The sequence below is a fragment of the Lygodium microphyllum genome, chromosome 9 (genome assembly GCF_053477565.2).
Source record: "Lygodium microphyllum isolate KBCC chromosome 9, Lygodium_microphyllum_v1.1.10, whole genome shotgun sequence".
Classification (NCBI taxonomy): Eukaryota; Viridiplantae; Streptophyta; class Polypodiopsida; order Schizaeales; family Lygodiaceae; genus Lygodium; species Lygodium microphyllum.
Genome location: NC_141143.1, coordinates 23,758,128 through 23,830,216, shown reverse-complemented (window position 1 = coordinate 23,830,216; position 72,089 = coordinate 23,758,128). Strand labels below are relative to the sequence as shown.

The window sequence follows — 72,089 nt, the reverse complement described above, 5'->3', positions numbered from 1 at the left end:
ACTCAATGGATGGGTCATGTAGGGACCAGGCGGTCTAGGTATGCATGTAGGGTTTATATCCATCCTAGGAACAGCCAGCTTAATGTCGTTAGATGTAAGAAGGGCCAATGGGACTCCCCTTCTGAAGAATGGCTGTGGCCTATTCACTAGGTAGGGCTAGCCGTATGGTTGCGAGTATGGAAGTCTTCTTGGTAATCTACAATGCGCGATGTCGTGACCGAACCTACCGCAGTTAGTGCAAGGTCTTGACCTAGGGTCTTGACACTCGATTGGCAAGTGGTTTCCACCATAGTACACGCTTTGGACGTGTGGGAACGTTGGTCATCTCAACATGTCTTGCAACTTGGCTATCTCCATCTTTACATCAGCCAATGTCTCAGTGGCGTTCCCCTTATCTTGGGTGGTTGGGCTTGATTGTTCGCTAGAGGTTGAAGCTCTCTCTAAGCTCTGCGATTTAGTTTATTCTGAGTTTAATCTCCTGAAGCTTCTCTCTTTCAGCTGGTCGTCAACTCTGATTGGCTTCCTCAAAAACCCTAGCTAGCACGTCTCGCTGCAAGTTTGAGTTGCCTGCCAAAGCCTTATACAATTTCTCATTTCGAATTTTGCTGATGAATACAGTTGACACCACTCTTTTAGTTGGTCACTCGCCCATAGGGATTCTCTTGAAGAGACTCCTCATGTGGGTCACGTAATCGTGAATGTCCTCCTTCTCCTTCTACTTGGCATTCATCAGTCGCACTAGCAGATTGTCAGAGTATCCAGGTGCAGCAAATCTCTTGATGAAGAGATTCTTGAGGCCGTTGAAGTTGGTTCACTCTACGGCATCTAAACTTGTATGCCAAGTTCTACCCTTGTCACCTAAGCAGAGCCCGAACACTTGAGAGCGCTGAGTCAGGTCGATGAGGCTGTTGGCTTCGTAGACTTGCTCGAATTGCTCTACAAAGCTGTATGGATTGTCGTGGGGCTGGTACTTGTCCAGCTACTTTGCAATGATTGGGATTTTGGAGTGGCTCTTGGAGCCTTGGATTGCTCCTAATCCTGCTAGCAGTGATGTCGCTAGTGCTGCAACACTTTGCTCTGCTGCTGTGCTATCTAGCATTCGCTTCATAAAAAGCTTGCTCAGTGTTAAGTCTCCTTCCAGGGCTCTCTCGTGATCAGTTCGCAACTGTAACGTATCCACCTATTCCCTTTCAGGACACGTCTTAGCAGTCCATCGAAAAGAGAGTCTAGAAAGCTCCGCTTGGCACTCCCATGAAATGTTACAGGGTTTGCGATCTAGGACTTCTCGCGTCTGCCACGTAGCGGAAGTATACGGGGGAGATTCCACCCCGAGTACATGAGTGGACAACACTCCAATTCTTAATGCCCAAGTTCTGATAGTATTCTCACATGAAAAGGATGCCATTAAGCTTTATAAATTGAATGGGTAAATGCATTTAAATTTTCCTTTAACAAAACATGCTTAATGGCTAGGTTCAGCACCTGTTGTACCTCGCGCAATTCTGCGGTTTGCCTTTGGCTCCTAGCCTACTGGTCTCGGTTGTACTCTACTATGCTTTGCAGTGCCTTGTGGGCTAGCTTCCTCTCCTCTTCTAAGTCTGCGATGATAGCATCTGCTGTCCTGTTGCGGTGCTCATACCGGGGGTGCGCATCGTAGCTACTGCTGAATTGCCTCTGGGAAGACTTCTAAGTCGAGTTCCTTGTTCGACCTATGGTCTGGGTTTTCTTCTACCATCATCGTATTCTCATGCTCCACCAAGCTATTGATCAGGTTGAGTAAGTTTGTGAAATCCACCTCTTTGGTGCCGCTTGCTTGGTCCTACTCCGTGTGTCAATAATTTGTCTATGTCCTTACGGCCTTCTCCTATTGGTGGGTTCCTTGAGTTGTTTATCTGAGTGAGTTCCTTAACTTATTTAATACAATCCCCAATTTATCTCCTCTCAATGTGTGTGTTCCTTCATGTACACTTGTGCTCAATTAGGCTTTCAGTTTTCCTTAAGTGTACGTCAAATGCGAAAATTCAAGGTGGGTGCGGCAAACAATATCTAAGCGTCTCATGCGCTCTCGCTTTGTTTTGGGCCTGATAGGCTCGTCGATCAATTCTCTGGCCATCATGACAGGGTTTCAAGTTTTCCTACCATGTTGCCTTGCTCGTTTTTGGTCCGCTCAGGGTTTATGGCTCAGCGGGTTGTCCCTAGGTCTCTAGTTCTTGCAACAACCTACACAAGCTACTAAGTGGCTGCACCTTACAATTTTGCCTATTCCTTGTGCCAAAATTGAGTTCTGAGCGTCAGAAGGACCTGCGACAAGTTGTGTGGCTGAGCTCTAGCTGGGTCTGGTCAAATTTTTGTAAAATTTGGGAAGGTCCACACTCGGCCCAACTTGTTCGAATTGCAAGGGCCGAGTGGGTGACTCGAACGAATCCACGCACACAAGATGAATGCCAAATTGGCGATTAGGATGGAGTCTACTCGAATGGGCCAAAAAAAATCCGCTTGGACAGGGTCACTCGAACAGGCCGAGGAAGTCTACTCAGACGGCGAAGGCACATAGGCCGAGGGCCGAATTGGTTTTGTCCGAGGGCCGAGTTTTTCATAGAGGCTGAGGGCCGAATCGGGATGCTCGGACGGGGGCCGAGGGCCGAGTTTGTAAATGGGATCAAGTGATGTCACTCAGACAGGCCGAGTAAGGTTTTGGGGCCGGGTCGGCCGAAAGACAAAGGGCCGAGGGCCGATTCTGGGACTCGGCCCAGAAGTCGGCCGCTCAGACAGGTCGAGTTGTACACGACGAGGCAGCACCGAGGCGATTTTACTCAAAACTGACGATTTAGCTAATCATTTCACACACAATCGTCCAGATCACAACTAGGGTGCAAGGGGAAGTGATTGATATACCTGAAGTGATCGGTAGGCTCTCCGGCGACAAGATCTAATCGATTCTCCATGGGCTCTCTCTCTCTCTCTCTGTCTCTCTCTCAGTCACTGCAAGGGTTGCAAATGAGCTCTCCCTTGGCCTCTTGGCTCTTAAACCCCTTCCCAGGTAAGGTTTGGACACTCCCAATCACTCATTTGCCGACATTAAGCCTCCCAAGCAATCTTTTTGCCATTTTTTGCATGATTTGTGCCATGTTTTGTGCTATTTTGCAACAGTAAACCCTACCCTTTTCCGATTTCATTTCCTAGTCCTAACCTACGCTAAATGCAACAAGAGTCAAAAGTAAAAAACTGAAATGATTTCTCCATGTTTTACAATCATCAAAAAAACAAAATAACCCAAAATACTTACTTGCTTCAAAGATCAAAAACCCAACTTCCTACCTATCTCAAGCCCCGATTCGAGGATGAATCTATTCAAAGAGTAGAGAGAGAGAAAGGGAAAGACTCCATATCCATGAGCCTTCAGGCTCTCAAGCTCATTCCTTCATTTCCACACACTACACTGAAAAGCACACACACACTACAAGATAAAGTGACCTAGTGTAAATGTAGAGTAGACTGACTAACTCTAGTCAGGTCACTGACTGACTACTAACCCGACTTATTTAATGTAGTCACATGTAGACAGCTGTACACACTAGCTGTCATAGATGTCGGTCATAGATGAAGACACACTGACGGTGAGCTTGATTTCTAACACTCCCCCTCAAGCTCAAAAACAAAACTCAAATCATCTACATCACTCCAAGTAGCTGTCTAAAGTGAATGAACTTATCTTTACCAAGTGATTAGGTAAAGATGTCTGCTACGTGGTCTTCAGTCTTCACATGCTCCAAGTCAATCTGATCTGCTAAAACCATTTCCCTGATGAAATGGTAGTGAACCTCAATGTGTTTTGATCTTGCATGATAAACAGGATTTCTTGCTAACATAGCACTGCTCAAATTGTCACAGTTACAGCTTGACTTTACTGTCCAAGTATACTCCCAAGTCATTCAATAACTTCTATAACCACTTAGCTTCACAGGCCGCTAAGGCCGCACCACGATACTCTGCTTCCGTACTAGACAATGCAACTGTAGGCTGTTTCTTACTCTGCCAATTGATCATGCTACTACCCAATCCAAATGCATAGCCACTGGTTGACCTCCTGTCATATGTGCAACCAGCCCAGTCAGCATCAGTGTACCCCATCAAGTCAAGGGTTTTCCCATATGCATAAAACAACCCATGATCTATGGTACCCTTTACATATCTCAAAATTCTTCTGACTGCATCCAAGTGTGGTTTGCGAGGCTTCTGCATGAACTGACTGATCAGCCCCACAGCATAACTCAAGTCAGGTCTAGTGATCGTGAGATAGATCAAGCTGCCTACCATCTGTCTGTACATAGTAACATTCTCAATCTCTGTCCCAACATCAATCTGCAGCTTGACATTCTGCTCCAAAGGCGTATCCATAGGCTTATAATTAGCCATACCATATTTCTGTAACATGTCATGAGCATACTGCTTCTGTAGCAGCCATATGCCTTGAGGTGTAGAAACAACCTCAATCCCCAAAAAATATTTCAGCTCTCCAAGATCCTTGACCTTAAACTCAGCATGTAAACATGTCTTTATTTCTGCAATCCCATTTTCATCATCTCTTGTAATGATTAAGTCATCAACATAAACAACTAAAAAAACATAGCCACTATCTGTCTTCTTCGCAAACAGACTATGATCAGCATCTCCCAATCGGAAACCATGTTGCTGTAAATAACTGCTGATGCGAGCATTCCATGCTCTGGGTGCCTGTTTCAACCCATATAATGCCTTTTTCAGCCAACATACATGTGCTGGAAATTATGGATGTACATAGCCTTCAGGATGTTCCATGTAAACCTCTTCCTGTAATTCTCCATTGAGAAATGCATTCTTTACATCCATCTGCCATAGTTTCCAGCCTCTAGCTGCTGCCAAAGCAATCACAGTTCTAACTGTAGCCATCTTTGCTACAGGGCTAAAAGTGTCCCCATAATCAAGACCATACTGCTGCGCATACCCTTTTGCAACTAGCCTGCCTTATATCTTTCCAATGATCCATCTGATGTACATTTTACCTTATACACCCACTTGCATCCAATAGGTGTTTTGCCCTCAGGCAACTGTACCAAATCCCCTGTACAATTTTCAGCCAAAGCTGAATATTCCTCATCCATAGCAGCACGCCAATTCTCATCTGAAACTGCCTCATCAAACTTACTTGGTTCTCTAAAACCCGTTACTTTCGTCATATAAGCATAATGACGGGCTGAATATCCAGTGTAAGTATACATGTCAATAGGTCGTCTGACCCTCTCTGATCTCCTGAGCTGTGGCTCACTGTGAGCTTGCCTCTCATGAGGCGGCACATAACGGCTCTGTCTAGCACCTGGCGTCATAACAGACAGAATCCCCAATTCACTATCTAAGCTATCACTGCTAGATGAATCATAACCTGCAGTGAGTGGACCTATTACATCTTCAAAAACCTTTTCTTTTCCCTTATCTGTTCTCCCCCTCACTGACATATCCGTGTCAGTGAATGCAGTAGTGCGACTCCGTAATCGACCTGTCCAAGGACTCACTGTAGATGATACATCACATGTCTGACCAGTCATGGAAGTACTCTCTGCAGGAGTATTTTCAGCATGACTCATACTGGGTGAGCCATCAGTAGGCACTGCAACAGGATTCCCATACCAAGATGCTAACTCATCAAATACCACATCTCTGCTTATGAGTGTCTCATGTGTAGAAGGTACATAACACTTATAAGCTTTCCGTTCCTGTGCATATCCAATAAACACACTTTTCACTGCCTTAGGATCCAATTTCTTCCTCTTCTCATCCGGTATATGCACATATGCAATGCTGCCAAATACCTTCAAGTGTGAAATATCAGGTTTATGACCATACTGCCGTTCATACGGAGTGACATCATGAATCCCTATTGTAGGGGTTCGATTCAGCACATATACAACAGTCACCACTGCTTCAGCCCAATAACCATTTGGCAGACATTTTTCATTTAGCATAGCTCTAGCTGACTCCATCAAAACCCTGTTTTTCCTCTCTGCAACACCGTTTTGCTGCGGTGTATACTGCATGTGAGATGTCTTATGATCCCATGTTTAGCAAGATACCTGTCAAAGTAGTTTGAGACATATTCACCTCCTCCATCTGATCTCAAACATGATATGTAACAGCCCAATTCATTTTCAGCATGTTTCTTGAAGTCTTTGAATGCATCAAATACATCATCCTTATGTTTCAAGATATAAAGCCAAGTGTACCTGCTGAAATAATCAATAAATGAGACATAATATCGTGCACCGCCAAAAGAAGCATTTTGTGAAGGACCCCAAACATCAAAGTGTACCAACTGTAAAGGCCTAGTGCTGTTTTTTACATGTCTCATGAAAGGAAACCGTGCCTGCTTCCCAAACTGACATGCAGGGCATACATGACCAAAATCATTATACTTGAATTTAGGTAATCCAAGTACTACTTCTTTCTGCTGCATAGATTTCAGCTTTTGTACATTGACATGTCCAATCCGCTTGTGCCAAATCTCTACATCCCGAATGGCACTCTCATCATGTGCAAACATGGCTGCCTTGAGTCCTGGAATGGTCGCATCCAATGTAAACATCCTGCCATCCCTTCTGCCCTTGGCAATTAGCTTGTAGCCATTTCCATACTCCTCAATGAAGCATCCATCCTTGTTAAACCTCACTTGCAGATTCTGTTCTGCCATTTGACCCACAGACAACAAATTCTTTGTTATGGTCGGTACATGTAAGACATCGTGCAGGCCTTTCTTCTTGCCATCAGGCATCATCAATGGAACAATCCCTTTATGCTTTATGTCATGTTGGGTATCATCCCCAGTACATACATGACCATGTGTACCTGCAACCATCTCATCAAACCACTCTCCATGCAGGGTCATGTGGTTTGATGCACCAGAGTCAATGTACCACCTTTCATCTCTGTTCTGCCTTGACGCAGTCTTGGACACATGCTGCATGGCAAAGAGTCTATCAACTGACTCATCATGAGCACCACTGGAAGATGCATATTTCCATGCTGTCTGCCCTTTGCCTTCATATCTCCTTGCTTCTTGTAACAATCCTTTGCAATATGCCCATACCGGCCACAATAATGGCAGTCCTTGTCCCTATTGGACTGATCAGACGATTGCCATGAACCAAAACCACCACCTCTACCTCGGGGTGATCTCCCCTTGCCTCTAAACCCACCAGATCCACGCTGGCCTTGTGTATTTGCACCATGCCAATTACTCTGCTGCTGCTGCTGTCCATAAGTATTACGAGTGTCACCACGACCTCGAAATGAACCACGACCTCTAGATCCTTTGCCACGCTGGCTAGAGTACAACACAGTGTCTCTACTCTGAGATGCACTAGAACCTGTATTCAAACCAAGTTTGACTTCTTCATGCAGCAACAAAGCAACTAGCTCTTCCCAGCTAGGGGGCTCTTCTCTGACAGAAATGGAAGTGTCAAAAGCTTTGTACTCTTTGCCTAAGCCATTCAAAGCAACAGCAATCATATCATCTTCTAATACACTTGAGCCAATAGTAGCAAGTTGATCAGCTATGGTCTTAATCTCCGTGGTATACGTCTGGATGCTCTTGCCATTCCTAGACATGTTGTTGAACTACTGTTTCAACTGGATCTTTCTTGCATGTATCACGGTTCCATAATTTTTCATCAGTATGTCCCAAGCATCCTTCGGAGTCTCACATCCAGTGATTTGAATTACCATAGCATCAGATATACATAAGGAAAACCAATGCAGCACCTTGCATGCTCTTTTATTCCATAGCCTGTAGGCTCTTTTCTATTCATTTGTTGGATTGTGTGCAGGCAACTCAGGAGCAACTTCATCTCCTGTACATAAATCCCAATAACCTCTGCCAACCAGAAAGTTTTTCATTCTGAATTTCCATAATGTAAAGTTCTTATTATCCAACTTCTCTCCAACTATCTGAGTGATATTGTCAGTCCCATGTGCATTAGCCATGATTCAATAGACTGTCTATCAAGTGCCTGACTCCCTGCAGTCTAATAAGTATGACTGACTAAGTTCAGTCCGTAACAGTTTATGACAGTTTTCTGCACTAAATTGCAGAAAAAACCAGGGTATTTCAGCCCAGTAACACCCCAAAACACTCCACAAACAAGTGGTCTCAACTGTAGATATAACTGTCAATACATAAGCTATGTGTTTGCTTCAGCTTAAGCTTCTGTAACCTCACTCCCAGGGTACATACATGCAGTCTGAAAACTGTAAACTGTGAGTAAACAGCAGCAATTTCAAGTCCAAAACTGAGTGTGTCAACAAATTCAGTTTCAGGTTGCAGTCAACCAGAATTCAGCATAGCAAGCTTCAAGCAGCTCCAAAATGTCTTTTGACCATGTCATACATTTACTTTGTAGTGGCAAGTTCAATACATGAGCATCTGAGTAGGCATAGACAACCTGTCTTCATTGACCAATGGCATAAACCTCATGAGCTGTTTGTAATTAACCAGGACAGTGTAACTGCATTTATTTCAGCTTCAAAATTCAGTTTTCAATGATGCTCATTGCTTGCTTCAATTCTCCATGCATTCAACATGTATAGGCCAGTTCATATAGATGATGGAACCCCCAAGATGACCTGTATTGCTCCAGTAATGCACAGTACTTGTCATTGACTGTGTATGATAGTTTTCAGCCTGTCATTGATTTTCAGATCTGAGTATTCTATCATTGACTGTGTATGACAGTTTTCAGCCTGTCATTGATTTTCAGATCTGAGTATTCTGTCATTGACTGTGTATGACAGTTTTCATCCTGTCATTGATTTTCAGATCTGAGTATTCTGACATTGACTGTGTATGACAGTTTTCAGCCTGTCATTGATTTTCAGATCTGAGTATTCTGAGCAAGAGATCTCAGCTCCAAGACATTTGATCCAATGTATACATGCTTTGACACATTCTTGTGCTCCAAAGATGCCTTCTGAGTGTAGTACAAGGCTCCTGTGTGTCAGTAATGACTGAATGCATGCTGTTCATTCATGTTTACAGCAGTTCAGAATTGATTACAGGTCTGTGTCTGTCACTCCAGCTCATAACAGAGCTCCCACACAAGCATTTAATCCTTGCACACTTCAAATACCTTCAATAGTGAGCATACATGCTCTATGAACCTTGTCCAGGTGCCCCACTAAAGATTGACAGGTTGCTGTCCACTCAGATCAGCAGGCGCAGATTTTCAGACCAGGGGGCGCAGATTTTTCAGGCACAAGTTGCTGTCCACTCAGATCAGCAGGCGCAGATTTTCAAATACAGGTTGCTGTCCATTCAGATCAGCAGGCGGCAGATTTTCAGATACAGGTTGCTATTTTTCAGGAGGCAGTCCACGATTTTCAGACACAGGTTGCAGTCCATGATTTCAGGACACGGGTTTCAGGAGGCAGTCCACGATTTTCAGAAACAGGTTTTAGGAGGCAGTCCACGATTTGCAGACTCAGGAGGCAGTTCACGATTTTCAGAAGGCAGTCCACACTGATTCCTTCCTTTGACTATGGCTACATTTGCAAGTTGTCATGCCCATTCTCCCACAGCCTCATGGATGAAGCTCTGATACCATGTTCAAAGAGTAGAGAGAGAGAAAGGGAAAGACTCCATATCCATGAGCCTTCAGGCTCTCAAGCTCATTCCTTCATTTCCACACACTACACTGAAAAGCACACACACACTACAAGATAAAGTGACCTAGTGTAAATGTAGACTAGACTGACTAACTCTAGTCAGGTCACTGACTGACTACTAACCCGACTTATTTAATGTAGTCACATGTAGACAGCTGTACACACTAGCTGTCATAGATGTCGGTCATAGATGAAGACACACTGACGGTGAGCTTGATTTCTAACAGAATCCCTTACTTCGATGTTTGATATGAGGCACACAAGTGCTCAAGCTTGAATCCGTTTGTCCCAGCAAACCGAACCAAAATTTAGAGGAAGCTCACGCTCAACCGCCAAGACCCACGGACCACTTATTATTTCAAGCATTTCAAGCAAGCTCTAATGGCTATCTCTCACCTAGCCAACGCGTTGTCAATCCTACGAGTATAGTGAGCTTACCTTGATGCCGAAATGAGTTTCCTCTTCTCTTGCCCACTCCGATAGCTTCACGATGCTAGATGCTAGCTCAAGCATCCTCAAGCCTCATTCATCTCCAAGCTCCATCCACCATAGCTGCATGCGTAAGAAAAGAGAGAAGAAGATAAGAGAAGAGCAGAAGAGGAGATGGTGAAGAGCTTCACCCTCTTGATCCCTCACTCCCACACACTCACTCCCTCGCACTCTCACACTCCCTCTCTCAAGAGCACACACAAGCAAGGAGAAGAGAAGAAGAAAACTCTTGTTGGCCACACACCAAAAGAATGAGCTCTCATTTACTTTTTGAACTTTATATACAAAACCCTAAATTTCCATGGGCACCCATCTCTTTTTTACATGACCGGCCGTTGTGGCAAGGTACTTTCTCTATTTCTCTCTTCTAGCCTTATGCCTCTAGCCTACACATGTCTAATATTTTACAATTGGCAGAAAAGAGAGCCTGGTGCTCTTTTACAAGAGTTTTTAGAGCCTTTTTGAGGCGCCTTTCATTTAACATTGTGCTTTTTACCCCAGCTTAGCTTTAGAGGCCGCCTGCATGTCTTTACTCTTTTTACATCTTTTTTTCACTTTTTCCTTCATTTTTTTGCCATTTTTATCCGCCATCTCGACTTGGGTTAACAATCAAACAATGTGATAGGCTTTTGGGCCATGACATCTTCCGATAGGCTCAGTTGCAACCCATAAATACAGTTATGCAATTAGCATCATCACTAATGTTCTCCATGTTAGAAGATAGGCATAGGAACCCACTATAAGCAAGGGTGCATAAGGGCAGATGGATGCAAATAGTCTTAGGGATAGGGAAAACCCTAACCCTAGCTTGGCAGAGGCTATATAAATAGCCTATTGGTTACTATCAAGTGTGGGAGAGTGTATCCAAGTTGTACTTGTAAGCAACTTAGTAAGAAAGATGTTTTTCTTGTACTTTGAGCTCTCTGCTTCCTCTTGTGCACACATTCCAATGCTACAACTCTACTTTCTCACATGGTATCAGAGCCTCCTCTGATCCCCTTAGCTTCCTAAACCCTCAGCCTCACTAAGTGCACATTTTTTTCCATCATCTTCATCTTTTACCTCTTGCTTCCATAGCTAGCCTAACTCTCTAACCTTGAAGGAGTTGGTGTTGGAAAAAGAAGAAGTTTCAGCTCTTGATTCCTTCTAGATATCTTCTCCTCAGCTCAGGGTGAATCAGCCTGGCACAACAAAGCCTGGGACTAGTCGACATGATGGGCAGCATTCTCCAAATCTCAGAATCGGCGCAGTTTCTGACAGTGTGACATCTTCAGGCTTGATGTGGGCAGCAAGCAGCACAATCTCCTTGGCCACCATAGGGTTTCCATAACCCCCCTAGTTGGCCATCTCTCCCTAAGAGGGCTTGCGGAAATTTCATCTCTATTGGCTGCTAGAAGCCAAATCCTAACTATCAGTTTCCTAGCAGCCATAGCCAGGAAGCTTCAAGCTTCTTCAACTTTCAGATTTCTCAATGTTTGGTCATTAACAATGATTTTCATCACTGAGTTAACTTCTTTTGAGTCAGTTACTAATCTGGGAACCTTATCTCAGAAGTTAGTACACTTGGAAAGTCGGCATCAAGCTTATCAAGACCGACATTTACCATCTTTAGCAACATGAGCTAAGTGCTTGTAAGCACTAAGGCACATTGCTTAATCATCATTGTTGCTTATACTTACAGAATCTGAATGTTTTTATCAGGAAATTAAAACAATTGAGTGCTTTGCTTCAAGTTGTAAGGCTATGTGTACAAGTATAAACACATAGACCATCATACACTAAAATCGTGTTGCATATCTTGAGTGATTTCTTCTTATGTATATTGGTCAATGAAATTAGAGGGATGAGTCTCATTGTACTCTCCTCAGAATCATCAGCAAACAAGCATTGAAATCATAGACTCCTTGTCCTACACAAGGGTCATCCACTGAGCCATACCACAAAGAGAAGCCCGAAGTCCAGTCTAGGTTCAAATCATTGAAGCCTAAAAAGACCATTAAACATCGGAAGAAGATTGCCCCTAAGAAAGGACCACCAAAGTCATATTTTGAAATATTACATATGTATGATTTTCAGCCCTTCTCGTCATTACAACTTTGAATTGCTTCCGCATTTAGTGGCAAACTTGTAAGAGACTAGACACTGCCCTTGTTCTAACAAGTGGTAAGACCTTCCCAATGGCCACAATATATGCTGATGTCCGTCCTCAAATTCAAAAATTTGATGGCAAAGATTTCCACCCATGGTAGGAACTTATCAAGTATAAAATGATGGAGAGAGGGTATTGGCCTCTCATTCAAGGCACTAGAGTTGTTAACTCTGCAAATCTAGTTGATATAGAGAATGACCAATGTGCCTAGGCAATCATTATGTTACACTCAGATGAGTCATTGATTCATCATGTTGATCAACTAAATATTGCTAAAGAAAAATGGGATGAGCTTGAAAAGCTCTATGGAGCCACTAGTAAAAATACTAAAATCTTCCTTAAAATTGAATTCTTTAGCTTAGAATATCGATCAAGAGAAGACTTGGGAAAATTCATCTCTCACATGAAGGGACTTATGGCATAGATTTCCTTAGTACAAGCTCCAATACATGAAGAAGATGCTATAGCTATTCTTCTAAAAGTTGTAAAACGGGTGTTTCCTACTCTTGTAACCACTCTTACCAACATTCCATATCCTACATTGGCAAGTACCATCCAATCCTGTTTGGATGAAGAAAAGAGAAACCACAAAGAAGGTAGCAACAATCAGGCATCTTCAACTTCCCGTGATCAAGTATTGGTACATACAGCTCTCACTAGATGTTCTTTCTGTAAGAAAAAGGACATCTTGTAAACAGCTGTTGGAAGAAGTATCCTGAGAAAATGAAATGTAACAAATGCAAGAAGACAGGGCATATCACTAGTAAATGCCCCAACACTCTTGATGTACCCAAAGAACTGGTGGCCAATTATGCCTCCAATTCATCTGAAGATCGACTTTTTTGAGTCTTTAAACCATATACCTAAAAACACTCTTGTAGCCTGATTTATAAAGGCATCCCGATTGTTTAAAAGGGGGGAGACATCTTACATGCCTTGTAATCCAATGCCACCCCAGCATTGAGGTGGGGTGTTAGAAGATATGCATAGGAACCCACTCTAAGCAAGGGTGCATAAGGGCAAATGGGTGCCAATAGCCTTAGGGACAGGGAAACCCTAACCCTAGCTTGGCAGAGGCTATATAAACAGCTATTGGGTCACTATCAAGTGTGGGAGAGTGTACCCAAGTTGTACTTGTAAGCAACTTAGTAAACAAGATGTTGTTCTTGTACTTTGAGCTCTCTCCTTCCTCTTGTGCACACATTCCAATGCTACAACTCTACTTTCTCACACTCCACATACATGGTCAAGTTCATGAACTAATTTGTGTATTCACGTATAGTGAGGTTACATTGGTCAAGAGTGTACCATCATCTTGACAACCGCTCCTTTTCCATAGGAGACACAAAAACTTGGACCATATGCATTTTAAAACCTTCCTAGTCAATGAACTAATGATTCTCTTGATTGATATAGCGCCACCATGTGTGGGAAAATCCTTCCAAGTGGAGAGAAGTGAAAAGGATTTTCTGATCATTTGTGCGAGGAAAGATATTAGAGTAGGACTCCAACTTGGACATCCATTCCTCTAAGTTAGATGGTGAGGGGGATTGCCCATTGTACTTTGTGAGGATGATCTTGTCACGCAATTCATTTGGGCCATGCTGCCCATGAAACCCTTGCTATCCATACATCCCGTGGTGGCCATTCATGCCTTCTTGTCCATACATTCCATGTTAGTACATTAAGCCCATGTTGTCCATTATAACCATGCTGTCAATGATTGCCAGGCTGGCCATTCGTACCAGATTTTCCTTGATGGGGCTAACTCATATGGGGTGCATGGGGGCTCCTAGGGAGAGCGAGGAAAATTCGACAAAGGGTGGATGAAGGCCTCAAATGGATGTTGGTTGCATGGTGGACAGGGGAATTCAATAGGGCCTCATCATGCGCATGAGAGGGTTTGCCAATCTTATAGGTGGAAGGGGAGATTCTCTTAGCACCAAGTATACCCTGTGGACCATGCAATAGTTCCTGATGTGGAGGACGAGTAGACTCATGCCTAGAGTCATTGGCCTTCTCTTTAGATGAAGTTGTCGCTAATTGATCAACAAGGGCAATGAGCTGCTCCAAGGTCTATTGAGTCTTTGAGTTTGAGAGAGTCGTGTGCTTGATCGCTTCATCAAACTTAGACATCATTTGGCGGTGGTTGGTGACCATGTCATTATGCCATTCCATATGACAAAGCTCATGTTGATAGAGGGTGTGATTGAGAAGGGTGTACGGGTTTGTTTCAAGCATTTCCTCCTATATGTCACCATGGTAATCATGTGTTGAGCTTGGTTCCTCATTCATGGAGGTCCGGGAGTCTCTAATCTCCCTATGTAGCTCCTCTTGGGCCTTGCTTTTGCATTTCTTACCATCCATCTGGATGCAATCCACAGGACCTGCTATTAGTAAAAGGGGCATAACTCTTTGTAGAAACCTCCGATTGATGAGATTTTTGGCTCAAGTCAGAGGGGAAAAAGTCCTCTTGGAGATGAGTTATTAGCCTTTGTGATAGAAAATTATCAGAATTTTTTATAATGGATTTACTATGCCTTAGTCTACACCCTATGCACAATGACCCTAGTGCACAAAAATGGGCATAACTTTCAAACTGTAGCTCCAATTGGGGAGATTTTGATTCAAATTGGAGGGGACGAAGCCATCTTTGAGGTGAGATATAGGGTTAACTTTCAAATTCAAAATAGAAATTTTTGCAATAGGATGTTCTTGACTGTCCTGTAGGACTGTGACCAAAAACACTGCATGTCCTTTATTGCAAAAGCCTTACATGGATAAAGCCTAGTCCAAGAGGCCTGATTAGTAACGTCAATAGCATACTGAGCATATTGAGCATTATACCAAGCATCATTGCATACCCATGTTCTCTCTCATCAATGCATAAATGAATTCAGTGCCATACATCTCCTTTGATTGCATGCACTTCAAGTGTCATACAAGGGTACCATTAGCATTGTGGAGGTGTCCAAGGGGGATCATTGCATCAAGGAGAGTGGAGCTCATGGGAAGTACTTGCACCTACATACAAGTATCGGGTTCCAGATCACCAGGAGGTAGGCAAGGTTCCCCCCGTTCCGGGTTGTGCACTCCTTCAGGGTCTTAAGTGGTAAGGGAGGGTCACCTCTCTTTTGTCTTATCATCTCGCCTGACATCGGACTTTTTTCTCAGTCAGAGTATACATGGCAGACATTTTTTATTAAGCAATCAGCACGAGATGCATTGGAAAGGAGACATTGGGCCTTTTCATGAGATGCAAGGAATGAATAGAGGCTTGGGTAGGGGTTACCTTGGCAGTCCATTGACTCACTCATTGCTACTTACCCAATTTACAATGGTTATCATTCATTTTGGGGCTTATCCAAGATTACAAGACAAAGTGGGGATTAATGTCAATCAATACAATGAATTTCAGGAAGAGATATGATGCATGCATACAAAGAGGTTTGAGCTATTAGCCCCTCCACAAGGGTGTTGCCCTTGGTTAGGGGAAAGTGGGGAAGGCTCCTGGGACTTCACATGGACACTCTCATGGCTGCTCTGGGGGAAAAAAAGAGTTCTTCTCTGTTGTGTGGCTATGGTAGCTTGCCTAGGAGGAGAGAGAAAGCGGTTGAAGAAAAAAGTAGCTAAGTTTTCGTCCTCCTCTAACCCCTGAGACTCCAAACTTGGTACCTGTACTTGTAAGCTGAGTAACCAGGGTTTTTGGGATTTGAAAAGGAATAAAGGGGAAAGAAGAAAAGGACCAAAGCCTGAAGCTCTGATACCACTTGTAATGAAAGAAGCTGAGAGGAGAGAGGAGAAGAGTTGAAGAGAGAGAAAGAGAGCAAGAAGAAGAAGGAAGAAGACTAGAAGAGGAGAGAGAAAGGGAGAAAAGAGAGGAGAAATGAAGAAGCCATGGAAGCAGGAGATGAAGGTGAAGAGTATAATCTTGATAATAATTGGTTGCCCTAATCTGGGGCTCTTACACCTTATATACCCTCGTCAATGTGACTGGGTATCTAAACCCTAGTCGGTGTGTATCCCGCTTGGTACAAACTAGGCATTTTTATGCTAGTCAACTTGATTATTTGATTATTTTCTATTGGCTAACGTTTTCATATTTATTGTCTATTTATAGGCTGGAGTGCCTCCTCAATCATTCACTTCTGTTACTCCAACATATGTAGATCATGTTGTTGTAGAGGGGGCAATGTTAGTGCATATTCATGATTCATTAGTACTATATTATCCCTTATCTTGGGAAATGGATTACATTTTCCAAGAATTCTTATAAGTTCTCTTTGCAATATTCTTTACTTTCTTTGTAGTCTCTCTCTTCTATCTTGTGTTGTGTAGTCTATTACGGTAGTTTCACACACATCCATCACCACACCCACTTGTAACATGGTATCAAACATTGGCCTTTACGTGTTGTTCTTTGCTACTACAAGTCTGTCCTCAATGTCTACTACTGTTTGTTGATATTTCTCTATCTACTAGTATCCAATTAACTTATCCCTAACAAAAATCAACCTATTTCAAGCCATTTGTTGCTTGCATTGTCTACAAAAGTCTATCATTTCAATTTTTGCATTATTTTATTCATGTATTGCTACATTTAATGCATGTACTATTTGTGTTTTCCTAACAGTTAGTTGTATTTTTTGCATTAGTTGACTCTACATGCTAGGATGATTGTCATTTCAAGTCCCATTAGCTGTAATCTTCATTTTTTTGGTTATATTTAATTAGATTTTTTCCTACACAGCACTCATTTTGTGATCAGCTTAGTTGTTCTCACAATTGCGTCATATGAACTCCAACCAAGTGCACTTTGTGATGTGTTTTGGCTTTCTCTCTCTCTCTCTCTCTCTCTCTAGATATGGCATCCGAAGATATATGCATGGACATATTTCAATCAGACCTCTTACAAGCGTATCAAGTAAAACATCAAAGAAAGGGAGAAAATGGAAAACTTGCTTATTACTGTATGCATATCTATCCTTCATGTTGGGAATCCTACATCCAGGCAGAGGCACACACGGAGCCATACATAGCCAACCCACTCTCAGTGGTATTTAGGCAAAGTATTACACGACTTCAAACTCGATCACACACTTTGTTGATTGAGATAGGTGCATGGAGTGGACAGGCAAGAGAGATGAGGTTATGCAAGCTATGTGGACTACAGAGTGTAGAATCACAGGAGCACATGATTATGACATGCCCAACATATACACACATATGGGTTGACTTTGATATCCCTTTAAAGGGGCCACTTCACCAATTTCTGACCACTACTCCTATATCGAAGTTAGGGGCTCTCATCACCCGCATGCTACTCTTTTGGGAGAACCACAGTGCATAGATCATTCTTTCAGTGTAGCTACCATTTCCTACCATGGGGGAGGAGAATCGTTGTATATCTAGAAAGGTCCCATGGGTCATAATTTGGCCTTGCGTGGATGATAATAAACTACTCTACTCTCTCTCTTTTTCTACACCTTCATGTTGTCTAGGGGGAGGGGTTGTATCAATCCGCCACAATCTCTAGGGGATAAGGAGATCAAATAAGACAAAATATTGCATGCAATTCACACCAAGAAGAATCTTTGTGTATTATAAAATAAGAGCACTATACAATCAAAGAACCCTCAAGTTTAATACCGTGATACAATGAACTAAATCACAGTATAAACCGTGATAAGAAACCCAATTTTATACATTGAAACTCTTCTAAGCAAGAGTCTCCAATCATCCTTCCTGGGTCAAATGAACCTAAGATGTGAGTGCACTCTTCTATCCTTACTCTTTAGACATATGTCTTCTCTAGGAATTTTGCCCAAGCCTTCTTCAATCTCTCTTTCCTATATTGATAATGGTTGTGAATAGTTTACTTTAGATCTGTCCCTATTTATGCTTTCATGAATTTTTTATTTTCATGGTCTTGAAGGTTAATATAAACGAGTGCTTGAAATAATGGTTGTTCACACCTTGACACGATGACTTGTATTGTTTTTTTTACAATTCATTGTTACCATTTCAAGGATAATGACAATGAGGGGTAAGGGTTGCCCAACTCTTCATTGGAAGCCTTGTAATTTTGCAATTCATTGTTACCGTTTCAAGGATAATGACAATGAGGGATAAATGCTCAGGGAAGTTACTATATGTATATCCTCTACATCACACGCGTTCAAGGAGTATTTATAAAAATTCTTATCTATGAATTTTTTTCAAATAAAACATAACACTTTTCTATTCAATCTGTAAATAACCCCTTTATATTACACCTTTTGTATATAAAAAATATATAAAAAATAATATTTTAAAAATACCTTATTTTGAACCCATGTGATGCACACATATATTCATGAGTAACTTACCTGGGGATAAATATACGAACATGTGATGTCCTTATTGATTAAAGTAAATAATTATTGACAACTTGATATGAATGAATATTTCAAGTAATTGTTGTTGACATGTTGATACAAGTGGTAGTGTGTTTTTGCAATTTATTGTTACCGTTTCAAGGGTAATGACAATGAGAGGTAAAGGTTTCCCAATTCTTCATCAGAAGCCTAATTATTATTTCCCAAATTCACTACCCTTCATTTGACATACGTATTTGCAAACCTCCCTTAAAAGGTAGAACCCTCAAAAGGTCAAACGCCCTTTTGAAGGATGACATAAGCTTTAAGTTTTATGGATGTTACTACCTTGAAAAATCGAGAATATAATGTCATGTCAAAGCTACCATTTGAAAGAAATGTGAAAGAATGTAAGTTTGTGATATCTGTGTCGAGATGAAATTAGCTTGACAAGCATTCTGTTAACCAATTTGAAAGAGCATACATCTCAGTTGGCATAGATCCTACTATACCCATGCTATTTTTGGTGTTTCAAATAGGAAACATACATAACTTGAGAAGATTCCTTTTTGGAGCCATATATTACATATTGCTAGCTACTCCCTTCTAATCGGCAAAGAAATATTCCTCTAACTTCCAAGTTCTATCAAAAAAGGATGGAAGGTCAAGGCGCATGATGAGACCAAATGTATCTAGATCTCCATGCCATAAAAGCATTGTCGACAGCATGAGTTTGAATGTGGGACAGATTACACTAAAAGGATTATTGAAAACTTGATATGACTCTAGCCTGGGTGGTTTCTTGTGACTGCTGCCCTGGGGGGGCAAAAATTTCCTGGAAGAAGATACGAGCTGTCTCTAAATTCTCTTCCTTGGAAGCAGCAGTTGTACCATCTTTTTTAACCAGCATAGGGACCAGATCTTTCTTTTTTGGAAGCAGATCTTTCCTTGGAAGCAGCAGTGGTACCATCTTTTTTAACCAGCAGTGGTACCATCTCTAGGATAAGACCCAAAGTAGTCCCCCCATCATTGGCCAGAATTATGGACTCAGACTTTACAGAGTTCGAACTATCAGATACCATTGATAATTTAGCCAATGGCAAAAGCCCAGGGCTGGATGGTCTCCCAAACGAATTTTACAAGGAGTTTAAAGAAGTCCTCATCCGGCCATTGATACAGGTTTGGAAGGAATTTGTCAAACACGAGGCGTTACCAGCTAACATTAATCAGGGGGTGATTAAATTAATACATAAGAGGGATGAGAAAAATATACTATCTAATTAGAGACCTATCACTTGTCTTTCATCTACTTATAAGATCTTTGCAAAGACCTTAGCTAGGAGACTAGGTCCACATCTTGATGGGTGGCTTAGAAAAGAACAAAAAGGATTTATCAAAGGTAGGCATATTCTAGATGCCATCATTAGCCTTTGGGAGGGATTTGAATATGCTCAGAAAATGAAACAAGATTTTCTTTTCTTTAAAATTGATTTTGATAAGACTTACGACAGACTTGATCGGTGTTTTGTGTTGCAGTCCCTTCAAGATATGGGACTAGGAGGCAAGTTCATCAAATATGTTAGCACCCTCTTTGGTAATGCTAGTGCTAAAATAGCTATTAATGGTGAGTTGTCTACCTCCTTCCCTCTTTACAGATCAATTAGACAGGGCTGCCCGTTAGCCCCATTGCTCTTTGCAATTGCCTCAGATGCATTGGGCTGGCTTATGGAGGAAGAAGTTAAAGAAGGAAGACTCAAAGGCATAGTCCTTCCGGACAACAAACAAATGTTTTTGAATTTGTTTGCCGATGATACAAACGGATCAGTTAATAATGATCCATCCTCCATTGAATCCTTTTGGCGGTGCATTCAAGAATTCTGTGCAGCTTCAGGTTCAATAGTAAACCCGAATAAAACAGGAATCAAAACTCTTATTAAACCGCCCCCTTCTTGGCTTATGGATGCAGGATGCAAAGAGCTGGAGGAAGGGAAATTTTTCAGACTGTTGGGGATCCCTATGGGGTTCGGAGTTTCCCTGAAGCAGCGGTGGGACTGGGCCATGAACAAAGTCAAGAAGAAGATGGAATACTTGAAGGGATTGCAATGCTCCTTTGCTGGTAGAATGGTTGTGCTCAAGCACATTCTCATTCCTTCTACCATATACTTCCTATCATGCTGGAGTCCTTCCAAAAAAGGATTAAAGGATCTTGAAACTCTGTCCAGGAACTTTCTGTGGTCTGGTAATAGTGAACAGTTCAAGATCCCAAAAGTAGCTTGGGAAGACTGCATCCTGCCGAAAGACCAAGGTGGTCTAAGTCTTCCTAATATCAAGGAAATAGCAGACAGAATGGCTGCTAAATGGATCCCGCGAGCTTTCCAAATAGAGGATGAAAGTTGGGCTGCTTTGATTAAGAATAGCTGCAAGTCTTTCCATGTAGCACACCTCACTAGATGAAAAAACATAGACCCTATGACAATTGCCTTCAGTCAGATCAAGATCTTGATCAAGGGATGCTCTGACCTCATGAAGACAATTTGGAATGCGTGGTTTACATTTAAGGATCAGGTTGGCATCTCCCCCAATGCCCAATTCACTCTCACCTGGGCTGCTTCTGATTCCATCTGGTTCAGCATATTCCATGGTGTGATAGAAGCAGACCAAACTCAGATGGCCCTCAGGATGGCAAAGAAGGGCATTAATAAATGGGCTGATATTTGAAATTTCAATACCAGCAGCTGGAAGGACCTCAACATCTTGGAGGAGCAATTTCAGCTCAGTGCTGAAGAGATTACTCTCCTTTCCCAGAGAATCAACTGCTGGGGTCCGAATATATGTAAAGCCATCCAATTGAATCTGAAGTTCAACTACAGGGGAGTGTGCTGGCTAAATGAGAAACCACTTCTCCCAATGCTGAAGAAGGAAGCTGATTCTTCTAAATTATGTAAGAAACTCAACAAAAGATGGCATCTCAATTGGAACCAGAGTCAATGGACATATAGATTCAAAATGATTTGGATCTCTAGCATACAACCTAAGCACTCCTGTCTGTTGTGGCTCATTTTGATGAAAGCACTATGGACCAATGCAAGAGCTAGGAAAATTGGCATAGGATCAAGTCTCTGTCCTCGCTGTCAAAAAGAAGAGGAAACCATTCCTCACCTATTTCTGAACTGCCAAAGCAATACCCGAGCCTTGAATCTTCTACAAACAATCATTGCCCCTTTCCATCCCTCCTCGATAACTTGGAAAGAACTGATATTAGGAGAGATTTATGGTCTGCATCCTGTAATTTGGAATTGGCTTCGAAGTTTGTATTTATGGCACATCTGGATCTCTCGGAACAAGCTCGTGTTTGAACAGGTTCAGGAGGACCCAATGTATGGTTTTAAATTTGAATTTCTGATGCATGCTAAAGCAAAGAAAAAACAGCTAGCCAAGGATCGCAGCAAACATCAAACAACAAGGAAAAAGAAAGAGGACCCGTACGAAGGAATGGGAATAGAAATGAAGAAATTTTTCATCCATGAAGAGCGAAGATGGAAGATGGAAAAAAGGGAAGCCATGTTCCAAGCAATGTTTGAAAAGCCAACAACTAGCACACTCAACTCCATGGAAGCTCAAGCTAGAAAGTAGATGATGATGTAACACAGTTAATGCTCAGTATGTGTTTAGGCTGGACTCCTGTAATAGTCCAATTTTGTAATACCTTCCCCCTTTTTTTTACTTACTTTAATACAACTTCATGTTTCCAAAAAAAAAAAAAAAAAAAACTTGATATGAGTTAAACGTGTGAGTAATGTAGACAAAGAAATTGAGGTTTTAGTGCAGCTCTTTAAATTAAAATTTTCAAATTCGAGCATTGCAAGTTGACGAGGAAAGGTTAAGGGAAATGAGGAGGACCAAATTATCGTACATGGACTTTAAAGGCATTATTAACAATATGAGCTTCAAGAGATGTGACTGATCACCAAACGATTGTTGATAACTTGATAAACACGACTGTTTGAAGTAATAGTTGTTGACATATTCACAAGTTTTTATTTAAATAATGCGGTTTAGACTGACGTGTTCACACGAGTGGCGGCGAGTTTTTCGGACCGTTCTTGCAAGTTGCGGGGTTTCTTTTTTTTTGGTGTCTGGGAAAGAAACAAAGTGTTTGTACAATCGTGTCTGTACCGACACGTGATCTCCTTACAGCTGACGTCCAAGAGTGATATAATACGTCCCAGTGCCCACTCGAGAGTCGAGTGACGAGTCTACTGTGAGTGTGCTTATTGACGGTTGGTTGCAGACGTGGCTGGGCAGCCGGTTTATTGACGGTTATAGACGTGGCTGGGCAGTCGGGGCGTCGCGCTGACAACGAGGCGCTGGGCCTTGCCGACGGAGAGGCCGTACTTCTCCGTCATGTCGATGGTGGAGGCGCCGTTGGGCAGGTGGACGGACCAGTCGAAGGCATGCACCAGCATGCCGATGCTGGCCTGGACCGTGAGGAGGCCCAGGGTCCAGCCGGGGCAACCGCGGCGGCCGGCCCCGAAGGGGAGCAGCTCGAAGTGGTGGCCCCTCACGTCGATGTCGCTGCCGATGAAGCGCTCGGGGCGGAACTCGTGCGGCTTCTCCCACGACTTCTCCTCCCTGCCGATCGCCCAGATGTTGACCATCACCCGCGTCCTGGCCGGTATGTGGTAGCCCGCCACCTCGCACGCCTGCGTGGACTCGTGCGGGAACATGAGTGGCGCCGGCGGGTGCATCCTCAGGCCTTCCTTCACCACCGCCTGCAGGAACGGCAGCTCCGCCACGTCGACTTCCTCCAGCAGCCGCTCCTTCCCTATCACCGCGTCCAGCTCGGCTTGCAGCTTCTTGAGCTCCTGCGGGTTCCTGAGGAGCTCCGCCATGGCCCACTCGACGGTGATGGCCGAGGAGTCGGTTCCAGCGGCGAACATGTCCTGCGCAAACAATCATATAACAAAGAACGCGCCACCGCGGTGAAGTTCCATGTAAAATTTACTGAGTGTGTGTATTTCGCTACTAAACACGTTGTCATAGGCAATGCAGTGAAAACTAAAGGAGTTCAACGCTGCAGTTAAGGGAATATTCTCACGTATAAGATGGCTTTAATGTTGTCATCGGTTATGCTGGCGTCGGCCTTCTGCAGCGAAAGCAACAAGTCCAGAAGGTCGGCTTTCTTCGCTGGGGCCTGCTCGGCCTCCTCGTCCTCGCTTTCCTGCCATCTCGGGGCAGGGGCTGGTGCAGCTGCCGCCTGTGCTTTGTAGCGAGCCCGGCGGCCATCGACAATGCCTTGGAGGATCGCGTCGCTCTTCCTGGCGGACGCCTTCATCTCGCGGATGAGAAAGAAGTCCATCCAGTGGAGGTAGGGCAAGAAGTCCCCGTAGCAGCGCTTGCCCACGAGGCGGGAGATCTCGGCGATGATGTCGGTGAAGTTGGCGGCCGAGACGGCGGTCTCCATCTCGGCGAAGCGGCGCCCCACAGCCATTCGGCAGATGACGCTGCTACTCAGCAGCATGAGCTGGCGGCGGAGCTCGAAGGAGCGGTCGTTGGTGGCCTCTTCCCACACGCGCCGCGCCAGCCGCGCCCTCTCCTCCCCTCGAATCGTCTTGAAGTCGGTGGTGCGCTTTGCGCCGAATAGCTCCATGACGCAGAGCTGGCGCATCTGCTTCCAGTAGGCGCTCTGCGGCGCGCACAGCACGTCGGAGCAGTCGTAAAAGGAGTAGACGCCCAATGACAGCCGCGGCCGCGAAGAGAACGCGTGGCCCTGCGTCTGCAGCACCTCCTTCGCCAGCTCCGCCGACGACACCACGACTGTCGGCACGTTCCCCAGCTGCAGGTACATGAAGGGACCGTAGCGCTTCGACAGCTTGTACAGCGGCTGGTGTGGCAGGTTGCTCAGCAGGTGCAGATGGCCGAGCAGCGGCAGCGCCGGCGGCGACGGAGGCCGCCGCGCCGCCGCTCGCTGCTTTGCCTTCTTCACGACAAACCACGCCGAGAGCGCAAAGCACACGCCCAAGCTGACCACTAGCAGCGCTCCGTCGTAATCAGCCATGACCACCACTCACCCGCCGTGACCGGGTCCTGGAGTGTATACCTAGTGCAGGACTACTCAAAAGTTGAGCGTGTATAACAGCCGGACTGATGATCTCTTTGCCAGTCGCAACTCGCGACTAATTTTGTGGATCCGCTCTCTCTTCTTGTGACTCTACATTGCGAGTCAAACTATCTCGCGAACGTTTTTGTAGTTGGAATGGGAAAGACGTGTCACGTGTGTGATGACGCCGTTGGCCATCAGACACTCCAATTTCAGCATGCTTTCCTGATGAAACATGCTGTCACTAGTTAACAAAGTCGTCGAAATCAGCTGGTCCGGACTGCGATCTTTCTTCTAGAAAGATGCCTTTCTACGAAGTACTTAGTAGCGCCCCTTCACGCGCGCTTTAGATGCATGCAAATTTTTGAAGCTCGATTAAGGCATCTAATATTTACAAGGCCCCTGGCAACCTTGGACATTGGGTGGTACCAAACTCTTAGACTAGTCACGTCACTACAAGGGCAAGGAGCACGAGAGAGTGGTAATAGTGTAACAACCTACGGCAGATCGAACTTTTATAAATGTGTGTGCATGCGTGCCTGTGTGCCTTGTACTTACAAAATACTTTTTTCACAAATCAGTAAAAATAATGGCAAGTTTCCAAAGTTTCATGTTCAAAATTTACATAAAATGCCAGTTTTAGAGCTAAAATACTCTAAAAAATTGGTCACTATTTTCAGAGGCATAACAAAATTTCAATTGGTCTTTTAGAATTCAAGTCGATACAAATGCAGCAAAGGTCGTTTTTGGTTAGCATTGCTGCACACAAATGTGTGTGTGTTATAAACTAACCCCCATGGTTCTTTAGCTCAACTTAGACGCTCTCTTGTGATTCTCTTATCTCTTGTCCAGTGTTACTTAAATGATCACTTACTTGTCTAGGAAAAAAGTCTCAATCAATTACCACGTGGACAAACAAAGGTACAAACCAACTCAAACATCTCACCACACATTCATAAATAACGAATATTTCGGCATAAAGATTGGCATACATCCTATAGGTTCACAGGTGAATTCCAATCACTAATAGTCATCCTCTAAGGTTTCAATTTGTAGACATGGAGTCGCATGACAATGAAAAACTACGAGATAATATAGAAAAAATTCAATAGTAAATATGAAAAGTAATGGGTGTGATCATATAATCATAGAACTTGTACAAATGTAGATAGGCCTATTGATATCTTTTATTGATCATGATCTAGTAGACCTAGTGTATAAGGTTGAGTCTACCTTACAAGCTACTCAACTAAGAAAGTGATGCCAATAACACCACAAGGAAACTTCAAAGGAGTTGGCATGTCCTCATTGAGACAAACACCCTCTCTTTCAAGGGCATGATAGGTCACTTGTATTCATAGTCTTCATGAGCAAATACATAACTATCCATTGACTTACACAAAGTAACAACAACATTCTCAAGAGCACAAACAATGAAATTTAAAATCAATTACAAAAAGAAACTTGGACTTAGACTCATAGGACAATACCCAAAAGGGAGTCTCAATAAATCCACTCTTGAAACTTTAAGAAACACATACTTTTCCTCCTATCCACAATCTCCCCCATGTGTAGGGTCATAGAATCTTGAAAATTTATCAATCGTAGCCTAGCAAACCTTGCTTCCTTCCCTTATATGAGCTCCATGTGCTTGATGTTGAGTGGGCTCGTGTACTCAAACTATAGGTATGACATTGTTGTTGCTTCTCTTCTTCACCTTGTCACCTTATTCCTTGTGTAAAAGACCCTTCCATCTCTTTAAAATTCCTCTTTCCATCCATGAATTAGAGTCTTCTATTAATGTTTACTCCCCCCTCTTACACCTCCCATCATCTCAACCTCTAACTCTTCTATCTCCTCTATCTCCTCCTCTAAAATCACCCTCTCTCTCTCTCTCTCTCAACATTAAGTTCATCTTCCCCCTTCTTCTCCTATATGGAGTGTCCCCTATGGCCTTATATGGGCCTATTAGGCATCTCCTCCACCTCATAGCGAGCACATAGTTGCCATGATATACCAGGTGTGCTACACAATATTTTTTAATCATCCCTCCTCCATAATGATCACAAATAGCCTTATGAGATGCACCAAATGCTCTTAAACAATTGCTTGCCTCGTTCACGTCCTCTCCCCTTCATGATCATGATATTGTCGTCCAATTTCATTAAGTTTTGACAGATGAGATTCATGGCATGTATCCATAATTAAAGTAGTAAGTATTTAATGAAATACCTTTTGTATAAGGCATGTTCCTATGGAAAGGGATGATTTTCCTCCTTCCCTTGTATATTGACATAAAATCCATTTCTAGTTGTTGGTAGTAGAACATGCACATCAAGATGCCAAAAACCTCATTCCATCTTGAACTTGAAACATTTACCAATGAAGTTTCTCATAATGACTATTTCCCAACAATCTTTTAGTGCTCTCTTCTCAATCTTGCATTTTTTTGTAAGCATAAAAACTAATGAAAATGTCCCTTCATGACTAGGTAAATGAGTTCCTTCTAGACCTTCTTAGTCATGTTTTTTTCTTTGAAAAATCCTCACAATGCTAGGTCATTAATATTCTATGGGAAACTCTCATGTGAATGACTTATCATAATAATGTACTATCAGTAAATAAGAAACTTACCAGCCTAAACTATTAGGGTTTCTTGTGCCTCTTTCAAGTCCCAAGTAACTCTAAAGATTTCTTGTGCCTCTATCAAATCCCAGCTTATAACTCTTGAAGAGGGTCCCCTAGTTTCTATGTCTTTTGGGAGCAATGTTCTTATGAATACTCCTAGTCAAGCATCAAACCCAATCTAGGGAATGGTGTATGGAGCAATGTTTCTTATTCATGTGCATGTGACTTGAGTACAATTTCTTTAATTATCATTGTTAATGGGAGTGATGATACTCCTCATGAGGATAATGATATTGATTGAGTGGGGAAGTCACTCTTTTTCTCTCTCAACCTATGCTTATCCTCCTCCTCCTCCTCCTCCTCCTCCTCCTCCTCCTCCTCCTCCTCCTCCTCCTCCTTCTTCTTAGGGGAACAATCTTGTGGTCCGTTTTTGACACACACCAAAAGTAATGATAGTCATTGTTATGTGTTTTGTAACTTTTTCTAATAAGCAAAATTTACCCAACTATTGCTGGTCATTTTAGATTTGGCATCATTTTTGATTCTAACACCATCGAGAGTTGTGCCATGGCGTGCGTGATGATGAGGGCTAGCCTCCTTGCTTCTTTTTGCCTAGCTCTCCTAGAAGACATGCACGATAGCCAGTTCATCAGATGTAATCATCCCTTCCTCTCCACCACTTCACTCCACGTTCACATGAATATTAAAGGATACATGTAGAGTTGGCAATTTTTTAGCAAATCCATCCGACCCCCTTCTCCACCTAATTCAGACGATGAGAATTAGGCACTGGCTATCATCCTACTAGTGTAATACTTATACAAAAAAAAAAGATATAAGAAAGAGAAGAAGAAGAAGAAGAAGAAGAAGAAGAAATAGAAGAAAAAGAGAAGCATGAAAGAAAAAGCAAGAGGAACATTACTCAAGGACATGAAAAAAAAAAAACGACTCACTTGAAGAAGCACTTAGCACCACATAAAACACGATCACTGCACCTAGGGGTCCTCAAGTTAGGCATGCCCGGTGGCTTCGGTCGACTGGCTCCGCTCCTAACCCCCTAGCCCTTTTGATCCCCCACTTCACGATTAGGGCCCATCAAGGGCAGGACATACCTAGGGAGGTAACAATCAACTATGGTTAGACCTGTCACCCTAAGCTACTTGCACCGCACCTCCCTTTGCATGAATGGGGTCCTCAAGTGTGGGACATCACCTAGGCTTGCTTATGGTTAGATCCACCTCCCCATTCCACTAGCACAAGCATGATGCACCAGACAATAAGGTAGACACTTCCCTTAGGTAGTGCACCACATCTTCTCCTTTCAGGCATTACAAAAGGCGACAAACCACCAACTTCGGAGGTCCCCATCATCCACTTGGCATCCAATGGGCTTCTCTGACAGACATCATTACCAAGCCTCCACAAGCACCCGAGTCTACATGTGGCCCTACCCTCACCCGAATAATTTGTCAAGTGCCTACCATTCCCCAACAACATCCAGAAGTGCCATGGGATTGGCACCGGTATCAGAGGGGGGTAGTGTTAACCCAAGTCGAGATGGCGGAGAAAGATGGCAGAAAAATGAATGAAAAAGCGGAAAAAAGATGAAAAAAGAGCAAAGATATGCAAGCGGCCTCTAAAGCTAAGCTCAGGAAAAAAGCGCAATTTTAAATGAAAGGCGCCTCAAAAAGCGTCTAAAAACTCTTGTAAAAGAGCGCCAGGCTCCCTCCTGTGCCAATTGTAAAATATTAGACAGGTGTAAGCTAGAGGCATAAGGCTAGAAGAGGGAAATAGAGAAAGGACCTTGCCACAATGGCTCGTCATATAAAAAAGAGATGGGTGCCCATGGAAACTTAGGATTTTGTATAGAAAGTTCAAAAAGTAAATGAGAGCTCATTCTTTTGGTGTGTGGCTAACAAGAGTTCTCTTCTTTTCTCCTTGCTTGTGTGTGCTCTTGAGAGAGGGAGTGTGAGAGTGTGAGGGAGTGAGTGTGTGGGAGTGAGGGATCAAGAGGGTGAAGCTCTTCACCATCTCCTCTTCTCTTCTCTTCTTCTCTCTATTCTCACACGCGCGGCTATGTTGGATGGAGCTTAGAGATGGAGGAGGCTTGAGGATGCTTGAGCTAGCATCTAGGATCATGGAGCTACCGGAGTGCGTAAGAGAAGAGGCAACTCATTTCGACATCAAGGTAAGCTCACTACACTCGTAGGATTGACGGCGCGTCGGCTAGGTGAGAGATAGCCATTAGAGCTCACTTGAAACACTTGAAACAATAGGCGGTCCATGGGTCTTGGCGGTTGAGTGTGAGCTCCCCCTACATTGATGCAATTGAACTAGGTGAGAGATATGCAAGAAAGTACCATAGAATGAACATTTTCGGCAAGGTGTTGGACAGCCTCGCATTCCTTCACAATTAGCCCCACACGAAGGTGGTTTTTTCAAGGCACTTCTATGTCCAATAACAATCCCAAAGTACCCACTTACCCTACCTTCCATGCTAAAAGAAAAATGGGCACATTTGGGATAACATTGGGCTCTAATGTTGAGAATAAGTATGCTGAAAATAAATAGTCCACTGCATCACCTTCCCATGGATCTAGTAGCCAATGGTTCATTTCCCCAGATGTTGTGAAGGAACGAAAAGAAAAGGGCCTAGGCTTTAAGTGTGGAGATACGTACACTGCGGATTGTGCTTCCAAATGCCTATACAAGATAGCCAAGGTCAAAGTTCATAGCATGTATAGGCGGTGATCCATCACGGATACTTGATTTGACATCCCACCCACCTACCACTTCCCTTTGATCGATCTCTTTGGATGCTTGGATGGGTTCTCGAAGCCCTAGCACCCTTCACATTCAAGGTATTATCAATGGAAAGCATGTCTTCATCCTTGTGGATAGTGGTAGCACTCACAGTTTTGTCAATAAATTAGCCATTTATTGGTTGAAATGTGCCCCTATGGCACTACAACACCCCTTGAAGGTCCAAATAGCAAATGGAGAAGAAGAAATCATCACATACGTATGTCTTGCGATTCCCTTATGCTTGATTGAAAGTTATGTGGCACTAGTTGATCTGATTGACCTAGATATGGGCCCCATTGATGTTGTCTTGGCCTGTGATTGGCTGAAATAATTGGAAAAATTTGCTATGGACTTCTCTAAGCTCTACATGGAGTTTATGATGCATGGACAACCTATCCACCTATAGGGAGTTCAAGATCACGCTTATTTTCAGCTCATTACAACAAAACAACTCAAAAGGGAGTTTAAGAAATGCTCATAGATCTTGTCTTGCAATTGAACAAGGACAATCCCAATCAGCTCTAATATTACCACTCAAAAATATTGTTGAACTTGACTCCCCACACGCCGTGTAAAACGTGTGCAAGGTTATCTCCCACCTCGTAGTTATCGACAGCTTAATCTGTACGCCGCACGCGCAAAAATGAGGCCTCCGCATTGAGCAATTGAGGCCATGGGTTCAAGACCGCATAGCCACGAAAGAACACCCCTTTTGATGGGGCAATTGGAATAATGATGAAATTTAAGTCAAATTTTTTTATAATTATCCCTTCCCCAGCTGATGCATGGCTGGAGGAGAGGGAGTGTGGGGAGGAATGGCCTAGGCAGAGTGGTGTGGGTTGCATGAGGGGGGGAGCCATGCATAATCCACGTGGTGGAGCTTCCCTTCCCCCCCCTAAGGCTATATGAACCCCCATGAGGACAAAGGGAAGGGACTGTGTCCTGGAGGAACGAAGGGAGGATCAGAAACGAACAGAGAGAGGGAGAGGCTTCCTTGACCGCCACCATGTCCAAATCCACTGCCCTGCTGCGCTACAGGCCGCCCTGCTACGCCGACGGCTGCTGTACTCTCGCCGCCAAGACGCCAGCAAACCCCCCTTCATCGTCAACTTCCACAAATCATTGGCCTCCACGTTTTTTTTGGTTGAATCAAAAGATTCTTAGAAGCTTCTTTAAGGGGCTTTTATAAGCCCCATTCCCCACAACCATTTCCATAAGCCCCATTCCCACAAGCCTTCCTGAGTTGCTTTCAAATCTGCGTTGCGGTGAAGGAATTTCTTGCATACAAGGGAGAAGGTAGATCTTGAGGCTGTTCGGAGAATGCGTAGAAGCAAGAGCAATTCACGGAGTCAAGTCATCAACAATGGCTCCCAAGAATATGCAAGGCACACCCACGGGAGGTTCCTCCCCAAGCATACACGTGGACATTTCCGCGGATCCACAAGCCTAGGTTTTTTGTATTTAATCCCACGTGTAAGAAATGCTTTGAATATGCTTAATTCCATAGGGAGAATGCAATTTACGCTTATCATTAATTCATGTGATAGTGATAAAAGTACATTTGATAAATTATCTCTTTGAACGATAGATAAGGATTGGTGCATATCATGCAATTGGATCGTTTGCATCTCCAAAGTTATGAATGTAAATCTTACTCACCCTATGAACTTAGTCACAAATTGCCTTGTCGTGCATTTTCAAAGTGGAAGTCTAAAATGCATATTGCCTAGGGTTAAAGAGTAAATTGTTAAGTGCATTGGCCGTGAAGGAAAAGAGTATCTTGCATTTAGTCAATAACTTTCTTTTTATGACTCGCATGGAAAGAATTGTTAACGTCTGTTGCACGGCATGAAAATGAAACAACGGACATTGCAAGTTGCATGCAAAGATGCCTGGAAATGGATTAAGTCAACACTAGCCTTAGTTTTGCATGAACTTCATTTATGATGTCATATCTAAGGGCCGCATGTTACATATTCTTAAATTTCATTTCATTGAGTTGCATTTGGAAAAGATTGCATGGTTTATCAAAGCATGAAATTCTAAAGCTTAGACAAAAGGGTTGTAGGCATGAGTCTTTGATGTAAACCCTAGTAGGTTTCATACAAGTTATCATTCGTCGTGACTTTAGTAAGAAAAGTAAAGGGTTATTGCATACCATATAGAACATAGATGTAACAAATCGTACACTTGCATGAAATGTGGTATCCAGCATCTGTTTACACCTTAGAACAAGGTTAGCATCTCTAGGAAAGAATCGCCTTTGTCGCAAGAGAAGTAGGTCAATTTATCTAAATCACCTAAACTGCAAGGGATTCATATAGGCATAACTGGTAGATATGATAAATATCTCAAGAACTAGTAGCATAGTATCGTACTTGGATGCCAAGTCGAAGCCCTCAAACCCAAAGGTCCTACCCACATTCACGTAATGTTTGGGCCAATTAGATGCTCATGCAAACAATGATCTAGGGTTCTACCCTAAGGATCGACCGACCTAATGTTAAAACTCGGATGGAGTTTGGAAACCCTAGGTCCGAACGTTGTCGGCCTAGTATAACTAGGTCCGAACATTGTCGGCCTAGTACAACTAGGGGTGGATGCTCATGCAAACAATGATCTAGGGTTCTATCCTAAGGATCGACCGACCTAATGTTAAAACTCGGATGGAGTTTGGAAACCCTAGGTCTGAACGTTGTCGGCCTAGTACAACTAGGTCCGAACGTTGTCGGCCTAGTACAAGTAGGGGTGGGTTGCGTAAGAAGACACCCTAAACCCGCATCTTGTCTAAACAAAATTTCTTGACCAGGAAACACCATTCAATGGGTGAAATGATCCCATGAGATAGATGCGACACTTTTGCAACAAGTTGCAACGTCGCATGGCCTTGTGGTTTAATCACAAGATAGATTTGCCATTCTTTGGAATGAGGTTGGCAGGTTCTAGTGCAAGTATAACTTACAAGAGGATGAGTAGTCATCCTATTACATCACCTTCTTGGGTAATGTGCGAAGAAAGGGAAGTTATGTATTGCTTGGTAAGCAAAGGATCAATCAAGTTAGAGTGACATGGTCGCTAGGATTTACTGTTAGTTTATGAAACCTAAGGTGTTGGTTAAGAGGCTATGGCCCTAACCCAAGGACAAAGGGTAAACAAACAAACCCTTGGGGGATCTTGCCAAATCGCAATTGATCCCGGATTGAATGCTGATCATTTCAAAGGACACGAACATCAAGGGAGCTGACCTAGAGTCTAAGTTATAATAATCCCGATTTACGCTGTTTTAGGGGAATGGAACTATGCCTTATGGCAGAGAGATCGAGCCTTGCATCCCTCTCATTTCCCATTCTCCTTAAACCAAGTGCAGCATGAATCCGCTTTGGACCTGGCATTTTTGCATAAAGTAGTTCGCTCGGGTTCGAGGCTAGTTGCCGTTTAGGAAATGACCATGAGGAAAAACCCTGATTCAGGTCGGCCCTAAGTGGGAACGGCTAGAATACTTCCGCTACATGGCAGACGCGAAAAGTCCTAGATCGCAAACCCCGTGACATTCCATGGGAGTGCCGGGTGGAGCTTTCTAGACATCTCTTCCGATGGACTGCTAAGACGTGTCCTGAGGGTAACAGGTGGACATGTTACAGATATCAGTTACATTCATGTAGAAGAAAGTATGCTAATTGCTATCTATATCCATAAACCTATACTGTGGAAATGGAAGATCTAGAAAACCATGGATACGGTAATCTCAATACTTGCGACATCCTTGGATTATAATCTTTTCGGCTAGGATTACCTTTAGTACCTTTTCATAGACATAATGGTCTAGACATATGTGCTGACCACTCGTAACCATAAGTGGATTCCTTTTGGAGACAGACAAAAGATAAAGGTCTCAACTACTTTTAAATTTTCCATCTATTCAAGGTGTTTCAGATTAGTTTGCATATTGAAGAATTGATCAGCCTCGATGTAACAATAACGCTCATCCCAGAACCATCTTCTTTCGTGATTCACAAGGGATGGATCATATAGGCGATTGAGTATCCTCATCATTTCTCGTCTCCACTCGTCATCCATGGAGTTCAACGTAAATGTATACATTGCTAAAAAAACAAGGAACTGGTTCCAGGCTTCATTATTATGCTAAAGTTTATCCCTTAACAGTTAGCAGGCTCATTATTCCTTAGATCAATTGGTCTTAAAAACCATAAATACTCGTAATTTCAATTATGCTTTGATACCACGTGTCACTTGCCTACCTAACAATTCCATGGCAGCATGTTTTAGTGGTCCATTGGGGAACTATCCTAGACAGCTTCACCTGGCACTTGCGAGAATGCACAAGGTCTATCGTCTAGGTTTCCCAGAGTCCACCCCATAACAGAAGATATCGACCGTCCCCAACTTGTAAGCTGGGGGTCCTAATTTGACAACTGAGGTCTTGATACATTAGCTAGCTCCATCGGAGGTGTCCCATAGGGGCTTCTCGTCCAACTGGAGCAATCGTAGTTACCCTTGGTTCATAGAGTGCAACACTTTTTTCCAGCAACTAGTTAGGATTCAAGAAACCTTAACGGATTTTTGGCATAGCCGCCATGCATTTTTCCTAAGATAATTTCTCATTAAGGTCTAAGACCTGTCCCTATATAAGTCAATGCTCAGCTCTACCTAATTTTTCCTAATTAATGTTTCGTTCAATCTCTTGAGAGAAGCTGTAAACTTACTAAGGCCACCCATTCGTAGGACGGATCTGTCAGGGATCTTGTCCACCTACTTCCCACAAATAGTTTTCTTTAGTTTTCTAGTTACCTAGCACATTAAGTTATGACATATGAAAGTAGCTTCAATAATTAACTTGTTATCATAGGTCCCTTCGCGTAATTTTACGACACAACACAAAGATAGAGAAAATAGTATTTTGGCAAAATATATTTTGTAATATTATTTACAATGCTTTTCCCCTTCTGGTTATGCAAAATACAAATCTCATATGAATCAGTATGCTAGACCCCCCTGGCACTCTCGCCTCCTTCTGCCTAATGGATTCCTATCGAGAGACCTCTCACTGTTGAGACCAGTCCAAAGCTCCTTGCGGCAGTACAAAACAATCCCCCTTGGAGCATGGCTCCACGTTTAGCCATGGGAGAGGCATAACACAATCTTTCCTCTTATTATCCCGATTATATATTTACAATCATATCTAACTACTGCAAGCACAATCAATCTTTCCTGTGCAACCATTAATGCATGAACAAATAAAAAAGAAACAATAGCAAGTGCTTTTAGCATAGGAAGTAACCCCACCCAAATCTAGGGTTTCTCTTTTAAGGTCCCACCTTATTCTTAGGATTTCCCTTCCAACTTGTAACTTTTTTTCGAGATTCGCAAGTTATTTTGAGAATCTAAAGTCTATTTTATCCTAATGACAAATTTGGTAGTTCCACCTTAAAAGATAATATGGGCTTTTATACTTATGGCAGGCAATTCATGCGCTACCTTGCCCTAACCTGCAGTTAGCAAGATTTCAAATGCTTTTCCAAGTCTGTTTAGACTTTAGAATTTGTATCGAAAAATTCTTATCAATGTCCAACAAGTTTTATAGACTTTCGATATTTATTTAATTTTCTGATATTGATAGTTTCACGGTTGTTGAGTATTTCATAGTTGTTTATACTTCAATATTTTTTCTATTTTAGGTTAGGTTTTCTCATTGATTCATACATGGGTCAACTCATGATATTGATGCTCTTGCTAATATAATTACATTACGTGAGTTTTTAGCAAGAAAATAATTTTTATTTTTTTCTACTCATATTCTATGGTTTAATCGATGATGCCCAACCATTTGTTGAACTTCAATGCAATCTAGAAAGAACAATTTTTATTTAGCTATGTCCAAAGTGCAATGATGATTATTTTTCTGAAAACTTTATTCAAGGCAATGAAGCAATCAGAAGTGTAATTTTTCTTTCATCTTTCAGACATTGAATTGTATTACTATGCACCTAATTTATGTACATCTAGTATATATTTTCCTATATAATTTTCTGTTGATTTAATGTATTGATTATTTCATGAAATTATATAAATAATTTTCTATAAATTAAAAACTCATATGCGTCTCTTTATCATTAGCAAAATGAAATAGAGATAGTCATTTTCAAGAAAAAATTATAAAATATTCAATTTCCTAACACCGTCTATTTTTTTCTGTTATTATGATCACGTGTCATTAATGAAATAATAATAAATATCACAAAATAAATCATAACTATGATATTTTCTTAATGTTAGGCATATAATCCTTTTTCAAGTGAAAGAGTCTTTTCATAGAATAGTTAATTATTATATTACTTATGCTATTTTCCTAGACGACAATTCATATGCATTTTCTTTAGAATGTGCTTGTAATCGTTTAAAGCTAAATATAGCAATAAGCTTATAAAACATTGTTTTTTTCCAAACTGACGAGATGTTACCTCTCTCCGGTTTGTTGTAACGGGGGTTTTGCCAATTCCTACCGTGCCATTTTTTCCATTGGTTGTGTGTCTTGGTTCTCTTGCTTCGAATGGGCTTCTTGAATTTTGCAACTTCATGGAGCCATGGATGTCAGGCGAAATTGATGTGGTAGTTCAGGGAGAGTTGGTGGTCATCTTGAAAAATTTTGCCAGCGTCTTGCTTAATAGTCTCACTGTATGGGAGGAAGGTGTAATAGCGGGTAGAGAAAATGGAAATGAGGTAGAAGAGGGGTATTTTCCTCCTTCAAGCTCAAAGCTACAATGGAAAAGAGAACTAGAGAAAAATTTCCATCATTAGGAGGTCTTCCTTCTTGCTTTCTTTGTGAAGGAGAGGGGGTATATTTCTAGCCATGAGGTACAGCATGCAGTCGACACATTCTTTTGGCTACTTGTCAAGAGCCAAGTGAGCTTGATTAAAAATGCATTTTGATTGCCTACTTGTTGGATGGTGGCATGGGGATGATTTTTAAATGCTTTCTCTCCCTCCAGGCATTAAAAACATCATGATTTTTTGCCTATTTTTTCAAAAACGTCTTTGTTTCTTCAAAATGACTTCATTTGGTGGTTTTTGGCCAAGTTACCTCATGACTTATCTCGTTTATAAAGTCATGCCATACTCTTTGATACTTAACTTACTCAATATCAATGCTCATTCTTGCACGCTTTTTGCCTACTGATTAAGGCTTTTGTGATTTGTCTTACGGTTACAAATCAATGCGATCTTTGACGCATTAAATGGAATCCAAAATGCGAAATCAATAATAATGCAAGAAAAGTTATGGTCAAGCTGTCTTGATATTATTTACGAGGCATCTTTGCTTCTTGTTGGCTAGAAACATTGAGGCGTCTTCTCGTTTCAGATTGCAAAATTGATTTAATGCAAGAATCGATATTAAAAAATTTATGTGCGGTCACTTATGTGATAGCTTGACAAGTAAATTTTAAAACGTCTCAAGCCCGAATTCGTTTCTTATGAAGTGTTATGGCATGAATATTACAGTGCCACGCTCCCTCTTGTGTAATTTGTAAATGCGAATGGATATGGGTGAATGCACAATGCAAATAGGAAGGGAATAGGAAAAGAGAACCTAGGTTACAATGTCTAGGCATGTAAAAAAGGGATGGGTGCCCAAAGGGGATTAGGATATATATAAAATGAAAAAAAGTGAATGAAGAAGCTTATTCTTGTGTGTGGTCAAAACTAGCTCTCTTGTTCTCTTCTTCTTCTTGTTCTTGCTTGCTCGAGCTTTTTCTTGAGAGAAGAACTAGAAGGGAGTGAGGGAGTGAGTGTGTGAGAGTGAGGTGCCGTGGCGAAGAAGCTCTCCATCTTCTCCTCTCTTCTTCTTCTTCTTCTTCTCTTCTCTTCTTTTCTATTCTCTTGTCTCATGTGCAGGAATGGAGCATGTAGGTTGGAGCTTGAGGATCAAGCTTGCTTGAGCTTGCACCTTGGATCGTGGAGCTAGGAGAGAGCTTGGGGGAGGAGACAACTCAATTGAGCATGAAGGTAAGCTTACTACACTCGTAGGTGTGAGAGCATATATGGCTATGTGAGAGGTATAGCCATTGCACTTGGCTTGAAGTCCTTGAAATAATAAGTGGTTCATGGGTCTTGGTGGTCAACAAAGAAGCTCCCACATTTTGGTTCCATTGTCGGAACCAATGAATTCAAGCTTTGAGTGCTTGTGCCCTTCAAATTGAGCATTGAAGTAGGACTTTCCTCAAACCGGTGCTTGAGATAGGTAGGAAGCAAGGGAGTTGAAGAGGTATTTGATATCCTTTGCAAGTAAGTTTTTCTAGTTTTTTGGATTTAGGTACGTAGACTGGATTAGTGTACTATAAACAGGATAGAATAGGAAGAAAAAGGGGCTTCAATGCATTGAGAGAGGAAAGATCGAAGAAGCGGAGTGGGACACTAAATAATAAGGGTTTAAGAGGCAAAGAGAGAAAAGGGGAGCTCATTTTTGTATTCAGAGTTAAGAGAGAGAGGGAGCTAGACAAGTTGTTTGCAAGGCAATACTCAAGCAAGGAGTGCTTCGATTCGTGCGACCAAATACATTTGTAGACTATCGGTGAGTTGGTTTGATAGAGCTAACTTCTTGTGGTTTGATCCTAGAGCTTGGCAGGAACTAGGACAAGGCATTAGGAGCATCGCGATGTATTTTTGATAGGTCTGTGTTAGTTTTTGCCACTGCGTTTAGACCATTCGATTCCTAGAATTAGACCGTTCGACTACCTCAAAGTCATCCCATTTTCAAAATTGGACACAATCAGATCGTTCAATTTGACAAACCCTAACCATTTTTGAATCAGATGGTCCCAAAAGTCAAACAATTTGACCATTCGATTTGGACGAATCGGACTAGGACAACCCAGAATCGGATGTTCAATTTTAGGAATCGGACAAAAAACTTGCCAATTGAATGGGAAAATTGAACATCAAATTATGACAAACTCTAATCTCACTAGACCCTATAGAGGCCAAGCCCTAGCTATAGGACACCTCCGTAGTTCCCTAGGTGAGTGAAAGGGAAAATAGAGCTGATTAGCTTGAGAGTTGAGGCTCAACAGTCCAAGAGTGATTGCAGTCATCACTTACCATATCCCGATAGAGATCCATACGTTTTATATGAATATGTCCACTACTCTGAAAAAGGCCCATGAAGAAATCTTGAGTGTGTAAAAAATTTAAGAAGTTTCTTTGCATTGGGTACATCATTGAGCCCTTGGGAATAGCACGAGTACGTGATGATTGGTTTGAATATGCTAAAAAGCATTGTCTAAGGGTAGTAGCATATGTTGATGGAATATTAGTGGATCATGCTATTGTAGATACAAGATCCTTTGTCAACATTATGAGTTTGGAATTGATGGAGAGGTTGAGATTAGAAATAAAAAAAGATACCTCCACAATTCTTTGAATAGCTAATGATAGTTTAAGACAACCTTAAGGTTGCATTACTAAAGTCCATGTGACCATTGCCAATGTGGAATGCATTTTGGACTTTAGGGTTCTTAGGTTCTCAAGATGACCTAGCTATCAAGTATTGCTAGGAAGGCCATGGATCTTACAAGAAAATTGTCAGGTTGATATACCCGCTAGAGTTGGTTGATCTTTGGTAGAGGTGCTAGATGTGTAGTAGTAGATGCCTACCTTGAATCTCCTCAAATTGAGAGAGCTCCTTTATCTTCATCAAAATTAGATACATTTGATGCTCCATCTACTACTAAGTCGTCATCAACAAGTGATGAATCCAATGAGGCATCTGCAGAGGATATCTATCAAGTTACTTTGAATGAGCTAATAGAGGCTCAGGAAAGGATAAGGAATGCATATTTATTAGAGCTAGACCTTGGTAAGATGAATGATTTATGACCAATCAAATTAGGGTCCATGCTCAGTCTGGAAGAAAGAAAGGACTATGTGTCCTTGATTCTAGAATTCCGTGACATCTTTACGTAGAGTTATTATGAGCTGAGAGGTATTCCTTTGAGCCTAGCTATTCATACCATTCCTCTAAAGGACGGTAGCAACCCTGTGCGACAAAAGGTAAGGTGTATGCGTTTCAAATTAAGGGACAGGCTATTCAAAGAATTGACAAAACTATGAAAAGCTAGCCTAATATTTCTGGTTCAACACACAGAGTGGTGTTCACTAGTAGTTATCATCAAGAAGAAGAATAATCAGATCCAACTTTGCGACTTTAAAACGGGGCCCAAAACAACCTTATATACTCTAACTTATCTCAAAAAATATCACAGCAATCTGAGATTTTCACTATACCTTGCTTCCAGTGCCTCCATTGGCACTATCCCCAAGAGAAAGAGTGGAAGAATGGGAGAGCTTCTTATCAATTTCTTGCTTGCTCGGATCCATGCTGGTGGGGGGACTTGCTTGAGCTGTTGTACCAAACACACACCATACACATAAGAGAAAGCTCACTCAAGAACACAAGAAAGATGAATGCCAAAACATTTTCTTGTTGGTTTTTTTTTTCTTCCACACACAATACAATGTACATAAAGTATAGATAAGATACAACATAAAGAAAAGTGGCATGCTAATTCAAATAGTGCATAATTGACTATACTAATCGTCTAATGCTATAACTATGCTAGTTGCAGGCAAGTGCAACAAACTAAATACAATAAGTGATGAGTTAGTGGCCATGTGAGGATTGTAATGACCATCAATATGCTAAGCGTAGATGTGCAGACCCATCTAGCCAGGTGGTCCATCATCAATTTTGCATGTGTTGAGCTTGCCACCTTAATAGCAGATACCTACGTTGCCTTTCATTTAAGGCCTTTTCTCCCAAGAAAAATGCATACTTGTGTCCTTTCTCATCATCTTGGCCAACATCCCATCCTATCCCAATAAGGCTAGTGTCAACTGTCACCACAATAGGTCTCCCATAAGTATAATCCCCCTTATTAAGAGTTGGAGCAAGTTGCAATAATTGTTTAAGCTTTCTCATAGCCCTAGCATGACTTTCAATCCAAAAGAAAAATTTCCCCTCATGAAGCAACTAATATAAAACATTTGCAACATGGGAAAAATGTAGAAAATCCATATCCTATAAAACACATGTGCTCCAAGAAATCTCCTCACCTTAAAAACCGATATACAAAACTCTGCAATCTTCTTTATGGCATCCACTTTAGTTGGAGATGGTTTCTTTCCATAATAACCACACATGTGTCCAATTATAAGCACATCATTATTAAAAAAATAGACTTTTCTCATGATAAGGTCAAATTAACCTCCTCCAATCTAGTCAAAATCCTATCACAATTTAAAATATGATCACGAATAAAGTGTCTGCAACTAGAAGTATCCAAAGGCTCATCTTTTTGCTCCTCCTCATAGTCTTTAATAGACACATCATCCAAGAAAGGCATAGTGGGCTGTGAAATGAATTCACACAAGATCTTGTTCATGGAATTCATCATATGAGCCATTGAATTTGTGGTTCCCTCTGATAAATTGCACATCTGAATAAGGCCTAATGGCTTCTTCATAGCGATCAAGTCCCTACTCTCTAAGGCAAGTTGAAACTAAGCATATCTAGAGTGCAAATTGCCAATATATTGGATAGCTTGACCTATAAAAGCATCTATAAAATCATCCACAACTATACCTCCACCAACAATTTTAATCATCACTCTATTAACTAGTTGCAAATCCTATATGAATCTCAAAGCACCATTCTTTTTAGGAGCAATAAGCCATCAATTCGAATAGGGCACTTAGAAAGGCTCAAGAATGCTCATTTGAACTACTCATTCAACAACTCTATCAACTTTAGTAGGTGCATATTTGACACTAGAATGGGCCAAAGATTCTAGGGAATATAGGGACTAGTAAAGAAACCCTTAGAGTTACTACCTCTGGATCAATACACCCAATCTCCTTAGGAAAATATGCAAACACCCTACCATGATTTTCCAACATATCCATAAAGCAATGCCTCTCTAGAAAGAAAAAACTCATCATTTCCAATTTTCAATGTTCCTAAGAACTTGTGACAAATTTGTCCAAGATCTTGCAAACTTGGTTACCATGTAGCCCTCCTCACCTGGTTTAAATTTCTTGTCCCATGGTCTTATACTTACTGAACACCTTGGTCTCTATATGTTCTCCATCTCTCACATCTTATAACATCCCATCCCCTACAACTCTATGAATTGAACATAGAAAGCTCTATACTCATTGAGTTGAGCTACCTTAGTCTCTAGCTACATAAATATAGCAATCTCACAATAGACCTCCAAAGAATGCACTAAGACATCACTAGAACAATCTAAGTCCCCATTTTTCAGCATGATCTCAAGTCTTGCAATTGTATCTACACACTACAAGACATCAAATAAGCCATCTATACACTCATCATCCGGTAAAATACTTGTCTCCTTGAATACTTTTCTCCCTTTTTGCATGTACTTCCTAGCAGTCTTTAACATGTTGGAAGCCCTTTGATAAGAGACTACACTATGCATAAAACCTATCAAAACTAGAAGCAAATACACCACTGATAGGAGGTGAGAACTCAACCCACCTCGTCTTATAAGACAGGGGCACCTAAAAAAAATCCATGTCTACCACTAGCAAAGGAGCATCTTGCAAAGAGTCCTTGTTCTCCTTGGATGATTGCACAAGGACGTCAGTCATAAATATATGTATGTATCACATGGCTTCAACATAAGGGATTTTAGAAATACCATTTTGACACCTTTTTTTAACATATAGAATGGTCCCATATAAAGGGGTTATTTTAAAAATGAATAGAAAAAGCTTATATTTTATTAAGGAAAAATTCACAAATAAGAATATTTATAAATAGGCCTTGAACACACATGATATAGAGGGTATACATACAGCAAACTTCCTGGGGATGATTAACACATACTATCATAATGTGAACTCCTCATCCCATCTCTGCTATGGACTCATGCATAGATGGATCCATTGTCCATCATCTTTGTCTCCATGTGGGTCTTTGTAATGAATGGCTAACCCAAGGTTATTTTATATGAATAAGTGCCCTTTACAAAAACATGAAACTCATCCTACACATCACCTACAAATACTTGGATGTTTGGACATGTTGCATAAAAATCTCTTGCTATATTGTTGGCTGTTTTCATGTGTCAACCATGATCCACATCCACTAGCCATCTCTCACTCCATAAATCTTATGTGCAATCGCATTAATATCAAAGCTGTGGTCTAGGAAAGCAATGCCTAGAGTAGCACACTCTCCAATTTTCACCATAGTCTTTGTAGTAGTCCAAGCCAATGAGGCCTAGAAAAGTGACTACGAGATACAAGGATAGGTGTGTCACTTTCCTCATAACATTTGGCTATGACTGCATATGAGCATATATGAACACTCTCCTCATGCGACTCATCACCACTCTTCTCAAACAACTCCTCTATCTGAATTTCTTGTCCTTTAGAAGTTTTCACAACTTGTCTTTTTTGCTATGTTGATAATCTCATCATGAAATTCTCTCTTAGTGATGCCCAAGATCTCACCAAGTGTAAACTCCGCTTTTTTATTTAAAATTGGATCGTAAAGTACCTTCTTGAGGTCTGTAGCATTCTCAATGCTAGAAATAAATTTTAACCAAGCTACTTTTTAGGCGGTGTATCTTGCTTCTTCTCATTGGGCTAAACATAATCCATAACCTACTCTAGAACTAACCTAGAAGGGAGAGCATAAGACTTACTCCCTCTATACTTTTTTGATGTACTAGGAGCCTCATCATCTCATTTTCTCTTCTTCTCTACCTATACTTCGGTTCCACGAGTCATTGTCAAGAAGGCATAAATTAAGTGTCCACACTAGCAGTACCTCCCTACTAATATCTCTTTGTATTCTTTGACTTGTGGTAGCTAACTCTAATTGTTGCATCTTTCCCCTATGTTGTATCCAAGGAAGAAAATTTAACTCTGCTTCAGCCGTATTGGTTTCTCCTTCCCTTTAGTCTTCATGGTGCCATTATTTTCATCTGCTTCTCTTAACATGACAATTTGCAAGTAAATGTCCTTTTTTCTTGTGGTAGAAGTGTTCTCCTTGAAACTTTTTCTTACCACCCTTCTTCTTTTTGTCAATGTTGGTAGAGGAACCATCCATCGAAGTTTGGTGGAGAAGTCTATCAAAATTTGGTGGACAAATCCAAAGACACCTTCAAGCTAGCTCGTCTCACTAGTTTTTTTTACCCTAGTGCTAGCCATCTAGTCATACGGATTCCTAATTCGAGTGATGAATTCTTGATTTGTTTCTCCTTTAGAAAAATTATCTACTTTTAGTTGATTTTCCAAATTCTCAATCCTTGTTTGATTTCATGTTTTGTACTAGCTCCTCAATATGTTCCAAGCCTCTAATTCCTTGGTTGTATACTAAATCATGATAAAAAAACTCTCAGAGTATACATTCCTTAATTACCAAGCTCATGAAGGGAGTGATCCTTGAAGTGGAAGCATGGAGCGAAAGTAAGAGCTATGGTAGAAGGAGCAAGATTAAGAGAGAGAGATACACATAATATGGAACTCCAATAGTCACAATGTGTGACCGGTCTTCTTTTTATTCAAATGTCACTGAAAATATAAAGAATGAAGCGACAACAATGGGTGACCACCATTTGCAATGTATAGGTGTGTAGATATGCAAGTATTGCCAGTGAAACTAGTACATGGGTGAGTAGGCACATGTGTCTTTACCCCCATCAAACTCCTAGTTAAAGGCACATGCGTCCCCTGTGAGGAGAGAACAAGAAAAGAGTGACAAATTACAAATGTACAAAAGTACCACAAGATGAGGAAAGATGTCATCTCCTCAACACCCATCATTTTCCTAAGAAAGGTAAAATTCTCCACTACTGAGTTTTACTGAGAAAATTTATAGGATTTTGGTCAGTTGAGGTGGACTTGTCCTCAATAACCTCTCATATGAAGCCATAACGTATGTTGTGCCCTTTAAGTACCTCATGATACCCTTGATGGCATCCAAATGCTTTCTACTAGGTGTAGCCATATAGCATGCCATAATTCCCATTGCAAATGCTATGTCAATATGAGTGGCTCTCATGGTGTACATAAAATTGCCCACTATGGATGCATAAGGGATCTTGGCTATCTTGGCCTTTTTCTCATTAGACTGTGGACAAAGACTGTGGGAAAGTCTGCCTAACTAACCTTCGTGGAAGAAGGTAAAGGATAGCCAATAGGCTTAATATCCTACAAATGAAACCGCTCAAGGACCTTCTGGATGTACTCCTTCTATGACAAGTAGAGGAGCCCTTAGAGTGATCACGTGTAATGTGCATCCCAAGGATATGTGAGGCTTGTCCCATGTCCTTCATCTCAAAGCTCTTCTTGAGCTGACCTTTTAAGGCATCCAGAGCACTCCTAGCGATCACTATATCATCCACATAGAGGATCAATATTATAAGGTTACCATCACAAGATTTCTTCTGTATAAAAATGGATCCATATTACTGTAGGAATATCCTTATGAATGGATAAAGGCATCAAACTTTTGGTACCATTCCCTAGGTGCCTACTTAACGTTATAAAGACTCTTTCTCAATTTGCATACTAGGTGTTCCTTGCCATGTTTTACAAAGTCGTTAGGCTACTCCATGTAGATCTCATCATGGAAGTCCCCATGAAGGAAAGCCATCTTAACATCTATCTAATAAAGATATAAGTCAAGTTGAGCAACCAAAGCTAGTATCAAGCATAGGGTCCTCATCTTCACAAAAGGCTTCATCAAAGTCCACACCATGTTCTTGCTTGAAGCCCTTAGCAATCAATTTGGCCTTGTATCCTAGCTTGGGTTGTCCATGGGTACTTTTTAACTTGTACACCCACTTGCATGGCAAAGTACGCTTGCCACTAGGTAAAGGAACCAAACCCCACGTATGATTTTTCTGCAGTAAGTCAAACTTTGGTTGCATGGCCCTCTCCCAAGAGTGACTATCACCTCTGCACATGGCCTCATCATAAGTAAGAGACTCACATGCATATGTCACCATAACATAATCCATAGATGACTCAAACCATGTAGGCTATTTTCTATCTCTAATAGATGCCCCAAAGTTCATGTGGGGCTTGTACATCATATGGAGCATCAAGGACCTAGGCTATTAGGGTATCAATTGCTATTGTAGGCTGTCTAACTGGTTCTACAATAGCAAGAGGCTCCTCTTAAAAGATCACCCTCCATACCTCAATGGCATGCTCAAGCTCCTTATGAATTTTCTTCTCATGGAAAACAACATTATGGTTGTAGATAACCTTCTGAGCCAATGTAACCCATAGGCATTAGCCCATCTCACCTAAATCCCCATAGCCAAGAAAGATGCATTTTTTAGACTTAGGATCCATCTTATTGTGCTTGTCCTTGGGTACATGGAAAAAAGCCTCACAACCAAAGACATGCAAATGAAAATATGAGGGAAGATTTTTAGACCATACCTCCTCTACAACCTGATAGTCAAGAGTAGTTGAGGACTAATTTATCAACTGTACAACAGTAGTAACTACCTCAATGCAAAAATGATGTGTTAAGCCTATCAAACTAAGCATACTATGAACTTTCTCCTAAATTATCCTACTCATGTACTCAACTGCCATACAATTCTGGGTCAGGTGTATAGGGTGGCACTTAATATCCCTCTTGTCACAAAACTATTCAAAGGCTTTCAAGACATACTCACCCCCATTATTTGATCTTAGGCATTCTAGAATTTACCTATAATGGTTCTAAACCAAATCAAGAGAATGCTGAAATGTAGCCAAGACTTTTAATTTCTCCTTAATAGGATAAGCCCAAACCTTGTGTATGGTCATCAATGAAAGCAATGAAGTACTTCATGCCAATGAATGAATTTCAAGGTATGGGAGCATATACATCCAAATGAACAAGAGTCAACGGTTCACCCATGCGTATCATACTAGAATTTTTATGTGTATTACATGTTTGTCTGCCATATAAACAATGATCACAAGACTCAAAGCACTTATAGTCAAGGAGCGAAAGATACTTCAAATAAGTAAGCATTTGCATTCCTTTCAAGGATATGTGCCCAAGGTGACCATGCCAAAGAGATACATGTGAAACTACATCCACTACCAAAATAGGGTCAACTAACCCAAATGTAAGCAAGGGGTAGAGAGTGTTGGACTTAGCACCATGTGCAATGATAAGATTCGCACAGGTAATCTTCTATGAGGAATCACCAAAAGAAATCATATAACTTGCATCATCCAAAGTGCAACAGAGATAAGGCTCTTTAAGAGAGCTGGTACATGACATAAATCATGAAGAGTAAACATGTAACCTAAACCAAACTACAACAGCTGGACATCATCAATACCAACTATCTCATGTATCAAGTCATTATCCAAATGGATAGATCCGATCAAACTGCGATAAGAGTGATACCACTCTCTATGAGAGGTCACATGAAAACGAGCCCTTCAATCTATCAACCAACACTGAGTATATCCTAACAAAGCATCAGTTAGTTGTGAAGTATCAAGAGAAGAAGTTGCAAGTATGAAATTGTCATGAGAATCAATCAACACAACATCAATCTCTTTAATCTTAACACTAAACTTGCTAGAAACAATGCTGCAATTACCCTTGCCCTTTTTCTTGCGCTTGTCCTCTTGGATTTTATGGCATTGTGGTTGAATATACCTTGCTTTTCCACAATGAGGACAAGTCAATGAGGACTTATGGCTATAGGACTTATTGCAAGACTATCCACATGACTTGGAGCAAGACTGTTGAGAGTCTCTGCCATAGTGATCATTACCACCCCTACCATTATTGCCTCTAACTTTCAAAGCATAAGATGTATGGGAAGCATCAATATTACTCTTGTTAATCTCTTCAGTTCAAGAGTATATCCTCTACATCTTGCAACAACTGCAACCCATCAATAGGTATGTTGGCACACGTAGCACTAAAAAATGTAGCATGTGATTCAAGTAGTGTGACTAAGAGGAAAAAGGGAAGAAGAGTGCCATTGAATTAAATCTCCTATGAAGACAAATGGTAGATATAATAGAATAAAACTCATTTAAGTTGGATGATATAGAAGTGCTCTCCTTGATGCGAAGGTCCATGAGTTGCTTCAGCCAATACATCTGAGAAGCATGGCTTTGCTTGTCATAGACATTGCAAATCTTTTCCCATAATTCCCATGCAAACAACCCATCAAAGACAACATTATAGAATACCTACTTAGAGAGGGATAATATGTTGGTGGACTTACATAGCTCATCTAATTAAGCCCAATAATCTATATCAATAAGTTTGGCCTTGATACCCTTATGTTTCAAAGGCCTTAACCTGCATTCTCTGCACTAAAACCTACCAAAATTGGGACTTCTAGTAGTAGCTATAGTTGGTACCATCCATTTTTTCAATATTAAAGATAGCACTATTAGTCAAGCCACTAGTTAGTCACCAACCATAATGAAGACAAACAAGTGCACAAACTATCAAAATAGGTTGCTATAATTATTACAAACATCCTAAAATCACTACAAGATTAAGTTGAAAACAAGGGGTATTGAGTAAGTAATAAACTATCCACAAACTCAATGCAAAGAAGTGTCAAATGAAGGTGAGTTCTTACATAAATAGTGTAGTAAACTACAATTATATCATGTTGAAAATGAAGTACACCAGTAAAAAATCAATGCCAAAGAGGAGCAATAACTTATATAAGATAAACTACAACTGTAAGGAGGAGCTCCAACTACTAGTGAGTATATATACGACTAGCATCGAGAACTATCAAGATGGTGGTATTATTGCATCAATTTAATATGTATATGGTGTGAAGGACTTGAAGCTACCTCTTCATACTAAACAATTCTTCCTCTTGAATTGTAAGTCATTGCTTTCATGTTTTTAGCTTCTCATATGTTTTTGAGGTTTTTACTTCTTTTCTCTTGTCACACATTTTTGCTTCAAATCTTGGTTAGGATCAACCTTTGAGAAGCTTGTCTAGGATGTACAAACCTCTACATGTAAATGTAGGTCACAGAATGATGACTGGAACATCATGGCAATATCTTTTATATTGCAAGATTTTGTTCTATAAGTTCATGTATATAGTGCTTATATTAGTTGATTTATATGGTTTTCTTGAATTATTTTCTTCTCCATCTCTCAATTCTTTAGAATGGCCAATTCTAGATGAGTGGACGCTTAGCTTCAAACATTAAAATTCAAGATTGTACATGACATTCATATCTCTTTGAAATTTGGGAGAGCTTCAAGATTAGTGGGTCTTTCATGGTTTGTGCCAATTCATATTTTTGCTTATATCTTCAAACCACTAATAGGCCTCAATGTCCCTCCAAATTCTTTCATAAGGATATAAGTGAGGACTTTTTTTAATTCTAATTTTAAAGAAGGATGAAATGAGATGGATAGGGTGCACAAATTTGACAACTTTTTGTGTAAAGTGGTGGTCTCTAGTGTTACATTCCATTACTTGATTGCATGTTCCTCATTGTATATGCACTTCTATTACCAACATTGGATGAAGAAAGTAGGCCAATGGATTCCCTTGAAGTCCACTTAAGACATGGAACAAGCATTTTCTAGTCAAGTTCATATGCCATGTGGAATGATTGAGTTAGTCACAGTAAGTACTTGTTGGAGTCTCCTAAATCTATGGGAGCATCTTGTCTTGATGAAAAGTGTTTGTACAGAGAGCCTTAACTTCCATATTGGTGGTAAAAAGGTGAGATTTTTAATATAGGAATTGTTTTGTTTTGGTTGGGACATAATATTTCAAATCTTATTTAATCTTTTTCCTTTGAGATGGGCAAAAGAATGGAGAATAATTATATAGTATTGAGTGCTTTGTAACAAGTCAAAAGCTATGTGGAGAAAAATGATATATAAAATTTTTATGATAAATAGATTAATGGATTTTATTTTTTCATTCTTTATACGCATTTTAGATCCTTTAACATTGTATATTCCAACTTGTCTTGTGACTTGCTTATTTTTCATTTTGATTTGCTATTTTAAAACTAAAAGTTAAATTAATTTGTGATTTTGTAATTTAATACATTTTTCAAACTAAAACTTTAAGTCTATCTTCTATAAAATTCATTCACTTGATCTCATTTTCATTTTCTAACTCTCCAATCACTTCTTCTCTCCTAATGCTATTATTGATATAAATCACATGGGGTTCTTTTGTATCCTTCCATCACCTTCTATTTTACAACCTAGACATTGTACCCTATTTGCATTGTGCAATCTTCTTGATCCTAGAGTAGTCATTCAATTTCAAAATATAGTACGAAAGTTATGTTTTGTTCTATAATAGAGGACTACTATCTAATACCCAAATGGAATGTTGTTATAACCACACTTGACATTGTGTGGTTCTCACACTAGCCACCCACGAGGGTCACAACCAGGTGATAGGATGAAACTTTACCACTAGGATGGGGCTTTCTCACTTGGTGGTGACCTATGAAAGGTTTACATCACACCACGTCCAAGCTATAACAGGCCACAACTCCCTCAAGAGGTGCATCCTTTGCATGGTGGTGGGTGACTTCCTCAACATGATTCCCCAAGATACCATAGTCAATGTTGAAAATTATAAAATCCTAGAGATCACCACCCACAACATTGTATCATACTTGGTACTTGTGTTGTTCACCCTCACCACCCACCACAAGGGTCACCACGAAGCAGTTTTGGGAGGGAACTCCACTGTTGTGATAGAGCATCCTCACTTGCTGGTGACCCATGGGGGTTTCATAACCATAAACAAGCCTAAAATGTGTAAGCCCTGTTGAAACCTTGTATGCTGTCCTAAAAGCCCACGGACGATAAGGAGTAGAGTTCTTATGCAAAATCATATGTGTGATAGTCAGTTCCCTGATAACTTGATTCAAAAAATGTTTACCTCGATCACTTATCATCTCAATAGGGCAACCAAACCTGGTCATAATGTTAGAATACAAAATTTTTGCCACACTAGCTACTTTATTATCCTTCAATGCTTGAGCTTCCACCCATTTGGTACAGTAATCCGTACAAACCCAAATATATATGTTACTAGTTCTCTTAGCTATAACTTAATCAACCCCACAGAATCAATTCTCTACTTTTGAAAAGCCTCAAGTGATAAGACAATATGATCTTGCATTCTATTCCTAACCTTCTTTCAAACATTACAAACATTTTTTAGCATACTGATGGGCATCCTTCAACACAGTAGGCCACCACAGACCTACATGCAATATTTTTTGCGTGTGATTTCCCTTGAAAAATGACCACCTCATAGTCCGGAATGGGCTTCATGTAGAACTATTGGCTGCTTATATTCAAGAACACATATTCTCATAACATTATCTACTCCTCTTTTATACAAAACATTCATAATCACCTGAAATGATCGAACTTTTAATGCCAATCTTGTTCTTTGATCTATAGTAAGGTGTGTGGTCATAACTCCTTCCTTCAGGAAATGCAACAACTGATCATAATATCAGCTAGGATTAAAAACATGTACATCAAATAGCTCAGCATTTGGAAGCTGATCAGAAACCCCAACTACAGGATCATCATTATCTAGTCCACTCAAATAATCTGCCACTATATGCTCTTTGTTAGGAGTATGAATAACCTTAAAATCAAACTCTTGTAACAACAACATCCATCTAGCTAACCTTCCAGTTAACTGAGGTTTATTAATCAAGAACAACAATGCCTAATGATCCACATGAAAAATCACTTGGTTCCTTAACAAATAATGCCAAAATTTTTGCAAAGAAGAAACCATACCAAGTGCTTCTCTTTCCGTAACTAAGTAATTTTGTTTTGCAGCACTCAATCTTCTGTTAACATAGTAAATTGGTCTAAACTAGCTTGATACTTTATCCTGCATAAGCATTGCTCCCACTGCAATGTCTTTGTCAACTGTAGGTAGGTGTAACAAACTAAATATAATAAGTGATAAGTCAGTGGTCATGTGAGTATCATAATGACCACCAAAGTGCTTAGTGTAGACATGCAAAACCATCTAGCCAGGCGGTCTATCATCAATGTCCGCACATGTTGAGCTTGCCATCTCAACACTCCCCCTCAAGCTCAACTCTATCTTTGCAACTCCAAGTAAGCTTCGGAACTTTCGAAGCTTCTCTGCACCCAATGCCTTTGTGAAAATGACAGCTATCTGATCTTGTGTGCTGACATATACCAGGTCAATCTCTCTTGCAAGTACCTTCTCTCTCACAAAGTGGTAGTGCACCTCAATGTGTTTTGTCCTAGCATGGAACACTGGATTCCTAGCTAGTTGTATGCTGCTCATGTTGTCACAATGAATGACAATTGGACCATCTCCCTGCATGTCCAAATCACCTAATAACTTTTGCAGCCATACCACCTCACATGCTGCCATAGCAGCACCTCTATACTCAGCCTCTGTACTTGATAAAGCAACTGTAGGTTGCTTTTTGCTGCTCCATGTAATTCCTGCACTACCAAGAGAAAACATGAATCCACTTGTAGATCTTCTGTTTGAAATGCTACTAGCCCAATCTGTATCTATGTATCCAAAGATCCGTACGTCCTTACTTGCCTCATAAAAAAGTCCATAATGTAAAGTGGACTTCACATACCTCAATATACGTCTAACTGCATCCAAATGAGGCTTTTTAGGCATCTGCATAAACTGACTGACAAGACCAACAACATAGCTCAAGTTTGGCCTTGTGATATAGTCATGTAAATCAAACTCCCTACTATCCTCCTGAACATATTAGGGTCTTCTATCTCATCCCCCAGCATCAGCACTCAGCTTCACAGTTTGCTCCAATGGTACTGAAAGAGGCTTACATGCTATCATACCATACTTCGATAATATATCCAAGCCATACTGCCTTTGGGACAGCCATATACCATCATCACATCTGATCACCTCAATACCAAAAAAGTATCTCAGCTCACCCAAATCTTTCATCTCAAACTTCTTTTTCAAGAAGTCCTTAAATTCAACAATCCCAATGTCAATATCACCTGTAATAATCAAGTCATCCACATAGATGACTATGATGACCAAACGTGCATCTCCCTTTCTCACATAAAGTGAGTGATCAGCATCAAAAATAGAAAATCCAATATTGATAAGATACTCTCCAATCTTGTCAGACCATGCTCTAGGTGCTTGCTTCAGTCCATAGAGCACCTTCTTTAACCTGCATACATATGTGGGATGCTCTAAGTCCTCATAACTACTGGCTACTTCATATACACTTCTTTTTGCAATTCACCATGCAAGAAGGCATTCTTAACATCCATTTGTTGCAAACTTCAACCTTTGGCTGCTGCCAAGGCAATCACACACCTAACAGTTTCCATCCTAGCAACTGGACTGAATGTCTTGTCATAATCTATGCCATATGTTTGAGCATAGCCTTTTGCAAACAACCTAGCCTTATACCTACTAACTGAACTGTCTGCATTATGCTTGACTTTGTAAACCCACTTACATCCAATAGCTTTCTTACCCTTAGGTAAGGGTACCAAATCCCAAGTCTTATTGGCTTCTAATGCAGCCATCTCCTCATCCATTGCTGCATCCCAATGAGCATGATCAACAGCATCCTCAAAAGAAGTGGGCTCAACATCCTAAACTAGTTTCACTATATAAGCATAATGGTGAGCTGCATAACCTTCAAAACCAAATATTTTAACAGGGTATCTGACCCTGCTAGATTTGTGTACCACCGAATCACTCAATGGAGCCTTTACATTACTATGAGCTCTCTGTACACCTAGAGTCCTGACTGAAGGAATGCCAAGTTCATCATCCAAACTCTGTGAACCACTAGAATCTCCATCCAGTCCCAAATGACTGGTAGATGCATCATTACCATCCAGCACTTTTTTCTTTCCTTTTTCCTTCCTTGCAACACTTATAGATCCACCTGAAGGTGTGGGGCTACTCCTTAGTCTCCCAGACCAAGGGCTCACTGTAGATGTAGTACTAGATGATGTTTCTGGTCCACTAGGACTGCGTGATTCTTTTTTATCTTTCTGCACATAGCTGTCTTGATCATTATCATCATCCAAAACATCACCAGTAGGTGTATACCAACTTCCCATCTCATCAAAGATAACATCCCTGCTCACTCTGAACTCACCTGCGATAGGGTTATAACAGCAAGACCCTTTTTGCTCTAAAGAGTATCCAATAAAAACACATTTTTTTACCTTTTGATCAAGCTTCTTCCGTAGCTCATCTAGCACATGAATGTATGCAACATAGCCAAATACCTTCAAGTGCGATACATCAGGCTTCTTGACAGTAAAGCATTCTTAAGGAGTCATCCCATGAACTGCAGCTATGGGAGTTCTGTTCATAATGTAAACAGCAGTATGGACTGCCTTTGACCAAAAATGTTTGGGCATATTCTTTTCAGCCATTAATGCCAGTGCAACTTCTGCAATATGCCTATTTTTTCTTTCTACAACACCATTTTGTTGTGGGATATACCTGCCAATTAAATTGCCTCTTTATCCCATGAGTCCTCAAGAAGCCACTGAACTCATTGAAGAGGTACTCTCCCCCTCCATCTGATCTCAAGGACTTCACTTTTAAGCATGTTTCTGTTTCAACAACTGCCTTAAAAGATTTTAAGTGCTCAAACACATCACTCTTTTCCTTCATGAAGTATACCCATAGCTTCCTTGAATAGTCATCAATAAATGTGACAAAGTATTTGCTGCCACCAAGAGATACATTCTGTGTACATGGAAGGACCTCAAAATCAGGGAATGAAGGAAAATTGCAAGGGAACAGCCCCAAGGGTGGGTGGAACATAACTGGGTGGGTGGGAAGGGACCCCAGCAGGGTAAAAGCAAGTCATGGCATACATGCATGAACAGGTTAAGGCATATGCAGAAAGGTATGCACTGTTTGTGATCATCACTGTGGAGGATATGTTTCCCTATGCATTGCAACATATGGAAATCTCTGACAAAATAGCAAAGTGGGTGATCCGAATTCAAGAGTTTGATTATATAGTGCAGGTTGAAAAAACAACTCGGGCATGCTTGGCTGATATTTTGACAAACAGGTGCTATGAGAAAAATCTCATGGTGAAAAGAAAGAACCTTCCACCACCCCCATCCATAAAAACTCTTGTAGATGCTTATAGCCTCTACTTTGATGGTGTATACAAGAGAACTAAGGATAAGGCAGCCGCAGGCATCGTTATTTTCTCTCCTTTAGGAGAGAAAATCTATGGTGAAGGAATCATCTTGGAAGGTGTACACTCTACCAATGTTTATAATGTTGATAGGAAAAATTTGGATCAAGAAGCCTTCATGGGACTCTGCAATATGTAGCTTTATTACCAAAATTTCCACAATTTGGGCACATTCTTAGTGGTTTAGAGCACTTTGAAGGGAGGTGGTCTCCACCACAATACATGCATTGCATGTTTTGGTGATATAGATTTGAGAGTTTTAGAGGCTCTACCATCTTAAGCAATTCTTAATGTTGTTTCTTCACATCAATAAGTAATTCTAGTGTCTCTTTACTTGCCATCTAGGTTTGTTCTATATGGATTTCTTGGTGGGATCCCATTGTTTGTGTGTCCCTATTGTGTTCTTTGTGAAGGCTCCACATGGATAGCCTCGTTAAGGCCCCAAACATTTATATGCACTATATCAAGTATTTTTCTACTCATTTCTCTGTCATGCATGAAGGGTTGTCTTGCCTGCTTACCAAACTGGCATGCTTCATAGACTTTATGCAATTCTGTAACTCTAAATGATGGAAACCCTGTAACCAATCCTCTGGACTGCATTAATTTCAGTCTTTGCACATTTGTATGTCCAATACGTTTATGCCATATTTCAATATCTACAACTACTCCTTTTCCTTTAGCATACATAGCAGCATTCATTGCACGAATTCCAGCATCTAAAGTGAACATTCGACAAACTCTACTTCCTTTTGCGACCAACCTACACTTATCATTAAAGTCTTCTACAAAACAACATTTTGCATTAAATTGGACCTGCATTTCCTACTCTACCATTTGGCCAATAGACACTAGATTCTTTGTAATTGATGGCACATGAAATATATCTATCAGACTCTTTGTCTGGCCATCATACAAGGACAAGGAAACCTTTCCAATGTGTGAAATTGGGTGGCATGAATCATCACCCGTCTGCACATAACCTGGGTTTTGTAAGTCCTGCATCTCTCCAAACCATTCAACATGACTGATCATATGATTAGATGTGCCTGAATCGACATACCATACATCATCATGTGTCCCCTTTCATTTAACTGCATTCATCATATGCTGCATAACAAACAAACGCTCATTTTTGTCTTCATTCTGTCCTGAAGACGATGCATAGTTTCCTTGCTGCAATTTACCACTATGAATATCATCCTTCTTTGCATAGCAATGGGCTGCAACATGGCATGTGTTGCCACAATAATGGCAAACAATAGCAGAATTTCCAGAACCTCTATTCTGCCATCCACCCCTTTCTTTAGAGCTCCCCCTGCCTCTAAAGTTTTCTCTACCTTCAGAAACCTACATTTCAGCAAACTGTTGATTGAACCTCTTTTGTTGATTATCGCCAACATGTCCCATATCACGGCCTCTCGAAGAGGATCTACCATGTCCCCTTCCTGAACTCGAGTAAACTGCTTGGACTTGTTTACCATTTCTTTCAGACGAATCACCCTGCATATTGATCTCTTCAGTAATCATGAGCGAGATCAGCTCATCGAAATCTAAAAATGGCTTCCGTACATATACTGAAGTAACAAATGATTTCCATGCCTTCTCATTGTTAAGGCCACTCATAGTGGATGAAACCAAATCATCATCATCCGGCATTGCATCAATCGCTGCTAAAGCATCTGCAATACTCCTCACCTTCAACACATACTCATTGACAGATATTTCTCCTTTCTTCAAGGAATTCAACTCTTGCTTGAGTTGAATCTTTTGTGCCTTTGTATTTACTAAAAACATACTCTCAAAAATTGTCCAAGCTGCATGTGAAGTTTCTGCATTCCTGATATGCCCCAGCATAGTATTATTAATGACTGCAGGTAACCAGTACATCACCTTTTTGTCTTTCGCATTCTATTCTTTCCATGATTTTAACTCATATGCAGTTGGAGGGATACCCAATGAGAAAGCTCTTCACACGGAACTTCCATGAAGGGTAGTTGTTCTTATCTAGCTTCTCAATTATGGGATTTCCACTGTTCTCTACCATTATCACAAACAAGGATACAACACAACAAGCTAGTCTTCTGCAATCTTTCACAACACATACACAGCAATGCACCAAGCAACCTTTTTCAATGATTTCTCAATAATACATATAATCTGCAACCTGTTTGTAGATAAACCTTATGTTTTCTTCTTGCAAACACCTCAAAAATTACAGATTCCCAATCTGTAACCTGCGCACCCACTTTTGGTCAATACAATCAAAATCACAGTGTACCCTGAAACTATTGTTCACAATCTTGCGGCTCTAAAACGGGGCCTAAAATGGCCTCAGACACCCAAAGTAACTACAATCTACAGAATATACAGTGATCTTCTCGCACACCAAATCTCATAGCAATCTGAGATTTTTGCTCAACCCTGCTTCCGGTGCCTCCACAGGCACTATCCAAGAGAGAGAGTGGAAGAATGGGAGAGCTTCTTACCCGCTGCTTGCTTGCTTGAACCTTGCTTCTTCTGCTTCACTTCAGTGAAATCAGCCTCTCTCAATGGCGTGGCTCTGACACCATGTCAAGAATCGCATGGTGGGGGGACTTGCTTGAGCTGCTACGCCAAACACACACTGTATACACACGAGGAAGCTCACTCAAGAACACAAGAAGAGAGATGGAGGCCAAAACGTTTTCTTGCTGGTTTTTTCTTCTTCTTCCACACACTATACAATGTACACAAAGTATAGATAAGATACAACATAAAGGAAAGTGGCCTACCAAGTCAAACAGTGCATAACTGACTACACTAATCGACTGAGGCTATGTCTTTGCCAACTGTAGGTAGGTGTAACAAACTAAATATAATAAGCGATAAGTCAGTGGCCATGTGAGTATCATAATGACCACCAACGTGCTAAGTGTAGACGTGTGGACCCATCTAGCTAGGCGGTTCATCATCAATGTCCGACGTGTTGAGCTTGCCAATATCTCAACAGAGAAGAGGTCTTGCAAGTGCTTCTTTGTTGGTTTTCAAGGTTTGCAAGAGTACTTGCAGCCTCTCTTACTCAAGTTTTGTGATTCTTCAAAGGCACTTATCACTGGTGTGTTTGCCGGGAGGGAGGTGATCAAAGAGATCAGTAAAGAAGTTGACTTCAAGGAAGAATGAAGGATTGCAGTCTTTGCAATTTTGATGATGTGCACAACCTTTGGCACACTTCAAAATGCATTCGTGTGTGTAGTGCGAAAGAGTGGAGATCATATGAGAAGAATTGTCAGCATAAAGGAAAATCCATGAAATCATCATTTATTGCTTTATTCCCAATTTAAACTACCGTAGGTTGAGCACTAGGGTCAAGGCAGCCACACCGTGCAACTATCATGAATGGTTTGTTAGAATGAGAGTGAAAGATGTAAAACAAAGCATTTCTTGCTAAATCTATAGCAAGGTTGAGGAGAAAATCTTGGAAAATGTCATGAACATAAGCAAAAGATAGGAGAAGAAAATCAATGTAGAGCCTCTAATATTGAGTGGTATTGGTTCGCATCCACTTGCCATTAGCATCGGAAATCCTAGTGAAGCAAAAAAATGGAAGTTCTGCTCATCAACAACAGCACAAGATTAACACAAAAGTAGTAGTATATTGTAGCCGTTGCCATTGGAAAACAATGGGAAGAAGCGATTGTTGGATTTCCAATTGTGGGTTCATTTGCACAGCGGTGGCAGAATTCTATGTCGTATCCTTCCTTTAGAAGGCTAAATGATACAATAAAGAAAACCTATCTCTTAAGTTCCATTCACACATAACCCCTAACCTATTATCTTTCACATAAACTAATCATGACAATAGTCAAGCCTAAGAAGCTACAATTAAATCCATGTTCAAGATTCGCAAGGCTATGGGAGGAGATCTTCATTGACAAAACTATAAGTGAGGGTGTGCTACATTGCAAATTTTTTCATATGGGGCATTTCTTGCATGAAGCTTTAAGGTGGCAAAGTCATTTTTACCCTGTTATGGGAGATGTTCTTTTATGGACCAAAGGCATATGGGAGATCCTTCATATGTTCTAGTGGAGTCTAAAGAATCATTGTGGGAGAATTCAAGGTCAAAGAAGCCTTTTGGTGAAGCAAAGTGATGAAGAGTTGCGGGTTTTCACCAATCTTGGCTCGTTGGAGCTCACCTTTCCAATTTGGGAGAAATGATGAACCCTTATTTTAGTGCAAAATTTGTCAAATATCAATGCTATGTATTGCAAAATGTAGTGAAAATTGAAAGCCTTTAAGACATGTGAAATGAATATGTTATTAGCATAAGCCATTGAAGGCTACTATGAATCTTAGTAGAAGAAGAGCTTTATATTTTTGTTTTGATAATTTTTTTTAAAAAACACGGAGGTTAGAGGGGTCATGTGAGAGGAGGTTGAAAAAGGTGGTTGAGAACTTCCTTTCTCCTTTATCTTTCAATCACACAGTTCTTTCTTTCTCTCTCTCTATTCTACACAACTCTCAACCTCTTTTCTTATACTTTCATGCCTATCCTATGAAAGAGAGTGAGGATGGAATTTTGATAAGACCTATTGCCTGCAAAGGTTAATAGTTTTTGTGTGAGAGAAGAGGTCTTGTAAGTTCTTCTTTGTTGGTTTTCAAGGCTTGCAAGAGTACTTGCAGCCTCCCTTACTCAGGTTTTGTGATGCTTTGAAGGCACTTATTGTAATGTGTCCACCTATTCACTTGTAGGACATGTCTTAGCAGCCCATCGAGAAGAGAGTCTAGGAAGCTCCGCCCGGCACTCCCATGGAATGTTACGGGGTTTGCGATGTAGGTCTTCCCGATTCTGCCATGTAGCAGAAGTATTCCAGCCGTTCCCACTTAGGACCGACTTGAATCAGGGTTTCCCTAATGGTCAAATTCCTAGAATGGCAGCTGCGTCGAACCCCAGGTGAACTACTTTACGCAGAAACGTCAGGGTCGAAGCGAATTCATGCTGCACTTGGTTCAAGGAGAATGGGAAACGAGAGGGATGCAAAGCTCAATCTCTCTGCCCACCATAAGGCATAGTCCCATTCCGTTCCCCTAAAATAGCATAAATCGGGATTTTAGTAACTTAGACTCTAGGTCAACGTTCCTTGTTGTTCATTTCCTTCGAGAAAAGTTCCCTGCTGTCGATTTCATTTGAGAAAAGTTCTCGGTGTTACACGAGCGGTGATCGAGAGCAAGCCTCTCTCACAACCCGATAACGAGACGTTAAGGAGTGCCAATTGGGATAATTGACTTTGTTGGATACACAACATAACTTGAAAAATTCAAATAATTGACAATACACCACGAAAAACAAAACAATAAAGAACTGCCTCTTGTAGCTCAAACAACTAAAACCCTAATTCGGGTAGAGCATCACACAACCACAACTAAAAAAAAATCCAAAAATGTGAAAACAAACCTAGTGAAAATATTATCGCACCTTAACAACCATGATCCGACGCTCGATGCTTTGACATCCAAAGGCTCCAACTTCCAAATTAGCATGACAAGAGCTCACTCTAGCATGTGACCCTCCTCTCTCCTCTCTCACAAAATACAATTGTACAAGAGGGGGAAGGCCCTTAGCTCTCCATTCTCATCTCCTTATATAGTTTTCTATCCACACTCACACACATTAGGCTTTTTGCTTTCAGCTTTTAGCTTTTGCTTTTCTACTGTTTTTCACTATTTTCGTTTTTTCTGCTTTATGCCTGTTTGCAACTTGTTTGGATCATAACTTTGTCATTTGAACTCCGAATATAGTTGTTCGGGTACTCAAAACTATAGGAACATATCTGTCGACAGGCCAACATAGGCAGAATTACGAAAATCCCTAAAAAATGGGCAAAAATATCGATATTTGTAAATTGCATCATTTTTCTCCATCTTTTATCTTGGACAACTTATTCCCTTCCTTGGCCTATTGTTATTGTAATTGCACACACTTCACCACACATGTCCTCTTTTTCTTTAAGAAATACTCGCTGATGATGTAAAACGTACGACCTTTTCCTTTGATATTTGAGTCTTCAAAATAAATAGTCTCTAGATATGAACCTGTTTTTTTATGCAGTGTGCCCTAGTAGAAATATGGTTTTTTGAAATGAACTCCGTGCCCAATCATTCATGATTTGGAAACATATGCAATGTTGGATCCATGATATGCAATCAATCAATCGATGCTACACACAAAAATAATGTATGCATTGAAGAAATTGTGCCTAGTCTATCTACATATGCCAGTGCATCATGCAAGATGCAAACAAAATTTCTTGATTAATTTAAAATTCCTTATCCTCACTCAACTCTCATCAATAAGATATGATATACTCCGCTCCACCCATCCAAAATCTCACAATCACTCTAGAAAATGATGGTCCTCAAGATGTTGACCAGATATGAACAACCCATCTCACAATTGGTGGCGTCCTTCACGACCCTCTAAACTCACCCAACCTCCTTATACACTCAACCAGATGTTCCTAACTTTGTGATGAATATCCCAAATGGTGTGTACAAAAAATATGCGTGCTCAATAATAGGTGCTCTCTCATGTGCGCGTGCATCTAAGATTTACTACATATAGCTGCAGCAGACCTCATGCCATGCTAATGCTCAATGATGGTACAAAATGTGCATAATCCCAACCCATGGCATGGAAGTATTTGATAAGAATAGGAGATGACCCCCGAGTGCAGTGCATCAACAAGTGCAACGTGAAGTGCTCGTGAACCCATTATCCCCGTGATGTGCAAAAGTCTCGATAAGAAAATATACCTAGTTCTTCAATGTTCGGTAGCTATTGACAAACACAAGCTTCATCCTATTCAAGAAAATACCAAGCTCAACCAAGGCTATCAAGTTTCACACTCAACAAATAAAAAAAAATGATAGAAGAAATTCCTAGGCTAAACAAACACAAGAAATCCAACTATGAAACAACAAAACAAACTGTCACACAAACAACTAAGCTAGCAAAAATCAAACCTAACTACAATTTGACTAGGGGATTTCAGTTTTCAGAAAAATGCTTGACACTGGCCAACCGAGACCACCCATCCATAGGACGGACCCATGGCCCCATTCATCGCACTTTCTTCAGTTTGCTTTAGTTGTCTAATTACCTACCACATTTAGTTGGACACGCATAAAACAGCTTCCTTAATTAGCCAATTAGTCATCGATTCCTTCACGTAATCTTAGCACTGACATAAAAAGAAACAGTGTCAAACAAGTTCCTTTTCAACAGTTGATCTTATTTATCTTTGAAAAACATCATATAATCTAGCCCGTAGGCTAATCCATAATCCACCCAAAGGCACCGCTCGAAGGCAATCCAGCAATACTAATCCAAGATTCTGCCCGAGTATGCGGGCCTCGAGATCCAATCTTGAGTCACATTGGTCTCTTGTGCAGGGCCCGGAAGGCAAGGGATTTACGGCCAGAGCCCCCCTGGCACCCAAGCATCCTCCTGCTCTAAGTAGTGCCCAACGGAGAGACCTCTCGTGGTGGGTTCGGTCCATGTTTCCGACGTGGCTAACAACCCCCTTGGTTAGGGTCAGGTAGACAGTCAGGGGTAACTGATGCTGCCTCTCCCTTCAAGTCTTCAACCTGAAGCATTAATTATCTTTCCATCTTTAGTTCTTTGAGCAAACAATGCAAAGAGTGCTCCTAAACTGTTACAAACACAATCAATCCAGTGGTCGTTTATTTGGCCAATTGCTAAGGAGTGAATCCTTTCTGTAATATTTCTACCAAAAAATATTATAGATATTGACCCCCCGTACGACCTCGTAAAAGCTGTGCAAAGTCATCTCCCACGTCGACTAATGACGGTGGCCAAGTGGTTACCCCGCACGCGCAATAATCTCCATCCGCATTGTGCAAGTGAGGCTAGGTTTTAAAACCGCAAAGCCACGTGAGAACTCCCTTCTAGATAAAAAGGGAAAATTTAGAATGGGTAAGATTAAGCAATTTTTTTTTACTAATTATCCCTTCCCCCAGCCGATGCATGGCTGGAGGAGAGGAAGTATGTAGAGTGAGTTATGTAGTGTGGTGTGTTAGGAGCATGAGGAGGGAGAGGCATGCATAGGCCACGTGGTGACTACCTCTCCCCCCCCCTAAGGCTATATGAACCCCCCTGTGGACAAAAGAAGGGAGAGGCTGCCGTGCTGAGGCATGACACGGACGAGGAGAGAAGGATAAGATGAGAAGCTGTTGCCTGCCGTGGAGAAGCCGCCAAGATCGTCGCCAAGCTGCTGTTGCAGCCGCGCTGGCACCACCACGATCCTCCTCACCATCAACATAATTGCCCCCCCCTTTTCATCGTTAGTCTTTCCCCTACCAATCATTGGCCCTTCCTCCACGTTTTCTGGATAAGGCAGAAGCTTCTTGAGAAGCTTCTAAGGGTGGGATCCCATAAGCCCCATTCCTACAAGCCTCCACAGGTTTAAAAAAAAAAAATCGCGTTTTGGTGAATGATTTTCCTACGCATGGGGGGAGAGGGTAGATCTTGAGGCTGTTTATCAAGATTGGAGGGAATTCACAGATCGCGTAAGGGTGAAGGAAAATCCGGAGTCCAAACACACTACGTCTACGATGGCTCCAAAGTCCAAGTTGCAAGGCGCACGCGTGGAAGATTCGAGCCCAAGTTTACACATGGACATCCCCACGGATCCACAAACCCAAGTTCTTGAAAGTTTAATTTCACATTGGGCATGTCTAAAATTCATAGGGAAGCTATGAATATAAATTTCTTATTCATCTTAAGAGCATAGTCGCATGTTGCCATTTTGGTGCATTTCCAAAGTAATGAGCCTAAACGCATATTGCTTAGGGTAAAATATGATATTGTTAAGTGCATTTTTGATTGGCAAGAATAAGCGTATGTTGCATTTAGGCAATATCTTCCTTGTTGTGATTCGCATGGGGAGAAAAAAAAATCGTTAACATCTGCTAGATGTTGTCCAAATAAATTGCATGGCATGGAAATGGGACCATAGGCTTGCACGTTGCATGCGAAGATGTTTGTCAAATAGATTAGAGGTTGCATGTCACATGAACTTCATTAAAAAAGTTGTATATAGAAAAGGGTTGCATGTTACATACTCGTCATGCAAAAAATTCATTCATCAAGAGTTGCATTTAGGAAAGGTTGCATGGCTTATCAAAGCATGAAATTCAAATGCTTAGACAAAAGGTTGTAGGCAAAAGGTTGTAGGCATAGTTCCTTGATGTAAATCCTAGTAGGTCCTATGTAAATTTATTCTCCAAATTGTCATTCGTCATGACTTTAGCAAGGAAAGAGAAGGGTTAAAGCAATCCTTATAGTTGTATAGAAGTAATGAATCGCATGTTTACATATAGTGTGATGTCTTGCAACTATTTACATCTTTAGAACAAGTTTAGCATCTCTAGGAAAGGATCGTCCTTGTCGCAAGACAAGTAGATCAATTTAGCTAAATCACTTGTAATATTATAACCGTTAGGGATTCGTATAGGCATAACTAGTCGGTATGATAAACACCTCAAGTACTAGCTAGGGCTTGGCACGTTAGAAATGCAGCCTAGTATCGTACTTGGACGCCAAGTCGAAACCCTTCAACCCAAAGGTCCTACCCACATTCACGGAATGTTTGGGTCAATTGGATTGCATCCAAATGTGGCTTTCTAGGTACTTGCATAAATTGACTCACAAGACCAACACTGTAGCTCAAGTCTGGCCTTGTAATGGTCATGTAGATCAAACTCCCCACTATCCTCCTGAACATAGTAGGGTCTTCTATCTCATCCCCAACATCAGCACTCGACTTTACATTTTGTTCCAACGGGACTGAAAGTGGTTTGCATGCTGTCATACCATACTTGGGCAACATATCCAAGCCATACTGTCTTTGGGACAGCCATATACCATCATCACATCTGATCACCTCAATGCCAAGGAAGTACCTTAGCTCACCTAAATCCTTCATCTCAAACTTCTTCTTCAAAAAATCCTTGACTTCAGCAATCCCACTATCACTATCACCTGTAATAATCAAGTCATCCACATAGATGACTATGAAGACCAAACCTACATCTCCCTTTCTCACATAAAGTGAGTGATCAGCATTAGAAACATAAAAGCCAATATTGACAAGATACTCTGTGATCTTGTCAGACCATGCTCTAGGTGCTTGGTTGAGCCCATAGAGCGCTTTCTTCAACCTACACACATATGTGGGATGCTCTAAATCTTCATAACTTGCTGGCTGATCCATATACACTTCTTTCTGCAAATCACCATGCAAGAAGGCATTCTTCACATCCATTTGCTGCAACCTCCAACCTTTGGCTGTTGCAAAAGAAATCACACATCTAACAGTTGCCATCCTAGCAACTAGACTGAAGGTCTCTTCATAATCTATGCCATATGCCTGGGCATAGCCTTTTGCAACTAGCCTGGCTTTGTACCTACTAATAGAACCATTTGCATTGTGCTTAATCTTATAAACCCACTTACACCTAATAGCTTTCTTTCCCTTAGGTAAGGGTACCAAATCCCAAGTCTTATTGGCCTCTAATCCAGCTACTTCCTCATCCATTGCTGCATCCCAATGAGTATGACCAACAACATCCTCAAAACAAGTGGGCTCAATACCCTCAACTAGTTTCACCATATAAACATAATGGTGAGCTGCATAACCTTCAAAACCAAATCTTTTAACAGGGTATCTGACCCTGCTAGATCTGCGTACCACTAGATCACTCAATGGAGCCTTTACATTACTATGAGCTCTCTGTACACCTGGTGTCTTGAGAGAAGGAATGCCAAGCTCATCATCCAAGCTCTCTGAGCCATTGGAGTCTCCATCAAGAACTGCATCAATGCCATCTGACACTTTATTCTTTCCTTTGTCTTTACCTGTAGTGCTACTAGATGCACCTGAAGATGTAGAGCTACTTCTTAGTCTCCTAGACCAAGGACTACCAGATGATGTCTTTGGTCCACTAAGAGTCCGTGATTCTTGCTTTTCAGCCTACACATGAGTGTCATGATCATCATCATCATCATCCAATGCATCACCACTAGATGCATACCAACTGCTCATTTCATCAAAGATGACATCCCTGCTCACTCTGAACTTACATGTGACAGGGTTATAACAACGATACCCTTTCTCCTCTAAAGAGTATCCAATAAAGACATATTTTTCTGCCTTTGGATCAAGCTTCTTCCGTAGCTCATCTGGGACATGAACATATGCAACACAGCCAAATACCTTCAAGTGCGATACATCAGGCTTCTTGCCAGTAAAGCATTCTTCAGGAGTCATCCCATGAACTGCAGCTATGGGAGTTCTGTTCATATATAAGCAGCAGTATGAACAGCCTCAGACCAAGAATACTTAGGCATATTCTTTTCAACCATCAAGGCGCGTGCAACTTCTGCAATATGCTTTTTTTCCTTTCTGCAACCCCATTTTGCTGTGGGGTATACCTACATGTGAACTGTCTCTTTATCCCATGAGACCTCAGAAAATCACTGAACTCATTCGAGAGGTACTCTCCCCCTCCATCTGACCTCAAGCACTTTACTTTCAAGCCTGTTTCTCTTTCAACTGCATCCTTGAAAGTTCTAAAGTTCTCAAACGCTTCACTCTTTCCCTTCATAAAATATACCCATAGCTTTCTAGAACAATCATCAATGAATGTGACAAAGTATGAACTGCCTCCAAGAGATACATTTTGTGTAGGCCCCCAAATGTCTATATGCACAATATCAAGGATATTTTTGCTTACATCTCTGTCATGTGAAAAGGTTTGTCTTGCCTGCTTACCAAACTGACATGCTTTGCGTACCTTATGAAATTTTGCAATTCTAAATGTAGGCAAACCTGTAACCAACCCTTTGGACTACATTAATTTCAGCCTTTGTACATTTGCATGTCCAATGCCTTTGTGCCAAATTTCAATATCTGCAACAACACCTTTTCCTTTAGCATATATAGCAGCATTCACAGTAGGAATTCCAGCATCTAGAGTAAACATACGTCCAACTCTACTTCCCTTTTCAACTAACCTGCACTTGTCATTGAAGTCTTCTACAAAGCAGCCCTTTACATTAAATCTAACTTGCAGACCTTGCTCTACCATCTGACCGACTGAAACAAAGTTCTTTGTAATAGATGGCACATGTAGTACATCTGAAAGACTCTTTGTCTTACCATCATGCAAGGACAAGGGAACTTTTCCAATGTGTGAAATTGGGTGGCATGAATCATCACCCGTCTGCACATAATCTGTATTTTGCAAATCCTACATCTCTCCAAACCATTATGCATGGCTGGTCATATGATTGGATGCACCTGAATCAACATACCAAACATCATCATGTGTTCCATTTCCTGTAACAGCATTCAACATATGCTGCATAACAAACATACATTCATTTTTGTCTTCATTCTGTCGTGAAGATGATGCATAGTTTCTTTGTTGCAACTTACCATTGCGAGTATCATCTTTCTTAGCATAACATTGGCTTGCAATATGACCTATTTTGCCACAGTAGTGACACACAATACCAGAGTTGTTAGAACCTCTGTTTTGCCATCCAACTCTTCCTCTAAAGCTCTCCCTGCCTCTAAGGTTACCATGACCTCCTGAAACCTGCATATCGCCACATTGCTGATTCAATCTGTTTTGCTAGTTGTCACTACCACGTCCTATACCATGGCCTCTTGAAGAGAACCTGCCACTTCCCCTTTCTGAACTGGAGTAGAAAGCTTGGACATGTTCACCACTTCTTTCAAATGTCTCACTCTGCATGTTGATCTCTTCACTGATCATAAGAGAGACCAACTCATCGAAATCTGGAAATGGCTTTCTGACACATACAGAAGTTACAAAAGACTTCCAAGCCTTTTCATTGTTAAGTCCACCCAAGGTAGACGACACCAAATCATCATCATCAGACATCTTCCCTTTCTTCAATGTATTTAACTCTTGCTTGAGTTGAATCTTTCGTGCCTTTGTATTTACAGAAAACATACTTTCAAGTATGGTCCAAGCTGCATATGAATTCTCTACATTTCTGATATGTCCTAGCATATTATTGGCAATTACTGCAGATAGCCAATACATGACCTTTTTGTCTTTTGCATTACATTCCTTCCATGCCTTTGTCTCTTCTGCAGCAGTTGGAGGATCTCACTCACCTCCAGCTCCTTTTCTTTACCTGACACAAACTCGTAGAGGCCTTTTTCAATAAGGAAGTTCCTGACATAGAACTTCCATGATGTCAAGTATCGCGTGGTGGGGGGACTTTCTCTAGATGATGTGCCGAACACACACAGAATGCACAAGGAGAAGCTCACTCAAGAGACAAGAAGAGAGATGGAGGCCAAAACGTTTTCTTGCTGGTTTCTTCTTCTTCATCCACACACTTTACAATGTACACAAAGTATAGATAAGATATAAGATAAAGGAAAGTGGCCTACTAACTCAAACAATGCATAACCGACTACACTAGTCCACTGGCACTATAACTATGCCAGCTGTAAATAGGTGTAACAACCTGAATATAATAAGTAGTGAGTCAGTGGCCATGTGAGAGTCATAATGACCACCGACGTGCTAAGTTTAGACGTGTGGACCCATTTAACCAGGGGGTCCATCATCAATGTCCGCATGTGTTGAGTTTGTCATCTCAACACTCCCCCTCAAGCTCAATTGCATCTCTGCAACTCCAAGTAAGCTTTGAAACTTTTGAAGCTTCTTTGTACCCAATGCCTTCATGAAGATGTCAGCTATCTGATCCTGTGTGTTGACATACACCAAGTCAATCTCACATGCTAGTATCTTGTTTCTCACAAAGTGGTAGTGTACCTCAATATGTTTTGTCCTGGCATGGAACATAGGGTTCCTAGCCAACAATATACTGCTCATGTTGTCACAATAAATGACAACTGGACCTTCCACCTACACATCCAAATCAGCCATTAACTTTTGTAGCCATACTACCTCACATGCTGCAACAGCAGCACCTCTATCCTCAGCCTCTGTACTCGACAAAGCAACTGTAGATTGCTTTTTGCTGCTCCAAGTAAGTGCTGCACTACCAAGAGAGAACATGTATCTGCTGGTAGATTTTCTATCAGACATACTACCAGCCCAATCTGCATCTATATATCCAAACACCTGTACATTTGTACCTGTCTCATAGAAAAGTCCATAATGTAATGTGGACTTCACATATCTCAATATGCGTTTGACTGCATCCAAATGTGACTTTCTAGGTACTTGCATAAAATGACTCACAAGACCAACAACGTAGCTCAAGTTTGGCCTTGTAATGGTCATGTAGATCAAATTTCCCACTATCCTCCTGAACATAGTAGGGTCTTCTATCTCATCCCCAACATCAGCTCTCAACTTTACATTCTGCTCCAACGGAACTGAAAGTGGTTTGCATGCTGTCATACCATACTTCGACAACATATCCAAGCCATACTGTCTTTGGGACAGCCATATACCATCATCACATCTGATCACCTCAATGCCAAGGAAGTACCTTAGCTCACCTAAATCCTTCATCTCAAACTTCTTCTTCAAAAAATCCTTGACTTCAGCAATCCCACTATCACTATCACCTGTAATAATCAAGTGATCCACATAGATGACTATGAAGACCAATCCTACATCTCCCTTTCTCACATAAAGTGAGTGATCAGCATCAGAAACATAAAAGCCAATATTGACAAGATACTCTGTGATCTTGTCAGACCATGCTCTAGGTGCTTGCTTGAGCCCATAGAGCGCCTTCTTCAACCTGCACACATAGGTGGGATGCTCTAAATCTTCATAACTTGCTGGCTAATCCATATACACTTCTTTCTGCAAATCACTATGCAAGAAGGCATTCTTCACATCCATTTGATGCAACCTCCAACCTTTGGCTGTTGCCAAAGCAATCACACATCTAACAGTTGCCATCCTAGCAACTAGACTGAAGGTCTCTTCATAATCTATGCCATATGTCTGGGCATAGCCTTTTGCAACTAGCCTGGCTTTGTACCTACTAATAGAACCATTTGCATTGTGCTTAATCTTATAAACCCACTTACGTCTAATAGCTTTCTTGCCCTTAGGTAAGGGTACCAAATCCCAAGTCTTATTGGCCTCTAATGCAGCTACTTCCTCATCCATTGCTCCATCCCAATGAGTATGACCAACAACATCCTCAAAACAAGTGGGCTCAATATCCTCAACTAGTTTCACCATATAAGCATAATGGTGAGCTGCATAACCTTCAAAACCAAATCTTTTAACAGGGTATCTGACCCTGCTAGATCTGCGTACCACTAGATCACTCAATGGAGCCTTTACATTACTATGAGCTCTCTGTACACCTGGTGTCCTGAGAGAAGGAATGCCAAGCTCATCATCCAAGCTCTCTGAGCCATTGGAGTCTCCATCAAGAACTGCATCAATGCCATCTGACACTTTATTCTTTCCTTTGTCTTTACCTGTAGTACTACTAGATGCACCTGAAGATGTAGAGCTACTTCTTAGTCTCCTAGACCAAGGACTACCAGATGATGTCTTTGGTCCACTAAGAGTCCGTGATTCTTGCTTTTCAGCCTACACATGAGTGTCATGATCATCATCATCATCATCCAATGCATCACCACTAGATGCATACCAACTGCTCATTTCATCAAAGATGACATCCCTGCTCACTCTGAACTTACATGTGACAGGGTTATAACAACGATACCCTTTTGCTCTAAAGAGTATCCAATAAAGACATATTTATCTGCCTTTGGATCAAGCTTCTTCCGTAGCTCATCTGGCACATGAACATATGCAACACAGGCAAATACCTTCAAGTGCGATACATCAGGCTTCTTGCCAGTAAAGCATTCTTCAGGAGTCATCCCATGAATTGCAGCTATGGGAGTTCTATTCATATATAAGCAGCAGTATGAACAGCCTCAGACCAAGAATACTTAGGCATATTCTTTTCAACCATCAAGGCGCGTGCAACTTCTGCAATATGCTTTTTTTCCTTTCTGCAACCCCATTTTGCTGTGGGATATACCTACATGTGAACTGTCTCTTTATCCCATGAGACCTCAGAAAATCACTGAACTCATTCGAGAGGTACTCTCCCCCTCCATCTGACCTCAAGCACTTTACTTTCAAGCCTGTTTCTCTTTCAACTGCAGCCTTGAAAGTTCTAAAGTTCTCAAACGCTTCACTCTTTCCCTTCATAAAATATACCCATAGCTTTCTAGAACAATCATCAATGAATGTGACAAAGTATGAACTGCCTCCAAGAGATACATTTTGTGTAGGCCCCCAAATGTCTATATGCACAATATCAAGGATATTTCTCCTTACATCTCTGTCATGTGAAAAGGTTTGTCTTGCCTACTTACCAAACTGACATGCTTTGCGTACCTTATGAAATTTTGCAACTCTAAATGTAGGCAAACCTGTAACCAACCCTTTGGACTACATTAATTTCAGCCTTTGTACATTTGCATGTCCAATGCGTTTGTGCCAAATTTCAATATCTGCA

General features: G+C 41.1%; 1 protein-coding gene across 1 annotated transcript; it reads right to left on the bottom strand.

Moving 5' to 3' along the window:
• Positions 1-22,681: 22,681 nt before the first annotated feature.
• On the bottom strand, positions 22,682-24,896 carry LOC148030871 (cytochrome P450 71AP13-like). The gene is made up of 2 exons (XM_087684398.1): positions 23,783-24,896; positions 22,682-23,627 (listed from the first exon to the last, which is right to left on the bottom strand). Exons 1-2 carry the CDS (start codon positions 24,740-24,742, stop codon positions 22,995-22,997), a joined length of 1,593 nt encoding a protein of 530 aa, XP_087540524.1. The 5' UTR covers positions 24,743-24,896; the 3' UTR covers positions 22,682-22,994.
• Positions 24,897-72,089: the final 47,193 nt, after the last annotated feature.

What these genes read in the sequence shown, in the direction of transcription:
- LOC148030871 (XM_087684398.1), bottom strand. Translation starts at nt 24,742, where the DNA reads ATGGCTGATTACGACGGAGCGCTGCTAGTGGTCAGCTTGGGCGTGTGC. An exon ending in ACATTAAAGCCATCTTATAC is followed by an intron (nt 23,628 to 23,782) that starts GTGAGAATATTC and finishes TTGTTTGCGCAG; the next exon opens with GACATGTTCGCCGCTGGAAC.